The sequence below is a fragment of the Erinaceus europaeus genome, chromosome 1, assembly GCF_950295315.1.
Source record: "Erinaceus europaeus chromosome 1, mEriEur2.1, whole genome shotgun sequence".
Classification (NCBI taxonomy): domain Eukaryota; kingdom Metazoa; phylum Chordata; class Mammalia; order Eulipotyphla; family Erinaceidae; genus Erinaceus; species Erinaceus europaeus.
In genome coordinates this window covers 661,672-731,919 of record NC_080162.1, presented here as the reverse complement: position 1 = coordinate 731,919, position 70,248 = coordinate 661,672, and the positions used below count along the sequence as shown (strand labels likewise).

At 49.4% G+C, this 70,248-nt stretch overlaps 2 protein-coding genes across 5 annotated transcripts in view; both read left to right on the top strand.

Moving 5' to 3' along the window:
* The window catches only part of RET (ret proto-oncogene), a 49,969-nt gene extending 46,534 nt beyond the window's left edge, over nucleotides 1-3,435 (top strand). Inside the window, exon 19 of the mRNA XM_016194765.2 lies at nucleotides 2,585-3,435. Within this exon, the coding sequence (XP_016050251.2) occupies nucleotides 2,585-2,764 (180 nt within the window). The 3' untranslated portion in view covers nucleotides 2,765-3,435. The remainder of the gene's footprint in view (nucleotides 1-2,584) is intronic.
* A 16,747-nt stretch (nucleotides 3,436-20,182) lies between these two features.
* CSGALNACT2 (chondroitin sulfate N-acetylgalactosaminyltransferase 2) lies at nucleotides 20,183-67,711 on the top strand. 4 transcript variants are annotated; one of them, XM_060183770.1, is made up of 9 exons: nucleotides 20,187-20,387; nucleotides 27,549-27,719; nucleotides 34,862-35,792; nucleotides 39,042-39,258; nucleotides 41,647-41,748; nucleotides 45,328-45,506; nucleotides 47,083-47,177; nucleotides 49,065-49,146; nucleotides 65,899-67,711. In XM_060183770.1, exons 3-9 carry the CDS (start codon nucleotides 35,120-35,122, stop codon nucleotides 66,189-66,191), a joined length of 1,641 nt encoding a protein of 546 aa, XP_060039753.1. In that variant the 5' UTR covers nucleotides 20,187-20,387; nucleotides 27,549-27,719; nucleotides 34,862-35,119; the 3' UTR covers nucleotides 66,192-67,711. The 4 variants fall into 4 exon arrangements, 3 of the variants coding, with proteins under 3 accessions (XP_060040248.1, XP_060039753.1, XP_016050248.1); XM_060184265.1 differs by lacking the exon at nucleotides 27,549-27,719 and having other exon boundaries at nucleotides 20,186-20,387; nucleotides 45,484-45,506; XM_016194762.2 differs by lacking the exon at nucleotides 27,549-27,719.
* Nucleotides 67,712-70,248: the final 2,537 nt, after the last annotated feature.

Sequence of the window (70,248 nt, the reverse complement as noted above, 5' to 3'; positions counted from 1 at the left end):
GCTGAGCTGCAGAGAGAGAAAAAGGGAGAGAGGAGAGGCAGCTCGAGAAGCCTCTCACCTCCAGCGTGGGCCCTTGTGCCTGCTGAAGTGTGTTCTTTCCCCGATGAGTGTGCCTGGCCCCTGCCTCCGGCCTCTTGCTCTTGAATTAACTCCTTGGGTTTCTTTTCGGTTCATGAAGAAAGCGAGGTTTTTAGCTTGACACTTAGGAATAACGCTCCATGGGTAGGAGTGGGAGGGAAAGACCCCACAGTCAAACAAAGGCGTTTTCAGGAAGGGCGAGAAGGGAGAGTGGAGGCGGGCGGCCTGGACTCAGACCCTGTGAACGGCTGGGGAGAGGCTGGGTGGAGAGGGCCGTGGGATGGCAGCACACAGCCCCTTCTCTGTAGCTACGTGTAGATGAACTTGGCGCCAGCACGCCAGGCCTTCCAGATTTTAAAAGGTGCTGTGCCAAGTTGCCACGGTGTTTTTCATTTTGATTACTTATTTGATAGAGACAGACATCTAAATAGAGGGAAGGGCAGGCTAGAGAAGGGTAGAGACAGAAATGCCTGCGGCCCTGCTTCACCTCTCATGAAGCTCCCCCTGCAGGTGGGAAGTGAGGCCTTGAACCTGAGTCCTTGCACTTTACTGCATGAGTGATCGATCCAGTGCACCACTGGCTGGCCCCTAAGTTGCCAAGTTTTTAAAGTTTGTAACTCATTTGAATTTGGGGCTAAACAGGGCATGTCTGAGAGGCAGAATCCATGTGCCTTCTGTTCACAGGTCTGGGTGAACGAGCATGCCAACAAGGTTCCTACTAGCTCTTTTTTTTTTTTAATTTTTTATTTATAAAAAGGAAACACTGACAAAAACCATAGGATGAGAGGGGTACAACTCCACACAATTCCCACCACCAGAATTCCGTATCCCATCCCCTCCCCTGATAGCTTTCCTATTCTCTATCCCTCTGGGAGCATGGACCCAGGGTCATTGTGGGATGCAGAAGGTGGAAGGTCTGGCTTCTGTCATTGCTTCCCCGCTGAACATGGGTGTTGACAGGTGGATCCACACTCCCAGCCTGTCTCTCTCTTTCCCTAGTGGGGCAGGGCTCTGGGGAAGCTGAGCTCCAGGACACATGGGTGGGGTTGTCTGTCCAGGGAAGCCTGGTTGGCATCATGGTAGCATCTGGAACCTGTGGCTGAAAAGAGAGTTAACATACAGGTTCCCACTAGTTCTTAGTGGAGCTTGCTACACAGACATTCTGTCTCAGAGGCTGGGGATGCCAGTGGATGGGACAGGAGCAGGCTGTGGCCCACAGGTTCTCCCGACACTAAATTTACTGAAACTGTCACTTCTTCAAGCTCTAAAAGCAAGATGCTACATTGAAAGACATCTTGAGGGGGCCAAGCAGTAACGCAATAGGTTAAGCGCACATGGTTCAAAGCGTAAGGACCGGCGTAAGGATCCCGGTTCAAGCCCCCAGCTCCCCACCTGCAGGGGAGTCACTTCACATGCAGTGAAGCAGGTTCACAGGTGTCTGTCTTCCTCTCCCACTTTCTGTCTTCTCCATGTCTCTCTGTCCTATCCAACAACAGCAATGGCAACAGTAACAACAACAAAGGCAACAAACTGGGAAAAATGGCCCCCAGGAGCAGTGGGTTCGTAGTGCAGGCACCGAGCCCGGCAATCACCCTGGAGACAGAAGAGAGAGAGGTGGTCTGGGAGGTGAAGCACTGGACTCTCAACCATGAGGTCCCAAGTTTAGTCCCCGGCAGCACATGTACCAAAGTGAAGTCTGGTTCTTTCTCTCCTCCTATAACTCTCATGAATAAATAAAGTCTTAAAAGAAAAGAAAGAGACCTCTTGAGATAAATGTTGAGCAGTGGCTGGAGCAGCCCTGAGTCATGAACGCCAGAAGTCCTGGCTCCTATCCAGGGAGCCCGTCTTCCCAGGACAATGAGCCAGGAGCCAGGCAGGGGTAGGAGCAGGCACTGGAGATCGTCTCTCTTGGGCACGAAAGACGGCGGGTCTGTGTGAGCAGGTTCCGTGCAAAACCCCCGCAAGTGGCTTCTCCCGTGTGGCATTACCTGTGTCCAGGCTCCCTGGAGCAAAGTTAGTCTCCAGCAGGGGAGGGAGCAAGGATGTTGGAGGGAGCTCGGGTCTCTGAAGAGGCCTTCCCCATGCTGTAGCAGCATAGCTGGGACGGTAAGAGGACACATTTCTTTACCCAAGAAAGTGGTTTATCATGACGATTACTTATGTGAGATCAGATAGACTGGCAGAGAAGCCGTGGAAGAGACCATCCACCAGGGCTGCCTCAGTGCAGGGGAGGCCGGGCTTGACCCTGTGCACATGGCGGAGCAACACACTACCCAGGTGAGCGGCTTCCCTGGCCCACAAGGAAGCGGCTTTGAAAGGGAAATGACCTTAGAGCGAGGTCAGAGGAGCAGGAGGCGGTGCCACGCAGTGGGGCCTCCGTGGTGAGCACAGTAGGGCTGCTGCACAGTGCGGGGCTTAGCGAGACTCCTTGGCCACAGCGGGACGGGCGGGTGGCAGCACGCCATGGCAACCCGGCCAGAGGTGACTGGCCGTGTCTCTCTTCCAGGACTACTTGGACCTGGCTGCGTCCACGCCGTCCGACTCCCTGCTTTACGACGACGGCCTCTCGGAAGAGGAGACGCCCCTGGTGGACTGTACTAACGCTCCCCTCCCTCGAGCCCTCCCTTCCACGTGGATTGAAAACAAGCTCTATGGTAGAATTTCACATGCGTTCACTCGGTTCTAGCCACGCCCCTGTGCGCCCTCCTCACTCCGCTGTGACTCCGTGGGGAGAGTTTCTGGTCTGAATGAAACCAAAGTCTTCCCTGAACCTTTTCCTTTGTAAACGTTTGAATTTGCATCTGGTTACATTCAGGCATTTCTATGACTCCGCTTTTGTTCTAAAGGATGTGAAAATAAGTATTATTATACTGCCCGGCGATTTAAGGTGGTAGAGAGCAGGGCAGAACTCTCAGGGGACATTGGGGAATGTTAGCGGGATGTTACGGGGGGCGGGGGGGTCCCTAGCTACAGTTCTTGTGATTTGACTCGTGTGGTAAATTGGCTGGAGCTGGGAAGGAGCTTGGCTTGGAAAGAAGGTGCACGGGAAGCATATCCAGGGCCCTCTGGGTGCTGTCCAGGCAAGTACGTGGCTCTCAGAGGCCACCAGTGCGGGGGGACCTGGGCCTGGGCCCTCGACACGTGTCCGCTGTTTGGGACACAGTCACCGACGGCTGTCCCCACACCCTTTGTGCTGTGCCCTGTCGTGACGGTCGCCACCTGTGAAGTCGGTGCTGAGAGCTGAAGCCGATGCGGTTGGACAGAACGTAGTCTGTGCTTCATGCGGTTGCGGCGGACAGTAAATACGGCTCTTGCCAAAACTCCTTCTTTTGTCTTCAATTAAATACTTGAATTTTTTTTTTCTTTTTCTGTTTCCTAACTTCACTGACGGTTTGGAACTCCTGGGTGTTGCAAACCCTTTTTCACAGGGGACTGGTCCTCTCGGCATGCCTCCCGGGCCACTGCCTGGCTGCCTCCGTTCAGGTCTAGCGCTGCTCTTTGCCCGTCCTGTTGTCTGTCCTGTCGATGGTGTGGGGGCAGAAGTGCTGCACCCTCGATCTGGAAGAGCCCCCTGACTATCCAACATGGGTGAAGACGAGTCGAGCAGCCAGGGCGACGTTGGGGGGGGGGGGGTCGCTACTCCTGCGGCAGGAAGCCGCTTGGCACGGCGTGCACTGGTGGCCCTGCTGCCCTGTGGCGACTCACACAGGTCGACAGGCAGCGACGGGCCCAGAGGGGGCCAGTGTCAGAGCTGCACTTCCCTTGCCCTCAACGCAGCCTTGTCTTAGGGGCCCGGAGCACGAGGCCCTGCGTGTCCCAGAGGTTGAAACCGCAGCTTTGGTCTGGCCCTCCAAGGGGGTTTTGCCAAGGCCTTACTGGCTGCACAGGAAGGTTTGGGTTCCTCAGTGCAGAACAAACGATGTGTTTTCATTTTTAGGCATGTCAGACCCGAGCTGGCCTGAAGAGAGTCCCGTGCTGCTCGCGAGAGCCGACGGCGCCGCCCCTGGGTGTCGGCGCTGTGCCAGTGGTAGTGTAGGTGCCGGCGGGACGCTCCCGCGGCGTAGCTGACCGCGCTCTGCTCGGGCACGGACTCCGGGAGCTCCGAGCGGCCCTCCCGGCGGGGCGGACGTGGCGCGGCGCTCCTGTCTTCGGCCCTCGGCCCGCGTTTGCCCTGCCCCGCGCACGCTGCCCACACACTGGGCCGCCCGCTCACGCCACCTACCTACCTGCCCAGCGGCGAGCTGAGCGCACGCACCCCTCCCGGGCGGCCGCCTTGCCCGTCCCGTCCCGTCCCGTCCCGGTAGCCGGGAGGCAAGGAGACCTCGAGGCAGCGGCCGGCCCTGCCGGGGCGGGGGCCCTAGAAGCCTTGAGAAAAGCCACTTAGCGTCTTCTTAGCAAGACTTTGGGGTTTTGTTTGCCCGTGAGTAAAGCGGCTCTTGGAGCTGGCGCGGCGGCCAGAGAGCGCGACGCCGGGTCCCCGGGCAGGGCCGGGCGGGTCGGGGCGGCGGGCGGGCGGGGCGGAGCGGCTCGCAGGCAAACCTGTCCCGTCGCCCAGCCCCAGAGCTCTGCCTCCTGCCCGCAGCAGCGCCAACAAGCAGGCACGTCGCCGGGGCGACCCCGGGCCGCTGGGGACACAGGCCTGGCGCCGGGGCCCCTTGTCCAAGGCCAGAAAGCAAGCGGCGACCCGGGGGGCGCGAGGACCCGGCGGGCGCATCCTCTGGAGCCGGGGCGAAAGTCGGTGGGCAGCGAGCTGCTCTGCGCGCCTCGGAGGCCGACGCTCCCGTGGGAGAGGAGTGGCCCTCGGGCCGCCGCTGCCCGGAACAACCTGTTTGCTGTCTTGGTTTCGGATGGTGACTCATCAGCTTCTCGTCGGGCTTGTGGTCACCTCCCCTCCGCCGTGCGCCCGCCCTGTGGGGCGGTTACTTGGAGTCCCGGCGCCCTCCTGTCTGTCTCGGCCCTGTTCCTTTAGCGGAGGGTCTGGTTACAGAGACGCCGCCTGCTCTCCAGATGGGCGGCCTGGAAAGGGCTCGCGGCACTCCAGTTAAGGACAGACACCGGGCTTCACAGACACTAGACAGTGGCAGCCTTTTGTGTGGCCAGCAAGGCCTGGCTGGGGGCGTGTGTGAGTGTGTGTGCACATGTGAGTGTGTGCATGTGTGCTTATGTGCGTGTGCGAGTGTGTGCGAGGACGTCTGAGTGTGTGTGTGCATGTCCCCATACTCAGAGCTGGAAAGACATTAACTGGAGATACCAATGTGGCTTTGGTTTGGGCCATTCTCAAATACACTGTGATAAATCCTCTTTCAATATCTAGCTGTGGTAAACTTTGGATTTTCCTGTGTGCTTAGTGACAGTCTTATTAAATCCAGAAAAATGAAGACAAGCTCTCAAGCTGATGATGATGTGTGACTAGTTGTAGCTGGCGTGTCCTCAGTGGGGAAGAGCCAGCGAGAGGCGCCGAGCTAGGCTGTCCCAGCGGTGGGGAGCTGACCCTGAGCGCCAGCCTGCCTGTCCCCGCGTCAGAGAAGTAGCGTCACACTTGTGCTGGCAGGCATTTTTCATATGTGTCTGTGAGGAAGTTGTAGGTATTGAGTATTACTGAGTATGAAGTAGCAGTCTGTCAGTTACTGAAATTTATAAAAATTTATTGATGGGAAGTTACTAAGCCATACCCTGTTAATTTGCGTTTGTAATCAAGGTGCCTAAGGAAACAAGTCCAGTGATGTAAATAAAGTCATGTATCATAAAACGTGTGAAGGCCTTTTTTTCTCCTTTTAGCTTCCGAGTTGGAAACATCAGGTTTCTGGCTTTGAAGTTTCAGTGCAGTGATTCAGACAGCACAGGGAGATGTCCTGTCATGACCACCGAGGGGCAAATCATGGTTAGAAAAGCAGAGCTTCTGGCAAGCTTTTGATGACACAAACTGTCTTCCAACATCACACGAAGAGAATGGGCACAGGTCTGGCCACCGTCAAAGTCCCAGACGCTTCACCATCCGAGATGCTTTGCGTGTTGTCTCTCCAAAGACAACGAGGCATCCGACGTCCGGCTGCGGGACACAGAGTCCTCGCCTCACGTGGTCAGCAGACTCCTGGAAGCTGACGTGGAGCAGAATGTTGTGTGGTAAGAGCAGGTCGGGTCACACCTCACCCGCTGCTGACTTCTTGGAGCTGAGCCGTGTGCTCCTGAGGAGAACCGAAAGCGGTAGAGGCCGGCTGGAGGGCTGGTGGAAACCGGAGGGAGGGAAAGCCCCAGTGCAGCTGAAGACACTGCTCCTCCTCTGGGCTGTGCAGGATGCCCGGCGACAAGCAGGTCAGCTGGCACATTCCGGTCCTTGCCAACTTTGGCCAGACGGAAGGCGGCTTTGGGCAGTGCCGTGAGGGCCTGCGCCTCCTGGCTGCGTGTGAGTCCGGGCGTCACCCGGGTGCTGCCCTGGGTGCCCATGTCGGCTCTGGCTTGTTCCCTCAGTCTGCCAGGAAGTGGGGGCGTTGGGAGCTCCTCACTCACGTGTGCAGGTCCTGCCCTCGGTGTTTGGGAAGCTGTGCTGGGAAGAGCAGCTAGACAGTTGTGAAACGCCCGTGTCCAGGGGCAGCTTGGTACTTGTGCTGGGGTGTTTCTAAGCATTTGCCTGACTGACTTCTTAGAAAGTGCATCCCAGACAGCTTGGATCCACCTGCATATCAGATGTCAGACTCAGAAAAAAAAAAAAAAATACTAGTCATGGGTTTGGAATATAACTAAAATAAGCCTACAAACTATCTACAAAACAAAGACCCCCCCCCAACTCTTCGTCTGTACTATTCCAGCCTTTAGATTTATGATTAGTCAACAACTTGTTTGGCTTTGTATGTTAACTCTCTTTTCAGCCACCAGGTTCCAGATGCTACCATGATGCCGACCAGACTTCCCTGGGCAGACGACCCCACCAATGTGTCCTGGAGCTCCACTTCCCCAGAGCCCTGCCCCACTAGGGAAAGAGAGAGACAGCGTTGGAGGAAGCTAGAAAGTCAATTTTAGGTATATTCCAAGGAGCCCAGGACATTAGTAATTTTTGCCTGAGCCTGATAGCTAACATGCAGGTGGACTAAAAAGTCTTGTCTGGGAAGATGGTGTCAGAGTTGAGAATAGGACTAGAAAGCTGGATCAGGGCAGAGAGTAGCTCCCAAATATGAGGAAAGTATACATATTTGATTCCCAGTGATGGCTCATGTAAATGCTGAGTGAGTAATAAGCCCAAGTAGAATGCTGAGCAATCAAAAAAGGTTTCATGGGGGCTGGGTGGTAGCACAGCGGGTTAAACACGAAGTGGGGCAAAGCGCAAGGACCGGCATAAGGATCCCGGTTCGAGCCCCCAGCTCCATACCTGCAGGGGAGTTGCTTCACAGGCCATGAAGCAGGTCTGCAGGTGTCTGTCTTTCCCTCCCCCTCTGTCTCTCTCAATTTCTCTCTGTTCTTCCAACAGTAATATCAATGGCAACAATAACAACAAGGGCAACAAAAAAGGGGGGAAATGGCCTCCAGGAGCAGCGGATTCGTAGTGCAGACACCGAGCCCCAGCGATAACCCTGGAGGCCAAAAAAAAAAAAAGGTTTCATTTTGAAGCTTAGTCTGAGTCAGGATTTTCAGACTTAGTGAATCACAGAACTAGGGTCTCTGCTACAGGCAGGTCTTGGAAGGCTGTCCCTGGTGTTCACGAGAGCTTAGTATGAAGCAGAGGGCCAGGTATCTTGACCACAGCAGATGCAGTACACAGGAGACCTGTGACCTACAGGGACTGCGTCCACGACGACAGGTAGAACCGGGCCTTAAGGAGGATGGCCACACAGACACCCGCCCGTCTGGTCTCACAGACAGCGAGTCTTTGGCTCATCATCTTGTGAAGGTTATTTTCTGCTTCAGCCAACAGAAAGGGAATGAAATCCTTCTCTCTCCTGGTCCTATCATCAGATCTTGTACATGTGTCAGTACTGAATATTCCAAGGGAAATTTACATCTTTTCCAGTCTTGGCTGGAGACCCGGCCAAACAGTATAGAGTGTCCGTGAGCCCCAGTGGACGTGACTTCCCAAGGGAACTTGTCCTGCGAGATGAAGGCCAACGTTCACGGTTCAGACCTGGAAAGGAGAGGAGCTGTGTGTGACTGGGAACACTCCCACCTGTTTCCTGTGTTTACTCCAGGGAGGTGAGAAAGGCCCCAGCTCTGTCCCTCAGACAGTCATGAGGTGGCCACCCAGAGCGGGTAGAATTGTGTTCCCCAAAGTTACGTGCAAGTCCTCTCCCTCAGAACCTGTGGACTTGACCCAATTTGAAAATAAGCTCTCGTTAGAGGCCGCGAACTTAAAGTGAGCTCACACGGAGGAGCAGGCCGGGTTCTACTCAGTGACCGACGACCTTGTGAGAAGAGAAGGAACAGAAGGGGAAACACTCAGCACGACTTGGACTGCAGTTGGTGCACTGCCCCAAAGTCAAGGACGCCGGGGCTGGGGAGGGTTCACGGCCTAGAACGTGGCAGAGGAGGACCTGTGTGTGTGTGGGGGGGGTGAGAGCATCATGTGGCAGAGGAGGACCTGTGTGTGTGGGGGGGGTAAGAGCGTCATGTGGCAGAGGAGGACCTGTGTGTGTGGGGGGGGGGTAAGAGCGTCATGTGGCAGAGGAGGACCTGTGTGTGTGTGGGGGCGGTGAGAGCATCATGTGCAGAGGAGGACCTGTGTGTGTGGGGGGGGGTAAGAGCGTCATGTGGCAGAGGAGGACCTGTGTGTGTGGGGGGGGGTAAGAGCGTCATGTGGCAGAGGAGGACCTGTGTGTGTGGGGGGGTGTGAGAGCGTCATGTGGCAGAGGAGGACCTGTGTGTGTGGGGGGGGTGAGAGCGTCATGTGGCAGAGGAGGACCTGTGTGTGTGTGGGGGGGGTGAGAGCGTCATGTGGCAGAGGAGGACCTGTGTGTGTGTGGGGGGGGGGTGAGAGCGTCACGTGGCAGAGGAGGACCTGTGTGGGGGGGGGGGGGTGAGAGCGTCACGTGGCAGAGGAGGACCTGTGTGTGTGTGTGGGGGGGTGAGAGCATCATGTGGCAGAGGAGGACCTGTGTGTGTGGGGGGGGTGAGAGCGTCATGTGGCAGAGGAGGACCTGTGTGTGTGGGGGGGTGAGAGCATCATGTGGCAGAGGAGGACCTGTGTGTGGGGGGGGGTGGTGAGAGCGTCATGTGGCAGAGGAGGACCTGTGTGTGGGGGGGGGTGAGAGCATCATGTGGCAGAGGAGGACCTGTGTGTGTGGGGGGTTGAGAGCGTCATGTGGCAGAGGAGGACCTGTGTGTGGGGGGGGGTGAGAGCGTCATGTGGCAGAGGAGGACCTGTGTGTGTGTGGGGGGGGGTAAGAGCGTCATGTGGCAGAGGAGGACCTGTGTGTGTGTGGGGGGGGGTGAGAGCGTCATGTGGCAGAGGAGGACCTGTGTGTGTGTGGGGGGGTAAGAGCGTCATGTGGCAGAGGAGGACCTGTGTGTGTGTGGGGGGGGGTGAGAGCGTCATGTGGCAGAGGAGGACCTGTGTGTGTGTGGGGGGGTGAGAGCGTCATGTGGCAGAGGAGGACCTGTGTGTGTGTGGGGGGGGGTGAGAGCGTCATGTGGCAGAGGAGGACCTGTGTGTGTGGGGGGGTGAGAGCGTCATGTGGCAGAGGAGGACCTGTGTGTGTGGGGGGGTGAGAGCGTCATGTGGCAGAGGAGGACCTGTGTGTGTGTGTGGGGGGGTGAGAGCGTCATGTGGCAGAGGAGGACCTGTGTGTGTGTGGGGGGGTTGAGAGCGTCATGTGGCAGAGGAGGACCTGTGTGTGTGGGGGGGTGAGAGCGTCATGTGGCAGAGGAGGACCTGTGTGTGGGGGGGGGGTGAGAGCGTCATGTGGCAGAGGAGGACCTGTGTGTGTGTGTGGGGGGGGTGAGAGCGTCATGTGGCAGAGGAGGACCTGTGTGTGTGGGGGGGTGAGAGCGTCATGTGGCAGAGGAGGACCTGTGTGTGTGGGGGGGGTGAGAGCGTCATGTGGCAGAGAAGGACCTGTGTGTGTGTGGGGGGGGTTGAGAGCGTCATGTGGCAGAGGAGGACCTGTGTGTGTGTGGGGGGGGGTGAGAGCATCATGTGGCAGAGGAGGACCTGTGTGTGTGGGGGGGGTGAGAGCGTCATGTGGCAGAGGAGGACCTGTGTGTGTGGGGGGGTGAGAGCGTCATGTGGCAGAGGAGGACCTGTGTGTGTGGGGGGGTGAGAGCGTCATGTGGCAGAGGAGGACCTGTGTGTGTGTGTGGGGGGGGTGAGAGCGTCATGTGGCAGAGGAGGACCTGTGTGTGGGGGGGGTGAGAGCATCATGTGGCAGAGGAGGACCTGTGTGTGTGTGGGGGGGGTGAGAGCGTCATGTGGCAGAGGAGGACCTGTGTGTGTGTGGGGGGGTTGAGAGCGTCATGTGGCAGAGGAGGACCTGTGTGTGTGGGGGGGTGAGAGCGTCATGTGGCAGAGGAGGACCTGTGTGTGTGTGTGGGGGGGGTGAGAGCGTCATGTGGCAGAGGAGGACCTGTGTGTGGGGGGGGGTGAGAGCGTCATGTGGCAGAGGAGGACCTGTGTGTGTGTGTGGGGGGTGAGAGCGTCATGTGGCAGAGGAGGACCTGTGTGTGTGGGGGGGGATGAGAGCGTCATGTGGCAGAGGAGGACCTGTGTGTGTGTGGGGGGGTGAGAGCGTCATGTGGCAGAGGAGGACCTGTGTGTGTGTGGGGGGGTAAGAGCGTCATGTGGCAGAGGAGGACCTGTGTGGGGGGGGGGGGATGAGAGCGTCATGTGGCAGAGGAGGACCTGTGTGTGTGTGGGGGGGGTGAGAGCGTCATGTGGCAGAGGAGGACCTGTGTGTGTGTGGGGGGGGTGAGAGCGTCATGTGGCAGAGGAGGACCTGTGTGTGTGGGGGGGGGATGAGAGCGTCATGTGGCAGAGGAGGACCTGTGTGTGTGGGGGGGGGGGTGAGAGCGTCATGTGGCAGAGGAGGACCTGTGTGTGTGTGGGGGGGGTGAGAGCGTCACGTGGCAGAGGAGGACCTGTGTGTGGGGGGGGGGGGTGAGAGCGTCATGTGGCAGAGGAGGACCTGTGTGTGTGTGGGGGGTGAGAGCGTCATGTGGCAGAGGAGGACCTGTGTGTGTGGGGGGGGGGTGAGAGCGTCATGTGGCAGAGGAGGACCTGTGTGTGTGTGGGGGGGTGAGAGCGTCATGTGGCAGAGGAGGACCTGTGTGTGTGTGGGGGGGGTGAGAGCGTCATGTGGCAGAGGAGGACCTGTGTGTGTGGGGGGGGGGTGAGAGCGTCATGTGGCAGAGGAGGACCTGTGTGTGTGGGGGGGGATGAGAGCGTCATGTGGCAGAGGAGGACCTGTGTGTGTGTGGGGGGGGGGGTGAGAGCGTCATGTGGCAGAGGAGGACCTGTGTGTGTGTGGGGGGGGGTGAGAGCGTCATGTGGCAGAGGAGGACCTGTGTGGGGGGGGGGATGAGAGCGTCATGTGGCAGAGGAGGACCTGTGTGTGTGTGGGGGGGTGAGAGCGTCATGTGGCAGAGGAGGACCTGTGTGTGTGGGGGGGGATGAGAGCGTCATGTGGCAGAGGAGGACCTGTGTGTGTGTGGGGGGGGTGAGAGCGTCATGTGGCAGAGGAGGACCTGTGTGTGTGTGGGGGGGGTGAGAGCGTCATGTGGCAGAGGAGGACCTGTGTGTGTGTGGGGGGGTGAGAGCGTCATGTGGCAGAGGAGGACCTGTGTGTGTGTGGGGGGGGTGAGAGCGTCATGTGGCAGAGGAGGACCTGTGTGTGTGGGGGGGGGTGAGAGCGTCATGTGGCAGAGGAGGACCTGTGTGTGTGTGGGGGGGGTGAGAGCGTCATGTGGCAGAGGAGGACCTGTGTGTGTGGGGGGGGATGAGAGCGTCATGTGGCAGAGGAGGACCTGTGTGTGTTGGGGGGGGGGGTGAGAGCGTCATGTGGCAGAGGAGGACCTGTGTGTGTTGGGGGGGGGTGAGAGCATCATGTGGCAGAGGAGGACCTGTGTGTGTGTGGGGGGGGTGAGAGCGTCATGTGGCAGGGGAGGACCTGTGTGTGTGTGTGGGGGGGTGAGAGCGTCATGTGGCAGAGGAGGACCTGTGTGTGTTGGGGGGGGGGTGAGAGCGTCATGTGGCAGAGGAGGACCTGTGTGTGTGTGTGGGGGGGGTGAGAGCATCATGTGGCAGAGGAGGACCTGTGTGTGTGTGTGGGGGGGGTGAGAGCGTCATGTGGCAGAGGAGGACCTGTGTGTGTGGGGGGGGTGAGAGCGTCATGTGGCAGAGGAGGACCTGTGTGTGGGGGGGGGGATGAGAGCATCATGTGGCAGAGGAGGACCTGTGTGTGTGTGGGGGGGGTGAGAGCGTCATGTGGCAGAGGAGGACCTGTGTGTGTGTGGGGGGGTGAGATCATCATGTGGCAGAGGAGGACCTGTGTGTGTGTGGGGGGGGTGAGAGCGTCATGTGGCAGAGGAGGACCTGTGTGTGTGGGGGGGGTGAGAGCGTCATGTGGCAGAGGAGGACCTGTGTGTGTGTGTGGGGGGGGTGAGAGCGTCATGTGGCAGAGGAGGACCTGTGTGTGTGGGGGGGGGTGAGAGCGTCATGTGGCAGAGGAGGACCTGTGTGTGTGTGGGGGGGGTGAGAGCGTCATGTGGCAGAGGAGGACCTGTGTGTGTGGGGGGGGGGGTAAGAGCGTCATGTGGCAGAGAAGGACCTGTGTGTGTGTGGGGGGGTGAGAGCGTCATGTGGCAGAGGAGGACCTGTGTGTGTGTGGGGGGTGAGAGCGTCATGTGGCAGAGGAGGACCTGTGTGTGGGGGGGGTGAGAGCGTCATGTGGCAGAGGAGGACCTGTGTGTGTGTGGGGGGGTGAGAGCGTCATGTGGCAGAGGAGGACCTGTGTGTGTGGGGGGTTGAGAGCGTCATGTGGCAGAGGAGGACCTGTGTGTGTGGGGGGGGTGAGAGCGTCATGTGGCAGAGGAGGACCTGTGTGTGTGGGGGGGGTGAGAGCGTCATGTGGCAGAGGAGGACCTGTGTGTGTGGGGGGGGGGGTGAGAGCGTCATGTGGCAGAGGAGGACCTGTGTGTGTGTGTGGGGGGGGTGAGAGCGTCATGTGGCAGAGGAGGACCTGTGTGTGGGGGGGGGGTGAGAGCGTCATGTGGCAGAGGAGGACCTGTGTGTGTGTGGGGGGGGTGAGAGCATCATGTGGCAGAGGAGGACCTGTGTGTGTGGGGGGGGGGTGAGAGCATCATGTGGCAGAGGAGGACCTGTGTGTGTGGGGGGGGGATGAGAGCGTCATGTGGCAGAGGAGGACCTGTGTGTGTGTGGGGGGGGTGAGAGCGTCATGTGGCAGAGGAGGACCTGTGTGTGTGTGGGGGGGGATGAGAGCGTCATGTGGCAGAGGAGGACCTGTGTGTGTGTGGGGGGGGTGAGAGCGTCATGTGGCAGAGGAGGACCTGTGTGTGTGTGTGGGGGGGGGTGAGAGCGTCATGTGGCAGAGGAGGACCTGTGTGTGTTGGGGGGGGGTGAGAGCGTCATGTGGCAGAGGAGGACCTGTGTGTGTGGGGGGGGGGCGGTGAGAGTGTCATGTGGCAGAGGAGGACCTGTGTGTGGGGGGGGGGGTGAGAGCGTCATGTGGCAGAGGAGGACCTGTGTGTGTGTGGGGGGGTGAGAGCGTCATGTGGCAGAGGAGGACCTGTGTGTGTGTGGGGGTGAGAGCGTCATGTGGCAGAGGAGGACCTGTGTGTGTGGGGGGGGGTGAGAGCATCATGTGGCAGAGGAGGACCTGTGTGTGTGTGGGGGGGGTGAGAGCGTCATGTGGCAGAGGAGGACCTGTGTGTGGGGGGGTGAGAGCATCATGTGGCAGAGGAGGACCTGTGTGTGTGGGGGGGGGGTGAGAGCGTCATGTGGCAGAGGAGGACCTGTGTGTGTGTGGGGGTGAGAGCGTCATGTGGCAGAGGAGGACCTGTGTGTGGGGGGGGGGGGTGAGAGCATCATGTGGCAGAGGAGGACCTGTGTGTGTGGGGGGGGGGTGAGAGCGTCATGTGGCAGAGGAGGACCTGTTTTTTGGGGGGGGTGAGAGCGTCATGTGGCAGAGGAGGACCTGTGTGTGTGTGGGGGGATGAGAGCGTCATGTGGCAGAGGAGGACCTGTGTGTGTGAGGGGGGATGAGAGCGTCATGTGGCAGAGGAGGACCTGTGTGTGGGGGGGTGAGATCATCATGTGGCAGAGGAGGACCTGTGTGTTTGTGGGGGGGGTGAGAGCGTCATGTGGCAGAGGAGGACCTGTGTGTGTGTGTGTGGGGGTGAGAGCGTCATGTGGCAGAGGAGGACCTGTGGGGGGGGGAGGGGTGAGAGCGTCATGTGGCAGAGGAGGACCTGTGTGTGTGGGGGGGGGATGAGAGCGTCATGTGGCAGAGGAGGACCTGTGTGTGTGTGGGGGGGGGTGAGAGCGTCATGTGGCAGAGGAGGACCTGTGTGTGTGGGGGGGGGTTAAGAGTGTCATGTGGCAAACTGGGTAATATGACACATGGACCATCTCCTGTATTTTACTGTCCACTGTAAACCATTAATTCCCCCCAATAGAGAAAAAAATAAAAAAGAAATGAAGAAATTGGACAGGGAAGACATACCACATGGATGGAGGCAGAGATTGGAGTAATTGACCTATCTAAAGCCCACACGTGCCCAGCGTTCTCCGGGTCCTTCGGAAGGAGGGCGTCCTCTGGGACTGAGGGACACACACTTCTCTGCAGAGTCCTGCTGAGCATGTTGGAGTCCATGTCACCAGCTGGTGGTTTCACTGTTAACAGAATGAGCTGAGCGGACAACTTCTGAAACTTGCTGACCTCAAAACCACTCTGCTCACTTAACCTTTGCATGACTCTGAATTCTGGCTCAAATCAATTTTCTTGAATATATTTAAACTATGATTTTAGGAGGCTTTATTTTATGTCTTAAGTCTTTCTGTAGACTCCCAGGCTTGCCATTTAAGAAAGATTATGGGGGCCCAGCAGCAGAGCACCCAGTTAAGCTCACGTATTTCCACGTCCGAAGACGGGTTTGAGCCCCTGTTCCCCATGTCTCTCTTCCTCCCTTTCTGTTTCCTCCTCCTCTTTCAATTTCTCTCTGTCCTATCCAATAAAATAGAAAGGAAGGAAAGAAGGAAGGAAGGAAGGAAGGAAAAAAAAAAATGGTCAGCGACCACCAGGAACAGTGGATTTGTAGTCCTGGTCTCAGCAATAACCCTGGAGGCAAAAAAGAAAAAGGATTATGTTCAAAAGAAAGAAAGAAAGAAATGATTATGTACTTCCCTTTTCAAGTGAGTCCAGTGAACATTCCCACTTCCTGCTGTGTTGTTAAAATTCGTTGGCTCTGGCCGGCCGGCTAGCTTCACGGGCGGGTAACAGAGACGCGGAGACAACGGCTGGGCAGGGAAGCTGTATTTCTTTATTCAGGAACAACGATTCATAAACTAAGACAAACTAATCACCAAACAGAACTCGGCTGTCTCTTTGCGGCGGCACAAACACTCTCTCTCTTACTCTGTAACTCGGGAACTCTCCAACTCTGGAACTCTGGAACTCTCGTACTGGGGAACCCTCTGAAACTCTTCCACTGTGGAACTCTCTCTTACTCTGTAACTCTGCAACTCTCGAACTCAGGAACTCTCGCACTCTCGGACTCAGGAACCCTCTCTCGGGGTTCCTTGGGGCGGGGCCAAGCAGGCCCGCGAAATTAACAGGACTCATCCAATTCTCTTGGCGGGGGAGGGCTAGGACAAACCAATGTAAAGCATACGATAGTCATTTAGTTAAAAAGAAAAGGGGGAATTGTCGTATGCTTTACATTGGTTTGTTCTAGCCCCCCCCCCCGCCAAGAGAATTGGATGAGTCCTGTTAATTTCGCGGGCCTGCTTGGCCCCGCCCCAAGGAACCCCGGGAGAGGGTTCCTGAGTTCCAGAGTTCCAGAGTTGGAGAGTTCCTGAGTTCGAGAGTAAGAGAGTGCTTGTGCCGCCGCAATGAGACAGCAGAGTTCTGTTTGGTGATTGGTTTAGTTTATGAATCGTTGTTCCTGAATAAAGAAATACAGCTTCCCTGCCCAGCCGTTGTCTCCGCGTCTCTGTTACCCGCCATGAAGCAAGCCAGGCCGGCAAGAGCCTCCGAAAATTTTAACAACACTGCTGGGATGGGGTGGGGACTGGAGCAGAGCTCTACCCAGTTCTGGCTTCCACTGCTAGGGACGGAACCAGTACAATGACTGGTGCTACCCACTAGGCTCCTTCAACATTCAGCACCAGAGGTTTTTTGGGTTTTGGTTTTGGTTTTGCCCTGCTCAGCAATGGTTTACAGTGGTGTGGGGACTGAACCTGGGACTTCAGAACCTCAGGCGTGAGAGTCTAACCCTTACGCTGTCTAACCCACCCAGCACCTGAGGTTCTGACTGATCTCTGGACAAGTTGATGTGGGCAAGGGAGCTGAGTCACGTGCACACCCAACGTAGCGTAAACCAGTTCAGGAGCGGATGCCAGTCTTGTCTGGCTTGAGGCAATCCAGGGTTAGTTGTGGCTCTTATTCCGACTCAGAGCGAAGGCTGAGATTCTCTAGTTGTCCGCACACCTGCGTGGGAAATAGGTCTTTAGAGTGGTTCTGGGGACGGCACAGTGGGTGAAGCTCTGGGCTCTCGACCTGAGGTCCCAAGTCTCATCCCCGGCAGCCCATGTGCCAAAGTGGTATCTGGTTCTTTCTCTCTCTTTCTCATTAACTCTTTAAAAAAGATCTTTAGAGGCAAATAGCGCAGGGGGGTGGTGTCTTGGGAGTGTTTCTGAGGGGAAGGGAGAGTGGGGGGAGTCGTCAGAGTTGTGGCTCTGGAAGGCAGCCCCAGAGAACAGAGACGGCTTCCCAGCAGTGGAGGCTGCTTTATCGTGAGGTCTGTCAGGGAGCCTGTCTTATAAGGGCATTCTAGTGAAGCATGTTGCTTTGCCTCAGAATTCCCTTTGAAGATTCGAGTGCCCATCGCTGGATCTGAGATACCTTGCTCTCACTTTCCTGATGGTTCTTTTTCAAGTAATCAGCACTTGTTCAAGTTCAGCCTTCCTCAGAGTTGCCACTAAGGACCCCGCTCCTCCCTGTGAGGTCAGGCGATCGAGAGCGAGAGAGAGACAAGCACAAGAGCTGAGACTGGAGAGCGTCCAGGAAGCACGAGGAGGGTTCTGGGCTCTGTGCTCAGAAGCCATGGCCATGGACAGCGGCTGCCAATGCCGTGCTGTGCACCTCCCACAGGCCACACCGTCAAGACAAAGAATTCCCTCAGCCTTACTGGTGACCTCATAGCGGCATTCTTCCTAGAGACACCCCCCCCCCAACTCTTCATCTGCAATACTGCAGCCTTTAGGTTCATGATTGGTCAAAAACTTGTTTGGCTTTATATGTTAACTCTCTTTTCAGCTACCCGGCTCCAGATGCTACCGTGATACCAACCAGACTTCCCTGGACAGACGACCCCACCCATGTGTCCTGGAGCTCTGCTTCCCCAGAGCCCTGCCCCACTAGGGAGAGAGAGAGGCAGGCTGGGATCCACCTGTCAACACCCATGTTCAGCGGGGAAGCAATGACAGAAGCCAGACCTTCCACCTTCTGCATCCCACTATGACCCCGGGTCCATGCTCCCAGAGGGATAGAGAATAGGAAAGCTATCAGGGGAGGGGATGGGATACAGAGTTCTGGTGATGAGAATTGTGTGGAGTTGTACCCCTCTTATCCTATGGTTTTGTCAATGTTTCCTTTTTATAAATAAAATAAAATTAAAAAAAAAAAGAAATGGCCTGCAAGTCAGGCGGTAGGCAGCCAGTTAAGCGCAGGTAGCGCTAAGCGCAAGGGCCGGCGTGAGGATCCCGGTTCCGGATCCCAGCTCCCACCTGCAGGGGGGATCGCTTTACATACATGCAGTGAAGCAGGTCTGCAGGTGTCTGTCTTTCTCTCCCCCTCTCTGTCTTCCCCTCCTCTCTCCATTTCTCTCTGTCTTATTCAACAACGACGACATCAATAATAATAATTACAATAATAAAACAGCAGGAGCAACAAAAGGGAATAAATATCAAAAATATGGCCTGATTTTACTAAAGGTGCCCAAATAAATGGTAATTGATGATAAAATTGAAGTTCCAAGCCAAGAATAAATATCCAAGGAGCCCACTGCACAGAGCAGCGGTAAAGGTCCTGTGACAGACCACATGCTCATGGCCTGCTAGGCCGGAACATCAAATCTATGACTAGAGTCCTCATTCACTCTGGACCAGGGTGGAGGCTGGGGAGGAGGGGGAGGTGTTACAACTACAAATGTACAGAGTCGTCAAGACACGGCACGAGGAGAACTTGGGCCCCGGGGGGTGAGACATGAAGTGGGCCTGGTCCAGAGGGAGGCCCGGGCTCCTCCATGCTGCTCTCAGGCCTCGTCTGTGAACATGGCGTAGAGAGGTCCCAGAGCACACCATCGTCTAGCGAAGATGCCTCTTCATGACCTGGAATTGGTCTACCAGTGCTCGGTCACTGATGACGTGGACCAGGACCACCTGCCACCTGCCAACACTTCAGACGCCACATTGACTTCTCACGGTCCTCTCGGGGCGCACATGCTAGGGTCACACTCGTCACAGCTGGAAAAACAGACGTGCAGAGCCTCAGCTCACGGTGCTGCCAGCCAGGGCGCCCCAGTCAGGACGGCCGAGCCTGGCGGGAGTCAGAGTTGGGGAGGGGTCCGTCCTGCTCTCACTGCCTGCTGGGCTCCCCTGTAGGACGGTCACTCCCCAGGACAGGATGCTCTGGGGATGTGCACAGACTGAGTGAGTGAGTGAGTGAGTGAGTGAGTGAGTGAGTGGAAGGGCTGTCAGCTGGGGTCTTTCCATCGTCCGGTCACCAGGACTCTGTCCCTCTCCAGCAAGTCTCTGGCATATAGAAACTTGGGCCCACAGCAAGGGAGAGGCTGATGCGAGGGTGGCCGGCAGCACGGGGCTTCCCTGATGGGGCCTCCTGCAGGAACCAGCACCCCAGAGGACCCCGGAGGCCTCCAGAGCCACCGTGGGCCTTGTCGGTTGTCTTGGGTTTTGCCTCCAGGGTTATCGCGGGGGCTCAGCAGCCCTCAGGACCAATCCACTGCACCTTAAAGCCATTTCTCCTCTCCCCGTTTTATTCCACGGGACAGAGAGAAATTGAGAGAGGGGAGGGGGGAGAAGTAGATAGATAGATAGATAGATAGAGGATACATAGATAGATAGATAATAGGTAGATAGATAATAGATGAAATAATAGATAATAGGTAGATAGTGGTAGATGATAGATAATTGATAGGTAGATAGATGATAGATAAATAGATAAGATAGATGGATAGATAGATAATAGGTAGAAAGGATATGGAGAAAGACAGATGCCGGCAGACCAGCTTCACCACACAAGTTGGACCTTGGCTTTTACACCCACATTTCTATAGCAGTGCTTCCCACAGGTGGTGAAGAATTCAACTCAAGAGCCTGACCCCAGCTGGGGGCCCAGGAGGGCCATTCTGAGTGGGCGGGGCGTGGGCGTGTGTCAGCCCCGGGGGCGGGGCCTGGCTGGGTGTGGGCGGGGCGTGGGCGTGTGTCAGCCCCGGAGGCGGGGCCTGGCTGGGTGTGGGCGGGGCGTGGGCGTGTGTCAGTCCCGGGGGCGGGGCCTGGCTGGGTGTGGGCGGGGCGTGGGCATGTGTCAGCCCCGGGGGCGGGGCCTGGGTGTGGGCGGGGCGTGGGCATGTGTCAGCCCCGGAGGCGGGGCCTGGCTGGGTGTGGGCGGGATGTGAGCCTGGTCCAGTCCATTCCTGCGCAGGGCTTGTCTGGGCGTGGCTTGTCCTGGTGTGGGCGTGGTGCGGGCGGGGCTTATCCCAGGGGCGGGCCCTGTCTGGTGTGGGCGGGGTGTGCGCCTGGTCCAGTCCTGGGGCGGGGCCTGTCTGGGTGTGGGCGGGGCGTGGTGTGGTCCTGCCCTGGGGCGGGGCCTGGCCGGTTGTGGGCGGGGTTTGGGGGCTGACGCAGCCCCGGGGGCGGTTCCTGCCTGTGGGTGGGCGGGCGCGCGCCCTAGGGACCTATTTCTTCGCAGGCACCGGAAGTGGCCGCGGCTCGTTCGGCGGCAGGCGGGGCGGGCTGTGAGGGGTGGGCGCGCGCCCGAGGCGGCCTAGTTCCCTGCGCGCCGGAAGTGGCCGCTGCTGGCTCGGGGGCGCGCCCCGGGCCGGATTGTGAGGTGGAGGCTGGTCGCTGACTGGTGAGTACCCGGCCTCTGCGACGCGGCTCCTCAGGGGAGACAAGGGTCTCCTCAGGGGGAGGGCGAGGGTCTCCTCAGGGGGAGGGCGCGGGTCTCCTCAGGGGGAGGGCGCGGGTCTCCTCAGGGGGAGGGCGAGGGTCTCCTCAGGGGGAGGGCGCGGGTCTCCTCAGGGGGAGGGCGAGGGTCTCCTCAGGGGGAGGGCGAGGGTCACCTCGGGGGAGGGCGAGGGTCTCCTCAGGGGGAGGGCGAGGGTCACCTCGGGGGAGGGCGAGGGTCACCTCGGGGGAGGGCGAGGGTCTCCTCAGGGGGAGGGCGAGGGTCACCTCGGGGGAGGGCGAGGGTCACCTCGGGGGAGGGCGAGGGTCACCTCGGGGGAGGGCGAGGGTCTCCTCAGGGGGAGGGCGAGGGTCTCCTCGGGGGAGGGCGAGGGTCACCTCGGGGGAGGGCGAGGGTCTCCTCGGGGACGGGCTGGGCGTCTCCTCAGGGGCGGCCGCAGGTCTCCTCAGGTGGCGGGCTGGGGGTCTCCGCGTAGGCGGCCATGGGTCTCCTCAGCGGTGCCCTGGGGTGCTGTGCGGATTCTGCCTGTCTCTCGTTAGGGACTAACATTCCTCAGCATGGCCAAGGAGGCAGGTCTGTGAGTCCCTGGGGACGCTCGGGCGGCTGTCAGTCTGTCCGGCTGTCATTGGCACTGCCACTTACTCTGGACTACTGATCTGCTTCCTGAATCCCCTCACCACTCCCGCGTGGCCTCCTTGCCTTCTCCCTCCCCCTTCCTCTCCCATTCTTCTTCCTCCCCTTCTCTCCTTCCTCCCCGTTCTCTCCTTCTTCCCCCCTTCTTCTCTTTCCTTCTCCCTTCTTCCTCCCCTTCTCTCCTTCCTCCCCCCTTCTCCTTCCTCCCCCTTTTCTCCTTCCTCCCCCCTTCTCTCTTTCCTCCCCCCTTCTCCTTCCTTCCCCTCTCTCTCCCCTCCTCTCCCTGGCCCTACTGAAGTCGGGGTTCCCAGCCCCCTGACTGTCTCTGACATTTCTCCCCCTGGCAGCCTCGACCAAATTCTTTTGGGGGAGCAGAAGGTGGCATTCTGGTTTGTGTTTTACATTGACATCTTCCACGGCATGATACTGGGTAGAGACAGAGAGATTAGAGGGGAGATAGAGCGACAGAGAGACACCTGCAGCCCTGCTTCACCACTCATGAGCTTCCCCCTGCAGGTGGGTGGGGACCAGGGGCTTGAACCTGGGGCCGTGCACTCTACCAGGTGCGCCACTGCCTGGCCCTGAAGGTCTGGCTTCTGCCATTGCTTCTCCGCTGGATGTGGGTGTTGGCAGGTGCATCCACCCCCCAGCCTGTCTCTGACCCGTTGGGAGGCCTCTGCCCGGGAGGTCAGGGTGGTGTCGTGGCAGCGTCTGCAGCTCAGTGGCAGGTGTCAGCTTTGCGGCTGCGGCCTCGCTGGACCCCTTGTTGGCTGGGCGAGTGGGCGCAGCACCTTGGCCGCCCTGCTCTCACGCCTCGGCCTGGGCCTGGGGGGCATGGCTGGGGGCACAGCTGGCGAGTCTGCTTCTTGGGTTCCGTGTGTCCTTACAACAGTGGCCACCTGGTTGAGCTCGCACATCACAGGGTGCAAGGACACGGGTTCAAGCCCCCAGCCCCCACCTGCAGGGGGGAAAACCCTCGAGTGGTGAAACTGGCTACAGGTGTCTCTAGCTCTCCCTCCTCTCTGCTTCTCTATCCAACATAAACAGAAACACTGAAAGCCTGGGAGCTTGGGGGCAGCAGGAAACCGAGGCACTGGCACCCCAGCCGTGGCCCAGGTGCGTTCCCAACCACCCTGACCTGAAGAGCGGCAGCAGGTGGTGGCTCCAGAGCACCTGCCTGACCAGCCCACAGCTACTGGCAAGTGGCTGGGTGGTCGCATTTCCTCCTGTTTGTTGCCACGCAGAGCCCCTGACAAGTGCAGGATTCTCCGTGGCGCGTCAGTGTGGCTTTCTGCCCCTTGGCACCAAGTCATGGCAGCTGACCACCTCCATCAGCCCAGGAGCTTCCCACAGCACCTGCCCAGCCACTTTATCCCCACCTCTAGTCATCTCTTAGTGTTGTCTGCTTGGGGGCTCAGGTTACTGGAGTCACTCGGTATATGAGACCCCCCCATCGTGTGTCAGTAATTCATTCTTTTTTATGGCTGTGTGATATTCCATTGGAAGATTATCATCAGTTGCTGTAGAATGACTTTGGTTGTGTAACCTAGTCGTGTAGTAGGCTGCCCTGTCTACATTAGCATAAGTGGATCTGTGACACTCACACAACAGATCTGATGGTGCGTCCTTGGAGTGTACCGAGGCTTGACTACTCTCTTATTAATGCGTATTTATATCTTGGTAAACCTCTGTGCCCATGCCTGTCACTGTTGGGATATCTGAGTCGCAAAGTAGGTGGACAATTACTTGCTAACCAACATGGAGTTTTCCCTTTTCAAGAAGTAGATTAAAGAGCCAGCAGGAGAGTGCCTTTGTGACACTTGATTCTCTCTTATTGCATAAAAAAGAGATTTATTACTTTAATTCTCAGGGCATTAAATATCGGTTTAAACACATGTTTAGCAATTATGATTTCATTACTATATTTTTACCTACTCCCTGGACTATATACCTGTGACATTTTGTGTGTGTGTGGTGCTGGTGCCTCACACATGCCCAGTTTCACTGCTCCTGGGACCTAAAAGAGAAGAGAAACTACAGCACCAGAGCTTCCCCCTTGTGATCTGGTACTCCTATGTGGTGCTAGAGCTCAAGCGTGGGCCCCATGCATGATAAGGCACATGCCTACCCACTGAGATATCTCTCCAGCCATTTATGACAGCCATCTAGACTGTCACTAGACTGTTACTGCACAGTTAGACCTGACCAAGATCTTTCTCTAATGCTTATTGTATAATACTTACACAAGAACTGTGTTGCTCAAGGTAGTAGTTGTTAGGGGAAATGAAACAGTAAAAAAAATAACTAAAAATGGATTAAAGGGTCATAGGACTACCCTTCAAAGGAACTCATATTGTCATGTCATACCAGTACTAGGTATAAGTGTGAGCCTGAATTGTGTGGTTAGTTACAAATGTGAATTTACTCCAGCAGTACAATAGTCTCCTCATACTGAAATAGTAAATTTATAATGGGTCAGAAAACAAACATTGCTCAGTATTTGTGGAAAATTAGTAACATGTAAGAGATGTTCTGGGGGTCGGGTGGTAGCGTAGCAGGTTAAGCACGCGTGGCACAAAGCGCAAGGACCGGCGTAAGGATCCCAGTTCGAGCCCCTGGCTCCGCACCTGCAGGGGAGTTGCTTCACAGGCGGTGAAGCAGGTCTGCAGGTGTCTGTCTTTCTCTCCCTTTCTCTGTCTTCCCCTCCTCTCTCCATTTCTCTGTCCTGTCCAACAACAATGATATCAATAACAGCAATAATAACTACAAATAACTACAACGCTAAAACCAGGGCAACAAAAGGGGAAAAATGGCCTACAGGAGCAGTGGATTCATGGTGCAGGCACTGAGCCCCATCAATAACCCCGGAGGCAAAAAAAAAAAAAAAATGTTCTAAGCTGAAAAAATACACATTACCAACTAAAGTGTTGGATATATGTTAGAAACAGACCAAAGGAAAAAATCAGAATCAGTATTTGTGTGCTCTAATTAGGGGGGATGGCAGGCATACTAAGCATATCCAGGCTGCCCTGAAGAAAAGCAGTCAGGTCGTGTTTATTACAACTTAGAAAGTAAGAGAGCCAGGCCTTGGTGGTGAGGCGCCTGCTTGAGCACACATACTGCCATGTGCGAGGACCACAGCTCAGCCCCCCAGTCCCTGCAACCTGCAGGAAGGAAGCTTCACAAGCACTGAAGCAATTGCTGCAACTGTCACTTTTTCTGTCTCCCTATCTTCCCCACCCCCTCAAATTCCCTCTCTCCTGTGAAAGGGTAAAGGGAGGTAGGGGAAAATACTCACCAGAAGTGTTGGGTTCATTATGCAGGCATCAGCCCCAGCAGTGATGAAAGAAGGAAAGAATGAGAGAGAGAAAGAAAGGAAGAAAAGGAAAAGAACAAGTGAGTCAGTGAGCAGCTCACCTGGGAAAGTGCCTGCTTGCCATGCATGTGACCAGATTCAAGCTGCTCTCACACCCTGGGGGAAGCTGGTGCTGTGGCGTTTCTCCCTCGGGTCTAGTACTTTCTATCTGAAAAAGCTGGCCCAAGGCAGTGAGGCCCCAGTGACGACAAAACTATGCGAGAAAAGCAGAGTTGGGAAATCTATTGGCAATAGATCTGGAAAGTCAATGCACATGTAATTGGGAGTTCCAGGAGGGAAGAGAAATTGAAAAGGGGGAAATGACCACAGAGGCAACAAGTCACAAGGCTGGGTGTCATCAGATGAAAGATATTTTAGTTAGAAGACAGTGCTGGCAAGTAGAAGTCAACCCTTCCCTTGGTGTCTGGGCTCTCTCTTTTTTTAAATATATGTTATTTATTTTGGATAAAGACAAATTAAGAGGGGATAGGGTAGATAGTGAGACACCCGCAGCACTGCTTCACTCCCCCGCCCCCACCCCCTCAGGTGGGGACTGGGAGCTTGAACCCCAGTCCTTGTGCACTGTGATGTGAGCTTCGTTCCTTTATCTGTGTAGGGGACATGAGTATCCCTTTTTAGAGAGCTTGTGGAGAGATGTGAGAGGTGGAATGTCGCTCCTGGTCTCCATTTTCCTTCGCTCACATCTGAAGCAGATACCAGGTTTCGTGTTCCTACTTTAAGTAGAATGGAAGCAGTTAAAACATTGTGCCAGGGAAATGAGGCAAAAAACATCAGGGTGATTGTATGAGTCCAAGTATATATATTTACTAATAGATTAGACATACTGAGTCTTAATTTTGAAAAGCACTCCAGTGACCTGCAAGGTGGCACAGTGGGTAAAGCATTGGACTCTCAAGTATGAGGTCCTGAGTTCAGTCCTTGGCATTGCATATGCCAGAGAGATGCTTTGGTGTTTTCCCTCCCTCCCCCTCCCTTCTTCTCCTCTTCCTCATAAATAACAAAGCAAAGCAATAATAATGATAATCATAATCATATAGACTTTCTTACTATGTTCTATGAAGTTTATGAACTTCATGGATAAATATCCAATATCATATGCTCCCAAAGAGAAGCATATGACTACCTATAAAGAAATGGAAATCAGAGTTAACTATTAGACTTCTGACCTGGGGCATGGGATGTTAAATACTAGTGGAGCCATGCATAAAAACAGCTGTAAGAGGGCCAGGCAGTGGCACACCCAGTTCGTGCACATTGCAGTATGCAAGGCCTCAGGTTCAAGTCCCATTCCTCACCTGCAGGGGAGAAGCTTCATGAGTGGTGAGAAAGTGCTGCAGGTGTCTCTCTATCTCCTCCTCCCCCTCACTTTCTCTCGTCTCTATCCAAAATAAATTTAAAAGCATTAAAAAAACAATGTTCTTAGGACATTTTGAACTCATAATCACATCCCTAATCCAATTTTCCTACAGAATGGGCACAAAGTAATGAAAATTAGTTTTTAAAAGATATGGAATATTATTCAAGAAGCAATAAATGGCAACAAAAACAATAACCTTATCTCTCAGTTACAAGGCATTGATAAATGTAGTTAAGAGATTCAACACATGAAAAACAAGATCAGAAGAGAAAACACAAGCAGAACCTGAACTGGAGTTGGTGTATTGCACCAAAGTAAAAGACTCTGGGGTGGGGGTGGGGGGAATACAGGTCCATGAAGGATGACAGAGGACCTTGTAGGGGTTGTATTGTTATGTGGAAAACTGAGAAATGTTATGCATGTGCAAACTCTTGTATTTACTGTTGAATGTAAAACATTAATTCCCCGATAATGAAACTTAAAAAAGAGAGATTCGACACAATACTTAGTAAAGATACAGTCTTTTAGAAATATATTTATTTATTGGATAGAGACAGTCATAAATTGAGAGGAGAGGGGAAGATAGAGAGGGAGAGACACCTGCAGCCCTGCTCCACCACTTTTGAAGCTTTCCTCCTGCAAGTGGGAAGGATATAGTCTTAAAGTATACAATCTGGGACAAAAATCTAGTGTGAATTTAAAGTTGGTTGGGAATTTGGAAAATAAGGAAATTGTTGGGAGGCTTATCCTGAGCAAGGGGCAAGCTACAGCTGTTGACCAGTTACTTGGTGAAAGCAACACTTCAAGGAAATTTAACCTACAGTTAGTTCCATTTCCAGAAATTTATCTAATAGAGGACTTCAGATATGTGAGAAATCAGGTGTGTTTCGGGCTATTTATGCTGGATTGTTCAGTAGTGCTAGTAATTTTGAAAACACACAAAGTGTGGAGAGTGGAACTAGACCTCTGGGATAGAAGGCAGAGAGAGGGCTCACTGTATTGTATATTTCCCTATATTTTGGTTAACATTTGTATCATTTGTGTTTATTTTATGGAATTTTCAAAGAAGAAAAAAAAAGTGTAAAGAAACAAAAACCTAAGCTGCCACATTTGACTGAACAACTATTTCAATGTCTTTGGCCTAAGAGTGACTTTGACATTTTCAAAGTGTTTGAAAATAAATATGAATAGTACTTTGCTCCATGAAAATATAAAGACGGGGAGCTGGTACAGCTGTTTACACAACAGACTTTCATGCCTGAGGTTCTGAGGTCCCAGGTTCAATCCCATGTCCCACCATAAGCTAGAGCTGAACAGTGCTCTGATTTTAAAAATGAAATAGTCACAACTATATGCAGCTCAGATTTCATTGCCCATTGGGACCCAGCTATGCTCATTCAATTGCGTGTAGCTGCCTACATGCGCGGCTGTTGTGATGTTCACTCTGTGACCCTTTAGCTAAAGCGTTTGCCAACCGCCACTTGTGTATGCAGGAAATTTACTGATGAAAAAGCGGCATCTCAGATCAAAGACGTGAACGTGGGATGATTACTAGATGGGAAGAATCGGCTATTTGTGGAAGGAATTTTTCTGTTAGGATGGTTTCCAATAGGAAAGCTGAAATCAAGAAGTCATCGAGGGTGGACTGATAGCTCTGACTCCACTAACAAGAGTAAAACAAGCCTCCATGTCCTGGGAAGTAATGCCAGACACTTACTGAGCCTTTCCTACTTGTCAGGTTTCACTCAGCTCTTCTGGGAGCATTTAGAGTTGGTTCTGTGATTATCCCCATCGGACAGATTCGAAAAGTAAAACTGATGGAGATGGTGGTAAGGAGCTGCAGAGTGGTGGAGTAGAACAGCCAGCAAGCCACGCCCAGGAAGTGTGAGCTGTTTAGGCCGTTTCGCAGGTATGTGGCACGTGCGTCTGTCTTCCTTACTCCTTTGAAGCATTCTGTTTCCCATGTCTGCAATTCACTTTCTCCTATTGATGGGCTGGAATTGCTTTCATTTTTTATTTTGCTACTGCTTGTAGCACTAGCAAACACCTTGTGATGTGATTTTGTATACAAATCTGAATAGTTCTGTAGAATGGAACCTTACAAGTGCGGTCACAAATTGGTCAGCCCATAAGCATATTTACCCTCCAAAAAAAAAAAAAAGCATGTGTGTTTTTCCTTTTTCCTTTCTTCTATTTATTTTTATTTTTTATTTTTAAATGCATGCCTGTGCCTGAACCAACTTCTGGGCCCCTTGGTTTGTCTTTAATCAAAGGAAATGCACATCTGGAAAGAACAGCCATGCGAGCAACTACCTTACAGTAGGCTGGAGGTGTTAACTATCACAGCCAAGCAGCTACTGCGCTTGACTCTGGGTTGTTTTGATTATGCCACAGGCTGCCTTGGACACATTGTTTTCCTGCTTTACCTGTAATGTTCAGAGAATTACTCCTTTTTGTCTTGTTGAAATCCAGTTACCATGAGTAGGTGTTTTTTTTTTTTCTTATGGAAATATTTGTCAGAAAGACCCATCTAGTATTACTTGTTTTTAGTACCCAACACAGTGTCTGTCTTTAGTCAAGGAGTTCTTGGGGCAGTTGTACAAAAGTCTTGTACTTCAATTGTTAAAATTATCCTTACACATTTTACTCTTGTGTATAAATGGAGTTATTTCTTAATTTCATGTTCATTGCTGGTATATAGAAATGCATTTGACTTTTTAAAACCTATTTTGGATAGAGATAAATTGAGAGGGAAAGGAGAGAGAGAGGGAGAGACTCCACTTACGAAGTTTCCTCCTTACACGTGGGGACTGGGGGCTTGAACCAGGGTCCTTGTGCATTGTAATGTGTGTGCTCAACAAGATGCCATACCAGACCATGCAGCCCCTTGCAATTGACTTTTTTTTTTTTGCCTCCGGGGTTATGGCTCCATGCCTATACTATGAATACATTGCTCCTGGAGGCCATTTTTTCCATCTTGTTGCCTTTGTTGTTTTGTTGTTGTTGTTGTTAGATAGGACAGAGAGAAATCAAGAGAGAGGGAGAGAAAGACAGACACCTGCAGACCTGCTTCACCGCTTCCGAAGCGACCACCCTACAGGTGGAGAGCCAGGGGCTCAAACCGGGATCTTTGCTCCGGTCCTTGTGCTTCACACCTGTGCAACGTGCTTAAACCCGCTGTCCTACCACCCAACCCCCTGCAATTGGCTTTTGTACATTGGTCTTTTATCCTCAGCCTGACTGAACTCCTTTATTGGATATAACAGATTTTGGTGAATTCCTGGGATTTTATAACTACACAATCACTTCATCTGAAAATAGATGTTGTTTATTTTTCCTTTCCAAGCTAGATGTCATGTTTTATTTTCTTGTCAGATTGCCCTGACTAGAACCATCTCCAGTAAATGTTAAGTAGTACAGAGTACTACTTAATGATGAGAGTAAGCATATTGTTTTTTCCTGATTTTAGGGACAATGCATATTGTCTTTGACCCTTTAAGTGAAGTTAGTTATTGGGCTTTCTTGTATGCCTCTTAGTGAGTTGATGAAGTTCCTTTCTATCTTGAGTTTGTAGTGTGGTTTTATCCAGAAGGGGTATTGAGTTTTGTCAAATGCATTTTCTGTCTACTGAGAGATTTATGTAGTGTTTGTCCTTTACTGACATGATATACTGTATTAATTGATTTTCAGGTGATAAATCAGTTTCTCATACTAAGGATAAAGCTTACTTGGCTTTAGTGTATGATTATTTTTTTGTGTTGGCGAATTCCATATGTAACTATTTTGGTGAGGATTTTTGTGTCTATATTCATGAAGAATATTGGTCTGTAGTTTTCTCTTAATGCCTTTATTTGGACCTCACAAAAATGAGTCAGGAAGTATATTTTGTAAGAGTTTATGAAGAGTTACTGTTAATTTTTATAAATTCTTGGGGAAACTCACTAGTGGAACAATCTGAACCTGGACTTTTCTTTGCGGGTAGTTTTTTGATTACTAATTAAGTCTTACTATAGTTCTGTTCATATTTATTCTATCAGTTTTAATACTTTGTGACTTTCTAGGAACTTTATCCTATGTTTAGTTATATAGTAAAAGAATTTTAGCAACAGAAATCTCGTAATTATCCATGTAGTTAACATTTCTAATATAGATCCATATTTTTAAAGATATTTTTATTTATATATTATTGAATAGAGACAGAGAGAAATTGAGAGGGGAGAGGAAGATAGAGAGGAAGAGACAGAGACACCCTGCTTCACCACTTGCGAAGCTTTACTCCTGCAGGTGGGGCCCAGGGGCTTAGGTCCTTGAGCACTGTGATGTGTGCACTCAACCAGTCGTGCCACAGCCTGGCCCCAGATCCATATTTTCATCTGGCGGCATCTTCTTTCTGTCTAAAGTTCTTGTGTTGAGGGTGGTGATTAATTCTTTCAGGCTTTTAATTTCTAAAGAAGTATTTTGCCTTTCTCCTTGAAAGATATTTTTCCTGTCTTGAAAGTTGGCATGTTCCCTTTTGGTTCTTTAAAAATATTGCTCAAGGGCCTGTGGCGCACCTGGTTGAGTGTGCATGTTATAATGTACAAGGATCCTGGTTCAAGCCTCTAGACCCCACCTGCAAGGGAAAGCTTCACAAAGAGTAAAGCAGTGCTGTAGGTACCTCCCTTTCTCTCTTTATCTATCTCTGCATTCTCTCTTAGTTTCTCTTTGTCTCTATTCAAAATAAATAAATAAAATGAGTATTGAAAGTGAAGAGTTCTTCCAATGTTATGTGTGTATATATATGTGTGTTATTTCCACTGTCTTTGTGTTTCTTGTATATGATACGTGTTTTTCTTCTGACCACTTCCCATATTTTATGTTTATCATAGGACTTGAGCAATTGGATTAATCATGTGTTTTAGTTCTCTTTTTAAAAAAGATTTTTAAAACTATATCTTAATTTACTTATTTAATAGAAACAGCCAAAAATTGAGAGGAAAGGGAGATAGGGAGAGAGAGACAGACAGACAGACAGACAGTCAGACAACTGCAGCCCTGCTTCACCACTCACAAAGCTTTCTCCCTTCAGGTAGGAACTGGGGACTCGAGCCCAGGTCTTTATACATTGTGCGCTCAACCAGGTGTGCCACCACCTGGCCCCATGTTGTGGTTTCCTTTATGTTTCTTTTCCTGAGCTTTGGGGATCTATATATTGACGGTTTTTATCAATTTGGAAAATTGTTAGCTTATTTCTTTAAATATTTCTTCTAGCACTCTTCCTCCTTGGGGATCCCAACTGCACACTGGCTAAGCTGTTTGAATTTGCCAGCTGACTGGGTGCTCTGTTCATATTTCTCAGTCTTCCTCTATAGTTTGCACATTCTCTATTATTATGTCTTCATTGTGTTCTGAAATGCGGTGTCTGCTGTTACACTGTCTAGTGAATTCTTCATCTGAGACACTGACACTCTTCTCACCTGAAGTTCGTTTTGAATCTTCATGTTGCCTAGTTCCTGCATGAGAATTTTTTTAATCATTATAATGACTGTTTTAATGCTATTTTCTTAATTCCAACATCTGTGTCAGCTATAGGCATGTCTCAGTCATTGATTAAATTTTCTCACTATGTACTGAATTTTCATTGTCTTCGATTGTAGTTGTTTGGATGTTAGGCATTCTGATTTCTATTATGCTGGTATTATTATGTAAGTATGAACATAGGGATATGAGAGGGTCGCAGGAGTTGTGGAGCCATCATGTTGGCACTGGGCCCTGTGATAACCCTGTGGCAAAAAAAAAATAGAAGAGGGGAAAATTAATTCAAATATTGAGCTGTTGGAAAAGCCATGACGTATTTTTCCATGTTTTTCAAAGGTCTCTTATTTATATAAAGAACAAAGATCAATAGGTGATATATTGCCTGTTCTGTTGAATAACCTTTTGCCATCTTTTAGGGAGCTTCATAATTCCTCATTCATAGAAGGACCCGTCTAGGAGGGAGGACACAGAGTGAAGTGTGGGCTGGCCATGGTGTATGGCAGCAAAGCCAAGGACTTTGGGAGCGAGGGCAAGAGAGGGGCCTGGAGAACTGTAGGCTGGTGCATAATGGAAATTCTGTCCAGGTGTCAGTGACTGCACTATAAGTCATAACCCTCCCCCCACACACACACACACTAAAAATTAAAATACAGAGAAGAACCTGTCTAGGTCAGCGACACACTGAACAGAAAGACAGGCTGGGGGTACAGATTCACCTGCCAACACCCATGTCCAGCGGAGAAGCAGTTACAGAAGCCAGAACTCCCACCTTCTGTTCCCCATAAAGAATTCTGGTCCAGACTCCCAGAGGGATAAGTGTTAGAGGAAGATGACCAGAGGGCTCTGAACTCCAACTCCATCGGGACCTGGAGAGAGAAGGGGGAAAAGGGAGGGACATTCAGAAGTAGTAACAGGTGTGGGTGTGACTAGAAAGGGAGAGAAGACAGGACCCTAGGCAAATTAAAAGGGGGGCAAATATATATAAATATAAACGATAGTTGTAGAAATACTAGTGAGCCCATGTCTGTGAACTACTGTAGCTTCTAATGGAGGGGTGAGGACAAAAGGAACTCGTGGTGGGAACAGTGCAGAATTATACCCCTGTTCTAATTTGGCAAATCAATATTTAGTCACTAATAAATTTAAAGAAATAAACTTTACCCAACTTTTTACAAACTTGATGCATGCTCTTCCATATACAGCAAAATACAACAAAAATTCAGTTTGGTCTTCCAGCTTCAGTTTTTTGCAAAATCTCCAGATCTCAACCAAATCACTCCATTTCTTTTGAATAAAGCTAGGACTGCCGCCTGTCAGGTGGCACAGCAGTAACAGAGACGTAAATGGCTCTAGTGCTTCCAAAAGTGAGCTAATGCCATCTGTTGCAGAAATGCATCAGGACTTTGCCTACAACCCAACAGTTTCCTGGGCTAAAAATTATGGTTTTAAGGCATGCTGAAATTCTAGATCTATTATTAGCTTACATTCTTATTTTTTGGATAGTAATTCTTAAAAACATAATTTTTCCATTGCTGAATTTTCACTATAAGTTTAAGTATACTATCAAAGTAAAACTCCCTCTTGGTGAATTAAATATTTCAGGAGACTTGGTTATCACTTGGGTACTGAAAGCACTAAGTGGCTAAGGATAGTTAAATTTGTTGGTGACCTGCTAGCCATAAGAAGCTTGAATCTGTCCTACATTTCATGCAAATTAGGTACCACAAAAAGCGGGGGATTAGCGTGATTGTTACGCAAGAAAGACTTTCATGCCTGAGGCACCAAAGACCACACAGTTTCAATCCCCAGCCAGAGCTGAGCAGCAGTCTGGTAAAAATATTCAATAAATACAACACACACAACCACATTTTTCACAGAAGGCACCCAGGATTTTCTGCTCACTAAGTAGATACCTAGGACTGGTTTTCTATAATGGTCTTCCTCGACACTTCTTCTCGATAAATACTTCCTTAGAAAGGAACTTATTTCTGCAGTAGTGGCTTCCCCTATTTCTCTTCTCCTAAGTTTAACATTCTCGGTTTCTACTTAAGCATCCTGCAAAGTCCCAGAAGAGCTCTATCGGTTGTGGTATAAACAGTAAGCATCTATAGATGCTTTTTAATGTTTTCCCCTGCAGACAAACATTAAGATGTCCATATTTTTCTTTATAATAGACTCCGGACTTCCAAACTTAATCTGTTGTAATGCAGTGGAAAGAATTATGTGACCTAATGTGCAAATAATCTTCCAGAGTGTTTTGAATATAGAACTATTTTTTAATATGCTTTGCAGATGTCTGTGAGCTTTTGAAAGCTGTTTTTCTACCATCATCCTTTGTTTTTTTGGTTTTTTTCTTCCCACCAGAGTTATCACTGGGGCTTCATATCGACACTATGAATCCACTGCTCCCGGTGACCATTTTTTCCTCTTTTACTCTTTCTCCTTTGTTGGATATTACAGAGATGCATTGAGAAGGGAAGTGGAGAGAGAGAGAGAGAGACCTACTCTACTTCACCATTCATGAAACGTGCCCCCTGTAGGTGTGGAGTGGGGCTTGAACCTAGATCCTTTTACATGGTAGTATGTGCACTTAATCAGGTGTGCCAGCCCCCAGCCCCTTAAATTTTAAGGCTCTTAGAGTGACTGAATTGAGCCAGAGAAACTAAGATAGGTTGCTTGACTTGAAGAACAGAAAAAATATACCTCTCTAGTAAGTCATGAATAATGAAACAATAGCAATTTATAAACATTCAACAACAGCTATAACAACTACAACAAGGGCAACAAAATGGGGAAAATCACCCCCAGTAGCAGTGGATTCGTAGTACAGGCACCGATCCCCAGCAATAACCCTGGAGGCAAGGAAAAAAATTCCTAAAGGGTAAGAAGTGCTGTTAATTGGAATATGATGTTGATGAAGAGTCACTGGAAATTTCATTAAGTCAGAGAACAGGAGAATGTAACGCAAACTATACAAACTATGCTGAACATTGTTTTAATGTTTCTTGGCTTTGTTTTGAAGGTTCTATGTGTGGGTACCTGGCTGAGAGTATCGCATGTAAGGATTTCAGCAAAACCAAAGACTAAAGGGGAAGGAAAGAGGGAGCTAAAAGGAGGCTGTGGTGGTGGGAGATGAGGTCTACTGACACCAGTCTTGAGTAATTGTGACACTTCGCCACGTGACACTGTCTTGTGAATCAGCATTTCCTCTATAGCTGTCTGTGGGGCTGGGGAGAAGGGCCTCAGTAGGTGGAGAGCAGGGTTGGCATGGGGCTCTGGTTCTGCCCTCAGCACCTCATGGTAGAGCCGCACTCTGGTCTCCCAGAGTCAGCCATACAAGTCCATCTCTGTAAAAGAGTGCTGCACAGGACTTAGTGTTTCCTACGGGTTTTTTAAACCATCCCCATTTACAGCATTTACAGGTGATTCTAAATTGGTGCTGTCGTGGCGCTCTGAGTACCCTAGCCACAGTGTTTACTCGGAGGGTGCCAACAGGAAATAAAATTCTGATCGGTTCTGTTCTGTGTCTTCCAGAGAGGTCTCCACTGGGGCTGCAGTCCCAGCTGAGCCTGTCCATCGGGTGCCTTCATTCTGGACATCATGGTACCTCAGCGGCAAGTGTGGGATTTCTCATTTTTGCTAGTAGTCTTGGCCGCTGAAGAAGAACTTTTTTAAGCTACAGCAGGAATCATTTTGGTACCTTTATGGCAACCTTGGTTTTTGTGCTTAATTGTCAATAGCTCAGTGCTGAAGTTATGAGCCTGCGAAGAACTTTGCTCATCAGGCAAGTCCATGTGGCTAAGAATGCCTAGAAGAGCGCTGATGCTTCAGCCTCGGACCCACTGGCTGGTCCTGGGCCTGGCTGTGCTCTGCAGCCTGGTGGTGTTCCTCTACCTGCTGGAGTGTGCCCCCCAGACCGATGGCAACGCGTCTCTTCCTGGTGTCATTGGGGAGAACTATGGTAAGGAGTATTACCAGGCCCTGCTGCAGGAACAAGAAGAGCATTACCAGAGCCGGGCAGCCAGTCTGAAACGCCAGATCGCCCAGCTAAAGCAGGAACTGCAGGAAATGAGTGAGAAGATGAGGTCACTGCAGGAGAGGAGGAGCGTGGGGGCCAATGGCGTGAGCTACCAAGGCCACAGAGAGCAAGCACCCGGTGACCTTCTGGAGTTTCTCCATTCCCAGATTGACAAAGCAGAAGTGAGCGTGGGAGCCAGACTACCTAGTGAGTATGGTGTCGTTCCCTTTGAGAGCTTCACTCTGATGAAGGTGTACCAGCTGGAGATGGGCCTCACTCGTCACCCAGAGGAGAAGCCAGTCCGAAAGGACAAGCGGGATGAATTGGTGGAAGTTATCGAAGCCGGCCTGGAGGTGATTAACAATCCTGACGAAGACGATCAACAGGACGGGGACGACGGCCCCCTGGACGAGAAAGTCACGTTTAATGAGAACGAGTTCATAGAAGGTAAGTGGAAATGCGCCCGCTGTCGTGGTGGCCTGTGTGCTGGGAGTATAGCAGCCGTCGCCTGGTGGTTCAGCAAAAGGCTGCAGTCGGCACGGGCGAGTGGCTCGCTGCTTTGGCTCGTGGACAGCGCAGGTTGGAGCCTGGCCCCACCACACTGAAGGAAGCCTTGGTGCTGTGCTCTCCTTCCCTTTCTCTCTCTGTCTACTTCTCTATCTCGCTCTTTCTAGCTGAAAAAGTTGCTCTGGAGTGGTGAAGCCCTACCGGGGTGGGGGAGGAAAAACTGGAAATGGCTTGTTGGGAAAACGTACACTGTGGGCCTAATGAAACAATAGGCTCGGCAAAATAGAGCCGATCTGATCTTCCAGGGGAAATCGCTGAGCGAGCTGAAGGGCTCTTTGCTGCGTGCACACGGCCGTGCTTGCTCGGCAGCCCTCTCTGATCTTGATGTTCCTTTTTCACGGTTTCACTACACGAGCTAAGACTCAAGATTTGAAAACCATTTGAGGACAGAAAGACCCTCGTTTAGGGAGGAGAAGTGCATGTGAGAACATCAAGGAAGGACAGGTTTGCTTTGGTTTCACAGCCACGTTCAGCATCTGGAAAATCAGAGAAGTGATCCACTTACATGATCTAAATTTCCAAAAAGAATGAGTATATTTCAAGGTGGGACATTACTCGCAAGTTGAGAAACACTGCTGTAAATTTAAGATACCTGTTGACTGATTCACATAAATAGGAGTGATTATATAGGCCCAGCCAACTCCATCTTAATAACCCCTGCTAGACATTTAGTTGCAGGCTTAACACAATTCTGTTTGGGGTATAATCCTGACTAGCCATCCTCGGCTCCATTCCATAAGCAGTCTCGCAGTCTCGCACACGTAGGGCTCTGGCTGTTCTGTTTGCTGATCTTGCCACCAGGGCTATTGCTGGGACTTTGATGCCTGCATGCCTCCATTCCCAGTGCCCACATCTTGACGCAGCGAGACAGAGCAGGAGAGAGACAGGAGACGGATCTGCTGTGTCACTCTTGAGGCTTCTCCCATACAGGTGGGGACTGGGTCCTTGAGCCTGGGTCTTTGTGCGTGGAAGCGTGTTTGCTCCTCCAGGTGAGCTGCTGTCTAACCTCCGCCACATCGCGGTTTTTGATTTGTGACCCTGAGTCATCGTGGATGTCACTTGATGTGGAGGCCTCAGGAGAGACCATGTGCTTCTCTGCGGCGTTCCAGCTCCTTTCTCTCCCTGGGCACCTCTGAGGCTCTCTTGTCACTCCTGTCAATTTGTATGGATCACTTCTCTCATAACTCTTCAGAATTTTCTGCAAGCTCATATTTTGCCTTCCCAGTCGGTAACTTAAGGCAGAGTTGAAAGCTCCAGGAAAAAGAAGCGAAGTAATGCGTGGCAGGCCTCTATTTCTGTCTGAGAGTGACGGAACCTCTGCCAGTCGTGTATAGTTCTGTAGTGTGATCTTGCTTGTAATGCATCATCCTTACACAGTAGTCAAATTCTGAGTTAATCAGAGAACAGTAGAATGCAACACAGATTATTCTAAAAATATAATTGAGTGCTTCTTTGCTTCATCTAGAAGGCTCTAAGATAATATAACTAAGAGTGTTCTGTATCTGGTATCAGTTTCCTTGGGCTCTCTCATAGGATTTTGTTTTGTTTTGTTTTGTTTTTGCATGAAGCATGCTCCTACTTTTCTACCAGTGCACCATTCCTCTCAACAAGAAAATAGTTAAAACAACTGTGTAACTCCCATTGTTCCTCTAGACTTGAACCTAGACATCACCTATTTCAAGAAGCCATCACCCACCTGCAGGCCTAGATCACAGTGTTTCCTGAGCCTCTGCCCTGGGCCCCTCTCCTCACATGGTTGAATGGCATTGCCCATTTTTGCTAGACAGTAAACTTAGTAGGAATGAACCTATCTTTTGACCATTTTCCCCAGATACTGTGAGAGTGACTCAGACTCTTGGGTCTAATCTTTCTTCTAAGTACCAAACTTGAAAGTCAGATTCCCAGAAGACTTTTATAACAGGGGCATCTCAGATCACTGTGTTCAAGTCTAAACTAGGTTTTCTTTAAGTCTTCACCCTTTTCAGTGCGTGCGTGCATGTGTGTGTGACGTATTGGTGTGGTTTTGTTATGTCTTTATCCGTCTGTCTACCTCACTGAACTGGCCCTTCCTCAGAACTCGAACCATGTAGGCCAGAATATGGTGCTGGACCTAGGAGCAGGAAGTCTGGAGTTTGATCTCTGGCATCTCAGTGCCAGAGTGACGCTCTGGCCTTTGTGTTTTCTCATTAGTAAACATTTTTTCAAATGTAGCCCTCTTCCTGTCACCAATGACTGACACCAAGGAGTTTAATTCATTCTTATTAAGCTGCACTGAGCAGCATCAGCTGTAACTCTCGGGCCTAAAGTGAAATGTTGCTAGAGTTGATTTCTTTTTTTAATCATTTGGTCATCATGTTGGTCTGCTCTGTTAAAAAGAAAAAAGAGCAATTGTCATTTGCGGAATGTTCTGTGGATGAGTAATGATATAGGAGAGTAATAAACAATGAACTTTTGAGCCTCTTGTAAAGAAATAGCCGCTGCTGAGTGGTGCCTCCATGTTTCTCATAAAAATTAACTCCTCTCTCCCTCTCCCCCCACCTCTCCATATATAGAGAGAGCAGAGAGAGCGAGAGAAAGAGTAGAGTGCAAGAGACCGCAACACCAGAGCTTCCTTCAATGTGGTGGGGGTCAAGCAAAAATAACTCTTAAAAAGAAGAAAATGGGGAGTCGGCTGTAGCGCACCGGGTTAAGCGCAGGTGGCGCAAAACGCAAGGACCGGCATAAGGATCCCGGTTCAAACCCCGGCTCCCCACCTGCAGGGGAGTCGCTTCACAGGCGGTGAAGCAGGTCTGCAGGTGTCTGTCTTTCTCTCCCCCTCTCTGTCTTCCCCTCCTCTCTCCATTTCTCTCTGTCCTATCCAACAGTGACAACAACAATAATAACTACAACAATAAAACAACAAGGGCAACAAAGGGAATAAATAAATAAAATAAATTTTAAAAAAAAAGAAAACTAAAAGAAGAAAATGTCATTATTGGTTGTGCGGTGGGTATGAATATTTTCACAACTAGATTTTTTTAAACCCTGTAGGTTACTTCCATACTTTTGATCTTTGGGTAAAATCAGTGTTCTCACTGAATGAGCAAATGCTGACATGGAGATGTCTCTGTCCTTAACTGTTTCCTCTAGGTTATTACCGCACCGAAAGAGATAAGGGCACACAGTATGAACTGTTTTTTAAGAAAGCAGACCTTATGGAATATAGACACGTGACCCTCTTCCGCCCTTTCGGACCTCTCATGAAAGTAAAGAGTGAGATGATTGATATCACCAGATCAGTCATTAATATCATTGTGCCACTCGCTGAAAGAACCGAAACGTTTGCACAGTTCATGCAGAACTTCAGGTAACACTCCAGGCTTGACGCTTTGGCTAAGTGCTCCTAGTGATAACATTTCACAGGGGTTTACTTAGCTTATCTGCACCGTATATGACTACTTAGAATTACAGTCACAGAATAATTGTATAAGCGTAGCAACCACTGTTTTTAGATTCTTTTTCATAAAGCACATAGCAGCATATTGTTATTGACAATTTGAACTGTACAGGAAATTGAAAGAATGACTAGCAAAAAGAGTGTCGATAAATATGAAATGTAGTGACCCTTATCACTGTGTGAATTCATTTTAGGACAAATTGACTTTTTAATTTTTTAAATTTATTTATAAAAAGGAAATATTGTCAAGACCATAGGATAAGAGGGGTACAACTCCACACAGTTCCTACCACCAGAGGTCCGTATCCCATCCCCTCCCTTGAAAGCTTCCTTATTCTTTATCCCTCTGGGAGCACGGACCCAGGGTCATTGTGGGATGCAGAAGGTGGGAGGTCTAGAGAGAGACCCATAGCCCTGCTTCACCACTTGTGAAGCTTTACCCCGTACAGTTGGGGACCAGGGACTTAAACCTGGGTCCTTGTGTGCTGCAGTGTGAGAGCTTAACCAGGTGCACCACTGCCTGGTCCCCGACAAGTTGAATTTTTTAAATAATTTCATTGAGTTATAATTGATAATAAAATTCACATTTTTCTATTTTTTAAAAACATTTTGGATAGAGACAGAGAGAAACCAAGAGGGAAGGGGGAGCGGGAGCCAGAGAGGGAGCCAGAAAGGCACCTGCAGCCCTGCTTCACCACTCGTGAAGTCTCACCCCTAGGGACCAGGGGCTTGAACCAGCTGTATGCACACATGTGGCCCACTCCTCTAATGAAGAAGCCAAGTTATGCGACTTGCCCCTGGAAGTTCCCTTGACAAGAACTGGAATTTTGGAATTGAAATATATTGAACAGTGCCCTGTTTTAAGTATTTTAACACTCTCGTTTCAATGCTTTCTAATCCATTCCTTATTCTTATATTAAATTGTTGGATTAACAAGCTAGCTGACACCGTTCTGTAGTGGGAGTTGGGGGTAGGCGGTTTCCAGGACAGTTGACACTTGAGCACAGCTTCTCATCTCGCTGCTGCAGGTGTCTGCACAGCACTCTCAGCCCAGCTCAGCATCGTTCCCATCATCAGACATCGAGACCCCCCCAAGGTCCTCCTCAGCCTCCCGGCCCCTTCCTTAGAGTCTGGTATGGGATACCCCATTCAGTCCAGGTTTCTCCTTGTGATCTCCCTTCCTGGCCCTGGTTTTTCAGATCCACTTATAAGTGAGGTCATCTGTTATTTGTCCTTCTCTTTTTTGGCTTGTCTCGCTAAGTGTGATGCCTTCCAGCTCCACCCAAAGAGAGGACCATTTTAACAGCTGAGTGGGACTCTGTTGTGTATGTTGGCCATAACTTTCTCAGCCACTTATTTGTTACTGGGTGTCTGGGTTGTCTCCAAGCTTTTGGCTATTACAAATTGTGCTGCTATGAACATATATATAGATAGATCCCTTTGGATAGGTGTTTTTGTCTCCTTTGGGTAAATCTCAAGGAGAGGGATTTCTGGGGCACAGAGTAGGTCCATTTCTAATGTTTTGAGAAGTCTCCAAAAGAGTTTTATGCCTTTGAAATAATTTACTTGAGATCTGATTTCTTTTTTTTTCTAAATTATTTTTATTTTTTTATAATTTTGTTCATTTATTATTGGATAGAGAAAGAAATTGAGAGGGGAGGGGGGATAGAGGGAGGAAGAGAGAGATACCTGCAGCCCTTCTTCATTCATGAAGCTTTCCCCCTGCAGGTCAGGGTCAGGGGCTTGAACCTGGGTCCTGGTGCACTGTAATGTGAGCATTTAACAAGGTGCGCTATTGCCTGGCCCCAACATGTTTCCTAAAGCCTTTTTTTATTGCTTTTCTTGGACTTGATTTCAAATGCTACAGTATTCTTTGCATAAGTAGTCTCAGCCATGGTAAATGTTTACCCCTTGAAGATAAGTATAATTTTTGCAATTACTTGGTCTAAAGATAAAATAACGTTTCCAAAGTGTAAATATTTATTCCTTTTTCTTCTGAGCTGATTGGAATTATTACTGACTTGTAAAGGCATCAGAGAAAAATTACAGAAAATGTTTTGAAATGTAGCAGCACTATTGGACTCTCTCCATGGCCATCTGAGGGTTATGTTCATTTAGCCACATGCATTATTTGTCTGCTGTGATGTGTTTAATAATATTGCTCCTTTTATAGTTACTTAAAGCTTAAATGATTTTGTTCTAAATGACAAAAAAAAAGCAGCCTCATTTCTTGTTAACTTGTTTACTTTCTGAAGAAATAGTGTTTTCTTGAATGAACGTTATTTTCATTTCTATCAGGGATGTATGTATTCATCAGGACAAGAGAATCCACCTCACAGTGGTATACTTTGGTAAAGAAGGATTATCAGAGGTCAAGTCTATCCTAGAATCCATCACAAGGTTGGTGAGCCATGTCCACGGTAAAATTCTTAATCTTTAACATTAGGAGAATGAGACTTTCAGTTAGCCAGTGAGTTCATTTAGAACAGCCACTGGTTGAGAGCTAGCTGAGCGTGCGAGTGGTGGTGGTGACGCGGTCCTCGTTTCACCTGGTCTCCCTTGGGCAGCCTCAGCTGACTCACCTGACAAACGCTAGAAGAAGAAGAAGCTGACTCACCCCTGACTCTTCAGCAGACAACCTGCCGTGGCCAGGGCTCTCACTCTGCGGCGTCTGCTGCTGGTGTTTCCTTGCATTGGACTCTCCCTTTTTCTGCATCATGTCATCATCTCAGCTCATCTTTCCCTCATCACCTTTCCCTGTGCTAAGATCGTCCATCCTTAAGACACCTCACCTGGCCCTGCACTGCCCAGTAGCTACTGGTTTGTCTGTTTTTCACCGTTAAACTGCTGTTCTCTGACCAAATAGCTCCTACGGTACCTGGCACATAGTAGGTCCTTGGAGGTTTGCATAAATGAATTAGTAAATCTTTAATATTTAATCCTGTGGCTTCTCAGCCTTTTCTAAGTAAAAAGCCAAATTAGAACCTAACTGCCAAATTCAGCTTTTATTGTTAGCTCCTTTGATCACTAGTGATACCTAACCTGTACTTCCTTCTTGAAACATCCCTCTGATGTTTGTAAAATGTTGATATTTTGTATTCTAAGTGTGTTATAATCTAACACATGTAGGTTGATTCTAAGTGTGTTATAATCTAACACATGTAGGTTGATTCTAAGTGTGTTATAATCTAACACATGTAGGTTGATTCTAAGTGTGTTATAATCTAACACATGTAGGTTGATTGTGTTTTTCTTGACACACCAACTCTTTGTCTTTTACTTGCTTCTTTACCTTCCTGTTAGTTGTGGCCTTTCCCTAAGAGTCCAGATTTGACTAGCCATTCTTCTCAAGTCATTCAACTAGTGTTCATTGAGTCTTATCAGCTGTGCTCCGGGCACACTGCTTGGGAATCTGGTTGGGGTGGTTTGGAATAGGACTGGGCACAGAAAGGAAGTTGCAATCCTTTCCCCAAAGGGGTGTCACAGCCACGATGTGTACAAAACAAGCATTGCCCTTTGTCCCCTGCACTAACTTCTGGTGACCTAGTTTCAGTTACTTCCAAAACCATTCTCAAGATCCCTGGGCCATCATTTCCCACGAGCTCTTGGCATCTTACCTGTTGTGCCCTGTTTACTGCAAAGGCCTTCTCGGTTCTTCCTGCTATTACTTCCCAACTCAGTTCCCTCTTTTCTCCACTTCCTCTTTTCTTTTCCCTCTGTACCTACTGAATGCCAAACACTCACACTTATATTACTGAAGTTGATCCTGCGTTAAGATATTGCAGATACAGAATGATGGGATCCTACCTTGGTGTGCTTAAGGAGAACGGGCATGAGACGGAGAGTCTTGGGCGGCTCCCCAGACTAGAGGGGTCACCACTGCGAGATTTGGCAGGAAACCTGCAGCAGCTTTGTTTCTCAGGAGCTAGACCAGTGTCTTTAACGGTCGGAATTCTCTTGTCTTATTTTTCTCTACTCATTGATTTCAATCTCCTCTTACAGAATCTTCCACAAGCAAGACACAGAGCCTCTGGGCCACACTTTTTTTATGGATATATATTTAATGTGTTAGAGTAAATACAGTTGTTGGTCCTCCTCCACCATCATGCACAGGACCTGAAAGCCCTCCACCTCCACCCCATCTTCCTTTACTCTGGTGCAGGACACCAAACCCAGTCCAAGTTCTGCTTTGTGTTTCCCCTTCTGTTCTTGCTTCTCAACTTCTGTCTATGAGTGAGATCATCCCATATTCAGTCTTCTCTTTCTAGCTGAGCTCACCTAACATGATTCCTTCAAGCTCCATCCAAGATGAGAGGAAGAAGGTGAAGTCACCATTTTAATAGCTGAGTAGTATTCCATTGTGTATCTAGACCACAACTTGCTCAGCCACTCATCTGTTGTTGGACACCTGGGTTGCTTCCAGGTTTTGGCTATTACAAATTGTGCTGCTAAGAACATATATGTACACAGAACTTTTTGGATGGATGTGTTGGGTTCCTTAGGGTCTATCCCCAGGAGAGGAATTGCAGGGCCATAGGGCAGATCCAGTCCTAGCCTTCTGAGAGTCTCCAGACTGTTCTCCACAGGGGTTGGACCCATTGACATTCCCACCAGCAGTGCAGGAGGTTCCTTTGCCCTCACAGCCTCTCCAGCATTTGTTGCTGCTGTTCCCTTTTCTGATGTGTGACATTCTCACAGCAGTGAAGTGGTATCTCATTGTTGTCTTGATTTGCATTACTCTGACAGTCAATGACTTGGAGCATTTATTTCATATGTCTGTTGGCCATTTGGGTCTCGTCTTTGGTCACCACTCTGTTCATATCCTCTAACTGTGCCATCAGAAAGGAAAAAAGCTTTTTCTCTGTGACCCAACTGAGATAATCCCAGTGAGGATATTTGCCCACTCTTGAGTCAGTGACTGTCACTAGATGAACAGGTGTATTCTGGTTTGCCCTCGTTTAGTCTGGTTCTGAAGGTAGGACGTTACTGTGCTTGGGATTGCTTTAACTAGGCCATCTACTTGGTGCTAATCAGAATTTCTCTAGAAGAAGGGAGAGATGTGTGTCCCGTGAGAAGGGACTTTGATTTCTCCATTCCTGGTTCTGTTCTGTTCTGAGAGTATGTATTCTTCATCAAATGATCTTTTTAAGGAGCTGTCTGTACTGTGTTAGGGTTTTTTTCTGAGCCCAACTTTAACATCAGAATCACCTGGAGGGCTAATGAAAACCCCAATGTTCAACCCACTCCTAGTCTCTGCCCTCAGTGGCTTTGCATTTCTGACATGTTCTCAGTGGAAGCCAATGGATACAATGAGTGTGGGCACTTCACTGTGAGGATAACTGCCCTGGCAGAAATACCCAGCTCTTCAACCTCTCGTGGAGGGAGGGTCATCTCAGTCTGACTCTGTTTTCTCTTCTCTGAGGAACAGTATCCATAGTAATGAACAAAACAAAACCCTGTCTCGTGGAGTTTATTTTCCCTTGCAGAAGACACTTGAATAAACATACCTGGTGGTACTGGGGGGTGGGAGGTTGGAGGGAAGTCAGAGCTACTTTGCATATTTTACCAGCGGGGAAACGCCCTTTGATAAGGAGATGTTTGAGCTGAATGCTGAGGAACTTGAAAGAGAAGTACTTTGTGTGTAGCATTCTTGTGGCATGCACTATTACTAAACATGATGACTGTTCTTCAGGGGTGTATTTCCTATCTAGTCAGTAGGTTGCCCAGGTCCTGCAGGACAGTGGCCCCTCAACATTTTTAACCCCATACCACGATATGTTGCCTCCACTGTGGACGGCTAGTGGTTCACATCCCTGGTGATGACTGTTTACATGAAGCTGGTGACTTCTTTTCCGTATGAGAATGTAGAACCAGCACAATACAGTCTTTGACATCTAAAACATATTTACGTTGTGTTGAAGGGAGAGTTGTCAAGCTTTAAGTGGGACTTATCATCTGATGTGCTTGTTTTCCTGACAGTGAGTCTAATTTTCACAATTATACCTTGGTCTCATTGAATGAAGAATTTAATCGCGGACGAGGACTAAATGTGGGTGCTCGAGCTTGGGACAAGGGAGAGGTCTTGATGTTTTTCTGTGATGTTGATATCTATTTCTCCGCTGAATTCCTTAACAGCTGTCGGCTAAATGCTGAACCAGGTGTGTAAAATTTTGTAGATAAGCTGAGTGCTGTCAGCACAACCCATATTCGGAAGTTGGTTATGTTGTCTAAAGTTACATTAAGCATATTTTAACTAGAATACCTAAGCATAAAGGTGAAAATTTACCCACTTGGAATTCATACACCTTGTTCTCACATGGGTAGATGCAAGTGTTTACACCTGAGTCCAAATATGCAAATGCAGAAAACAAGAAGTCTTGGGATTGGCAAGGAAGAAGCAGCGTGCGCTCGTCAGAGCAAGAGCCCAGCAGACACTGCAGAGACCTCGTGCCAAGAGTCAGAGCCCTTGGCCTGTGTCAGGCAGATGCACCAGCAGGTGCACATGAGGGTTAGATGCCACACACATGCAGAGCTTGTCTTCGGGTAGGGGTGACTTGCTACACTCTGCCTGATGTTAGACTTCTTTTGAAAAATGTATGAGTAAATGATATTTTATAAATCAAATCTCATTTTCAATGTGCAAAGAAAATTTTCTGTTTTAAACATTTCATAAGGGAGTGGTGGGAAATAACATAATGTTTATACAAAAGAACTTTCATGCCTGAGGCTCTTATGGTCCCAGGCCAACCCCCAATACCACACGCCAGAGCTGAGCGGAGCTCTGGAAGTCAAGACAAAACAGCTTCATAAGATGCCTGTGGTGCAGATCACTGGCTTTCTGTGACTCCGTTTATAATGCACCCTGAGAGCCTGGTAAGTGACTAGCAAGTCTGCTTATTTTTGTTGTGCAGACAACCCGAGATTAAAAATGTGGACATTACAGAAAACAAATTTGCTGATTATAAGCAATATTTTATGTCCAGGGATAGACTGGCCTCTTGAACACTGGACTTCTACCTGTAAGAGGTTGTTTTTTTTTTTTTGGTGAGGGGAGAGGAGTGTCTGCTGGGTGTCCTAATAAAAAGACTTGCCCTCATAGGCACCTTTGTCGGTGCCAGGCTGAGCAAAGGGCTCCTGCTGGAGACGAGTGAGCCTGGAGGCCTCTCGGGTGTTGTCCACCCGAATGCCAGTGACAGCGTCTGCTGCCAGGGCTCCTACATGCGGGCCTGTGACTCTCTCTCCCCAGCTGTCGCAGACCTTGGCCAGTCTGTCTGCACTCTATTTTAATTCTTCCCTATCCATTTATTACACACTGTTCTTTCTGCCTTGCTGGCTCTGGTCTCCTTTTGAGGGTCAGTTTAGCAGCTGAGTGTGGCAGCTTCCTGATTGCCACCTCTGAGTACTAATGAGATGAGGGAACGATGCTGATGACACACCTGAGGAGTAGCTAAGAGAATGCCTTCTGCTCCTCAGTCAGGGAAGCAAGTGTGTGGGAGGCGTAGTCTGTCTGTCTTCTGATTTGCAGGGTGTAGTTCCATAGCCTGTTAGACCATCACCACGATCCAATCAACATGGTGATCAGTAGCCGATCTGCTGACAAGATTCAGCACTGACTAAATAGTCACCATGCGTGATCAAGAAAGACTAGGAAAGTCTTGAGAGATGTGACAGTAGATACTGGTGCTTCATGTCATGACTTCTTTGTGTGGTGTGAACATTGACTTTGGTTTGTAGGTAAGAAGGTGTTTTACCCCGTGGTATTCAGCCTTTACAACCCCGCCATCGTCTACGCCAGTCAAGACGGGCCTCCTCCTGTGGAGCAGCAGCTGGTAAGACTCGCCTCAGCTTTCCCACATTAGGTGGCTCCACTAGCTTCTGCTGGTCTCACAGGTAGAAAATGGTCTCAGTAAGAAGCTCCTGTCCCTGCGGCCACGCTTCCTAGTCCAGCCCCTCCCACGTGGGCCCTAGAAGCCTTGACTCTGTCCTCAGCCAGCCGCACTGTCCTCTCTGTGCTCCTGCACCCACTCCGCTGTCCTCTGCTCGCTTCCTAGTTCACTTTTAAAGAGCATCCAGTTCCTCACTTGCTGTCCTGAATGTCCGTCAGCCCCACTGCCGCCTTTCATTCTCAGCAGAGGAACTGGCCGTGCCCTTTTTGTGAGGTCAGCTTCAACAAGACTACAGGATAAGAGGGGGACAGTTCCACACAATTCCCACCACCAGAGTCCCTGTCCCCTCCCCTCCATTGGAAGCTTCCCTGTTCTTTATCCCTCTGGGAGCAGGGACCCAAATTCTTTCTGGGGAGCAGAAGGTGGGAGTTGTGGCTTCTGTCATTGCTTCTCCACTGGACATGGGTGTTGGCAGGTGGACCCACACCCCCAGCCTGTGTCTGTCTGTCCCTAGTGGGGCAGGGCTCTGGGGAGGGGAGGCTCCAGGACACACGGGTGAGGGCGTCTGCCCAGGGAGGTCAGGAGGGCGTCATGGCAGCATCTGCAACTTGGTGGCTGAAAAGCAGTGTGATAGAAAGCAGAACAAATTGCTTAATAATCAGGATCCATTTGTAGAGCTGCTCTCCACTTCCCTGTCCTAACGTGCCTCACCTAGATTGTTACCATGGCAAATACTTCTCTCTAAGGAAACAGAACTGCTCTTTCTTGACTCCAGGGCCTATTCTTGCACCACCGCTACAGTCATTCCTTGCTGTTTGTCAAACACTCCAGGCCCATTTCTAATCTGGGTTGTGGGGCCCGCTCCCCTCTTTGCCTGGAGTGATCTCCTCCAGATGCTTCATAGCTCACTGTCCTCATTCCACTGGACTCTGTTATAGAGACCTTTGTGGCCATTATATCCCTCCTAGACTTTGTAGCATGTTCTTCCCTTGTTCTGCATCCACTGTCTTAGGTATATGTTTATTTACTTGTTATTTCTCCAACAAAATGGAGCTGGCAGGAACTTTGTCACTCCACTTTACTGCTATTTCCCAGCTCCCAGCATCATGTCCAGGAGATTAAATACTGCTGACTGTACAAGTAAAGTGAAGTTACCAGGCTTCAATTTTTATTTAATTCTGCGGGCTCAATATCAACAAAGCCCTGGTTTTCTTTTTTATAATCTGTTTCAACTTGAGTGGTGGCAGCTCATTTTATTTTGTGATTTCTTTTTATGAAACAGCCATGGCACTGAAGCTTCCTTCAGTTAGGCAAAGGCCGGACTCCAACCTGGCCGTGCCCATGCAGAGCAGCCGCTACTCGGTGAGCTGTTTCACCAGCCTGGCAGCGTCATTTTAAAGCTGGTTTTCTTTGCGGTGGAAAGGACTGCAGTGGTTTTTGGTTCCACCCTTGTGCACAGGGATCAGCAGACAGACTCTGTCAGTAGCTACACAGAGACATTTTAGGTCCCTTTAGGGTGTATCTCCCCAGAGCTGCCAGCAGACGCCCTCTTAGCTTCTTGACGTCAGCTTCTGCTCACCGTCCCAGGGGACAGCTGCTCTCGTAAGTGAGGTGAAGCTGCCTGACTGGCAGAGGGAGATGCGGCACAGTTTGGAGGTACAGGTGGAGCTTCCCTGAAGCTCGGTGTCTCCCGAGGCCAAAGCAAAACTATTCACAGTGAGGAAACACTTTCAGTCCGTCTGTCTGAAACCACCACCACCAAAACAAACTAGCAGACAACTTCTAGTTCTTGAGGAATTAAGTTGATTTTTTTTTTTTTTTTTATCTAAGGTTCACAAGAAGGATTCTGGATTCTGGCGCGATTTTGGCTTTGGAATGACTTGTCAGTATCGATCAGACTTCCTGGCCATTGGTAAGTTTGCTTTACACCCAAGGGGAGAGCTGTACGTGCTTACTGAAGTACTTTATGGCATTTTCTGAAGACTGTTTTTCTGTTAGATTATGACTGTCTCTGATTAGCTGAAAGAAAAACCTGGAGGTATAGGAGAAAAGTGAATGCATAACAATCTCTGAAGAGCAATGATTAATAATAATAAGGCCATAAAGATGATGTAACACTTATTTGCTTCTTTAAAAGTTTAGACACTAGTTTTTACAAAACACTTGACTTATTCCCAACATTTGCAGTTTTTTTTCTGTTTTTGCCTCTAGTGGGGCTTCACTGCTCCATGCTGACAGAGAGAGAGAGAAAGAGAGGCAAGATACCTGAGCACCAGTGTTTCCTGCAGTGTGTGGGGCCAGAGTCAGGCCTGTGTCTTGTGCATGGCAGAGCACACGTACCTAGGCCAGCTCTCCTGCCGGCCTTTCAGTGCTTTCTTAGCAGAAGAATTCTCTGTGACTTGGATGTTGTACTCACTGGGGGCTACGGCACCAGGCGAAATGCTGGGCCATCTAGTCCGTGGACTTTATTTTTTAGCTTTGAGATGAAACTCCCTGTGATTGCCTGTTGAACTGCTGTGCATAGTTCCAAGACTTAAAAAGAAACGAGCAGTCTTCTGCTCTTTGTAGTCTTGCTTAAAGTAAAGCTGTGGAGCGTGGAGTCACTCCGCCTCGCCCACCAACCCCGAGGCAAAGATGGCGCATCAAGAGTCTGGTCTATGTGTCATGCGCATGCCAGCTTCACAGATGCCCTGCATAAGTAGAGGGTCACAGGGTTCAAGAAAGCAAGTGAAGCCAGGCTAGCTTTCCAGCTTGAGTTCATGCACACAGATGTGTGTATGCATGTATTTGCGTCATTCGATGTAGTTGTATACCTCCCAACAGTTTTTAAATTTGATTTAATTTTTATATGAGGGAGACCAGAACACAACTCTGTCATGTGCATGTTTGGGATTGAACCCGACGCGTCACTCACGCAAGGCACATGCCTTACCACTGACCTTTGTGGAGCTGTCTCTCACTTCTTGACCTGTTTCTCTGAGCATAGTCACCTCTGGTTCCACCTACCTAATTGCAGGATTCTGTTGGCTTCCGGCCTGCCCCTTCTTTGTGCTGTCACTCATTGAGGGGCCCCTGCCTGGGCTATGTGAATAATGTACATAGGGGACAACACCCCCTTGACTTCACATCCTTTGGATATATGCCTTCATGATATTGCTAAATCATGAAGTGTTTGCAATTGGATTTGTTTAAGGACTCTCCATATCACATTGATTCTTTTAATAAAAAGATTTTATTTATGTGCTACTAATGATAGAGGTGAGAGAGAGAGAGAGAGAGAGAGAGAGAGAACCAGATATGACCCTGGTACTTGTGTAGCTGGGGCTCCAGCTTGGGACGTCAAGCATTAGCACTCAGCATTGGGCCTACTGCTCCGCCTCCCAGGCCACTTGCGTTCCTGTCACCTGAAAACCAGCTCCAAGCCTTAGAGATGCCTGCCTCTGCTTTTGTCATTATTTACACTTGAGTCGTTGAGAGTTAGCAGACAGCAATAAAGTGCTACAGCCTGATGCTAGAACTTGTTTCCTGGCTTTCACTGCCCTCTAGCCCATCAGCTCTTGCTGCCCCTTCCTTCCCTGTCTTCCAGGACACAGACATTGGTGAATTTGGAAACTCTGCTCATTTGTCTTCATTTTTTTCCTCTCTCTTCTTCTGGCTACACGCTCTCCATCGATCTGTCTGCAGGCTCACTGTCTGCATTGCTGCCTCACATCTATCACTGAGCTGCTCTAAGTGAAAGGGGATTCTTAGTGGCTTTACATGGGACCTCCAGAATTTACACGTGTGTGCACGTGTGTGTGTGTGTGTGTGTGTGTGTGTGTGCACATGTGTGTCTATTAGCAACCTCTATTGCTTCATTCCACATAGTTTTTAAAAATTCTTTGTGGGCCAGAGATAACTCACTTGATAGGGCACATGGAAGAGACCTAAGTTTGACCCCAACACCACATGGAAATGCTACAGAACCAGGGCAAGTTCCAGTGTGGTGGTGTCCCGTGTGTGTGTGTGTGTGTGTGTGTGTGTTTAAAAACTCAGTCCAGGAGCAGTTGAAATCACTCGTGCCAGGGCTAGTTCCACAAATATGCTAAAACCTTATCATTATTTTCGCATATTTATAAAGGCTGTTTTGAGATCTTTGCTAAACAGTCATGTGAGTACTCTCATGAGAAGTTTCTGCCACCTCCTTTTTTCTGGTATGTGTCATACTTGTCTTTTGCTTTAAATATCTCGAGTTTCCTTTTGAAACAGTAGCTGATGTCTTTATCGTGGCCTTTCTGGATATTGAGCCCCACCTCCAGGGCTTCTCATTTTTTTTAATTTATTTATTTATGTAAGAAAGGAGACATTAACAAAACCGTAGGGTAGGAGGGGTACAACTCCACACTATTCCCACCACCTGATCTCCGTATCCCACCCCCTCCCCTGATAGCTTTCCTATTCTCTGTCTCTCTGGGAGTATGGACCCAGGGTCATTGTGGGATGCAGAAGGTGGAAGGTCTGGCTTCTGTAATTGCTTCCCCTCTGAACATGGGTGTTGACAGGTGGATCCATACTCCCAGCCTGTCTCTCTCTTTCCCTAGTGGGGCAGGGCTCTGGGGAAGCAGAGCTCCAGGAGACATTGGTGGGATTGTCTGTCCAGGGAAGTCTGGTTGTTTTCTCTGGGCTGGCTTCACGGGCGGGTAACAGATGACCAGAAACTCGTGGTTGAGCTGAGAATGCAGTTTAATCTTTATTCACGAGCAGGCAAACAGTCCAACAACCTAATCACCACACCATGTGCTCCTCCATCTTTCTTCTCCGGCGGCAGAGTCAAACTCAGGAAGTATGTAGGATAGGGGGCAGAGAGAAGGAAGAAGCACGAAACTAGCAAGGGCTAAACCAAATCTCCCAGAGGCGGCGGGAGTGAGACCAAACCAATGTGAAGCATACCAATAATTCCCCCTTTTCTTTTTAACTAATTGGCCATAGTATCAGGAGTGTGGGGTGAACAAAAACCTATATCGTACAGGCATTTTTTTAAAAAAATAAACAGGCACAAACATGGAGGAACAAGTAAGCAAGCTACTAGAACCAGTGTGCTGCCAAGGGAAGGCCTGAGGGGGCCGGTTCTTGCCTCTGTGGGCTTTTCTTGCCTGCCTCTACGGGCCTTTCCTGCCTCTGTGGGCCATTACCTAGCAAGGGGAGTATGGCCTATAGAGTCCCATGGCAGCTGGCTGCAGTCAGTCTTTGAGAAACCCAGCAGCGTAAAGGGAAGCTGCTAGTTTTGTGCAAAGTGTCCAAGAGGTGTACCAGTGAGCCTGATAGAAGTGTCAGTCCAAAGCAGATGTCCACGGAAGAATGCCAGGGGGTGGAACGTTGTATGAGGAAGGTCAGCTGCTGGAATTTCGCTTTTCTGTAGAGAACTTGACAGCTGAAATTCACTTATGAAACAAAACTTGTAGCAGGTTAGAAGTTTACACAATTGATAACTCGATGATTATAATTGGTTTAAGTATCTTTATAAATTTGGAAGGTCTTTTTCGTTTCATTTTAAGGCTCCTAACCAATCTAAGCGCAATAAAATGTGGTAAGTCAAAGAACCACTGCTAGATCCTCAGGCATGAGAATCATTAGCATAACCATTGTGCACTCCACCATTTCTAATTGAGAAGGCAATTGAGAGCTTTACATATCAATAATGTCTTATTTAACCTTTTGTTACACCCATTCAAGATGGAGACACACCCTAGGTGTGCGCAGGTTTTTTAGACCAACTTAGTTAAAATATATTGACTTTTAACTAATTTTTACCTCAGATTTTAAATGTAAGTTAATTTTACCTTTATGAGAATTATGTTGAAAACCTTTTTCATTTAACTTTGCCTGGTAAGAATATAGCCTTAAAGTTACATTTTTAACCTTAAAGTTAATGTTTACCAAACTTTAAACACACACATAAACATGGTCTTCAGTACACAAGGAGAAAAACTTTTGTTATGAAGATATGTCATTTTAAACACCTATTTAGATCTGTACTGTTGTTGTGCGTGGGCCGCGGAGTAGAGAGAGAGGGGGTCCAGAGCGAAGAGGAAACACAAATCTTTATTTGCGCTGGCACCTCAGAGGTGGGTGCTGAGAGGCAGGTTGAGCCACATGGAGGTAGCGAAAATGGCCACCTCACGCAGTAACCTTTCCTGCGTCTGAACACCGGAATGAAGCTCTGGCAAGAGAGCGAGGTGCAGGAGAAGAAGGGCTTTTATAGGAGTAGCTTTCGTGAGAATGGGAAGGAGGAGGAGTAACCAAAGCACTCCAAATATCGCGGGGAAATAGACAATGCCCTGAGGGCACAACATGGTGAAACAGGCACTCCGAGAATGTCCCAACTCTCGCGGGAACTAGCAGTAGCCTGAGGGGACAACATGGCAGATGTGACTGCATCAGCACAATTTCCCAGCATGACCCCCTTTCCTTTTATCTAATGCCCAGGGCAACAGTGTGTAAAGTCTATGAACTACTCAGGGTCAGTCTATGAAAAACCAGCAACGTGAAGGGAAGGAAGCTGCTATAAAATTGTCTAAAGTGTCCAAAGGGTATACCAGCAAGTCCAATAGAAGTCTCAGTCCAAAGTAGGCGACTAGGGGGAGAAATGGCAGGGGATGAAATGCTGCATGAGGCAGGTCAGCCTCTGGAATTCTGCTTTTCTGTAGAGAGTGAGCTGGAACCGCCAAAACGTGACAGGTCAAAGCAGAAGCGGGAAAGGCAGACAGACAGTAAAAAAGTTCTGTCCTTGGAGTCTGTGAATCAGGTTCTTCAGATCGCGTCAGGTGACATCTAGGGTTTCGGGGGGTTGTGCCATTGTAGTCGTGCCATCTAGTGGGTGATGTCAGGGTGTGCAGGGGTCCAGATGGTTTTTTCCCGGATTCCTGTGGAAGAAACACAATCTGCTTCTCGTGGTTAGCAGGGCATCTGATTTGAATGCTTTATAGATAAAGAGGTTTGGTGCCTTAGCCAACTGAGTATTGGGGGATGTATCTTTCCTATTCATTTATTATTATATATTCATGGGGAAAAAGAACTTATCTTTTAACAAAGACTCTAAGGTGTAGGGAAACAGGAACGATCTTATACTTTTTTTTTTGTATCTTGCCTTTTGTTGCCCTAGTTGTTTTATTGTTGTAATTATATTGTTGTTATTGCTGATATTGTGGTTGTTGGATAGAACAGAGAGAAATGGAGAGAGGAGGGGAAGACAGGGGGAGAGAAAGACACCTGTAGACCTGCTTCACCGCCCATGAAGTGATTCCCCTGCAGGTGAGGAGCCGGGAGCTCAAACTGGGATCCTCAAGCCAGTTCTTGCACTTAGCGCCACCTGCGCTAAACCCGCTGTGCCACCACCCGATTCCCAGGAACTATCTTTTAACATAAACTCTACGGCCATGCCAATAGCAACCTTGAGGGCACATGTGGCACCCCACATGTCCCCCTGTCTTACATCATGTTTTGATGTTTGGCGGACTTTGTTTTGTGGCAGGGTGGACTGTGCCTGTCTTAGGTTGGGGACCAGCCTTCCGTCTTACCCGTCATTGGAACACTTGGTCATTTTTGCCCAGTAGTACCAGGTGCCCTATCTTAGGTTGACTGGATAGCGCTAGTTTCCTCTTACCCGTCATTGGCTAGCCAGCCCTCTACATGGTGGACATTCTTATGGAGGGGGGCAAATCCTCCACAGCAACTCAATATTCTGCCATATCCAGCGTATGATAGTGAGTTTGTATAGGTTGCATCTTTATGGCATCAATCTGTTGCCGCAAAAAGGCCATGAGCTTGTTAAGAATTATAGGACCGTGGTCTGGGAGGTGTCACAGTGGATAAGGCATTAGACTCTCAAGCGTGAGGTCCCAAGTTCGATCCCTGGCAGCACATGTACCAGAAAGATATCTGGTTCTTTCTCTTTCCTCCTCTCTCATTAATAAATAAATTAAAATGTTGAAAAAAAAAAGAATTATAGGACCTATTGTGAGCAGAAGAAGTAAAACAAGCTAGGATCCCGCAACTAAGGGTAGACAAATAAGGAAGGGGGAATGTATCCATTGGTGTGAAGAGGTGGGATTATATCTTAAGTCTAAGGGAAGCAGTCAGTGGATATGATGTCCAGGGGAACAGCCATTTATTTGTCTTTGGGGGTAGTAAAGGATGTCCGTGGCATGGGTGATGTTATAAAGGGAAACATCTTTAAATTGTTGGCTGACAAAGGCATGGCTTACGGTGGCAAGACAAGCTACACCAGTTAAGTGTACAAGAATATGTGAATGTTGTTAATTCACATAGGTTGGATATGGAGGAACTTCTTACAGTTTACTACCTTACCATATGAACAGATGATTCCTCATATGAAGGCTTGATAGCTGTAATCACTTACTTGTGAAAAAACAATAAAACTTGTACCAAGTTAGAGGTTTACTATAATTGACTTTGGACTATAAACAGACTCAGGTTACTTAGAGAGTTAACGCATGTTAGTGACAATGGTTTTAACATTTAGAGTACTCTGAGCAGATGGGTCATACAAAAAATTTTGGTCATTCAGCACACTCACTCACAAAACACAACTGGCCAGTCATAACATAAGACATTCAGGGGAGGGGTAGGAGAGAGGGCTCTGTGAGCCAACTTTTGTAGGTTCTGCCATGTCATATTATGGATCCTGGGATGTTTCCTGCATCTAGTCCTCTTGTGTTTCTTGTTCTTCAGGGATAACAGTGCCATCATGAGGGTATTGTCGGACATGGCGGGCAGGAACCCAGACAGGTTCAGAGTAATTATGTGGGAAAATGGATGCAAAACCTCTTCCCATGGTCAGTAGAGGGTCAGGCCATTTCCAGATTTTATCAAGTGGGTCTGTCCATTTGACCTTAATTGATGGGAGAGTAGATGGTGTTTGCCAGTGATGAATAATAGGAGGTAAGTCCGAGTTATTGTAAATATTAAAAGAGATTTAACATAGTTAAGGCTTTTGTTAGCTGGATATTGGGAGGTACATTCCTCCTTTATCTTTATTTAATTGAGCCTTAAGGGTTTGATGGGCCCTCTCGACAATGCCTTGTCCCTGTGGATTATAGGGAATGCCTGTGGTATGAGTAATGTTCCAGAGGGAACAAAAATCTTTAAATTGTTTGCTGGTAAACGCATGTCCATTGTCAATTTTCAGTTGAAGATGTAAGCCCATCACAGCAAAACAGGAGAGCATATGGCTTATAAGCTTTTTAGAGCTTTCGCCTGTCTGAGCTGTTACCCACATAAATTTAGAAAAGGTATCAATTAAGACAAACACATATTTTTGTTTGCCAAAGTTTGGTATGTGGGTGACATCAATTTGCCAAATAGCATTAGCTTTTAAGCCTCGGGGGTTAACACCAAGAGTCTGAATAGCAGGTGTTTTTATGAGACTTGCACAAGAGGAGCATGTAGCGAGGATACGTTTTAACTGTGGTAAAGGAACATCAGGAAATCGAGCTTGAAGGCCTTTAAGATTAACATGGGTTAGAGAACGGAAATCAGCAGGATCAAAGAGAGAGACTAGGAGAGCTCCTGTGGAGGCAAGGCGGTCAGCTGCAGCATTCCCTTCGGACAGGGAACCAGGAAGAGGGCTGTGGGAACGAAGGTGCTGAATATATTGTGGTTGGGTTCGAGAAGAGAGCATAGCGGCGATTTGAATCAAGAGAGGGGAAAGTGGGTTGTCATCAATTTTCACATAGGAACGAGCAAGCCATGGAAGTAAGTTAACAGTATACACACTGTCAGAAAAAAGGTTGAAGGATTCTGGTACAGCTTTTAATGCAAGGAAAACAGCATAAAGTTCTTTGTACTGAGGGGAATTCTCAGGAAGCTCAGTAAAGAGAGGTTTAGGAGATTGTTTGGGTAATATATAAGGGCAGCAGCTCCCTTTTTTCCACCATCAGTGAAGACTGTAGGAGCAGAAGGAATGGGATCTCGAGAGAAAAGTTTAGATGCTAGGAGAGGCAAAAGAGGTAAAGAAGCTATCAATTTATTAGAAGGATGTTATCTATTTGTCCTGGAAACCCCACGAAGCTTATGGCAAAGCGGGAATGATGGTGTATGAGCCACTCTGTATCTGTGAGAGAAAAGGGAAGAATGATTAAATCCGGTTCTTTCCCTAAGACCTGCACAGACCTATTTCTCCCTTGGCGAACCATGAATGCTAACGCGTCTATCTCAGTGAGGAGTCTTGGAGTTCCTCCTACTGGCATGTGAAGCCACTCAAGAACCCCATGGTCTTGCCAGAATGCCCCTACTACTGTGGGGGTGGAGTTGAAGATTAGAAGGTTTACCAGAGAGGAGGGGGAGAATCGAACAAGGTGCATGTCCTGGAGGGCCTGGTTAACCCTTTCCAGTGCCGAGGAGGCCTCGGGAGTTAATTTACATTTTGAGGAGGGCTGTTTGTTTCAACAGATCAAACAGTGGTTGGAGGCAGCTTGTAGGCAGATAGAGATACTGCCTAAGCCAATTTAAATTTCCTAGAAAACTTTGTAAAGAAGCAAGAATAAGGTTAGAAGGAAAGGTGACATTAGGTTTTAAGGGACGAATTTGCGTTAAAGAAATCTCTGAACCTAAAAAAGATACTGGAGGAATTAGCTGTATCTTCTCAGGAGCCACATTAAGGCCGCTTTTCTTTAATGCAGGAATGAGAAAATCACGTAAGGCATAGAGATCAGTATCTGATTTTCCCCATATTAATACATCATCCATGTAATGAAAAACATTAAGACCCTTATGGATATATGGAAAAAGGGCAGATTTAACAGCCTCTTGACAAATTGTAGGACTATTGGCCATGCCTTGGGGCAGCACCACCCATTCAAATCTGTCAGCAGGGCTGGCGTTATTAATAGAAGGAACAGAGAAGGCAAAACATTTACAATCTTGCGGATGCAAGGGAATAGAGAAAAAACAATCATATATCAATAGCTATAATTGTAATTCCCTTGGGAATTGCAGAAGCAAGAGGAAAACCCCTTTGGAGGGAGCCCCAGACCTGAATGGTTTTATTTACCACACAGATCTTGAAGGAGGCACCATTTTCCCGAGCACTTTTTAATCACAAAGACAGGAGCATTCCATGGGCTTCGAGAATGATGAATGTGTCCCAAGGACAACTGCTCTCGGACGAGCTCTTTTAAAATTTCTAGTTTATCCCTAGGTAAAAGCCACTGTTCCACCCAGACAGGCTCATTAGAAAGCCAGCTTAAGCAGGGTGTTTGGCTACAAACAGTGGCATTTAGTATTGGGGGTGCTGATTAGACTTGGTCTTGCGGGAACGAGTGTTACGCTCTGCAGAGGCATCTGTGGATATCCTAACATCAAGACATTCTAGAAGATCCCTGCCCAATAGGTTGGTGCTAATATCAGCTACCAATGGGTGGAAGTGTCCAGTAGAACCTTCTGGGTCTTCCCACATGAGCGAATCTTGTGTGAGAAAGGATTGGGTCACCCCTCCAACGCCATGTATATGAGGTCCCAGGAGGAGTTCCCAATTTTGGGGAGCCTCTGCTTGCCTTAAAATCGTCTTTTCTGCCCCCGTGTCAATCAAAATTTTTAGAGGAATATTGTCAATCTTTACTGTCATAGTAGGGTGACCGTGTTCTAAAACAGGGGTGGTCCACAAAATCTCAGGCCCCGAATTTGTACCATTCAGGGGCGTACCATCTTTATGAAATTTGGACCAACAATCTCTCTTCCTGTGAAACCCTTTACGGCATCTGGGACACACCGTACGTGGCTTCTGGCTCCCTGATTGAAGGCGGGGTTGCTCTGACTGGAGGCGGGGTTGCCCTGACTGGAGGCATGGTAGCTCTAACTGGAGGCGGGGTTGCCCTGACTGGAGGCGTGGTCGCAGCTTATCAGGACATTGGTTACGCCAATGTCCTTGGCGACCGCACTGAAAGCAGGCCCCGTTTTGATTACGTGGGGTAACTGCATAAACCTGTGTCATAGCGGGTGCCCCATAATTGCCTGATGTAAGTTCATGTGTCGCTAAAATCCAATTATCTGGGTGTAGGTGTTTAAGACTAAGGCATGCCTGATGGAATTGTGGTATCATGCCACCCCAGACAATAGAACGCAGGAGGAAAGAGAGGATTTCAGGATTATAAACCTTTCTCTCTAAGGTTTGCCTCACCCTTGAGATCAAATTTGCTAAGGTTTCATCAGTGTTTTGGCGAAGAGAGTTAATAGGGACTGAGAAATCTACATTGGTTGGGGTCACCCTTTCTCATGCTTGTGTTGCGCAGATGCGTACCTGTTCAAAGTAACCAGTTGGAAACTTAGCTTCTGCCTGCTGAGTTCCAGATTCAAATGCTCCTGCTCCAAACCAAGCATCAAAATTCCATTCTACCTGTTTATTACTATTTTCCTGCGATTGTCTAGAGCATTCATCACGGAAGCATGCCTTCCATTGTAGGTAGAGGGGGTCTGGGAGTGCAGCACAAGCCAGGTCTTTCCAGTCCTGTGGGGTGTTAAGGTGCTGGTAAAAACTCCTTAAAATGGTCCATGGAGTGTGAATTGCGTCCTCCTTCACGGCTTCTCTGAGTTCCCTGAGCTCTTTGGAGGAGTATGGATGCCACACCTGAGGATTTTGTCTAGTTGGGGCCACATTTACCAGGAAGGTGTGCGATTTGGTTCGATGACACTGGGGAGAGATCTACGGAAGTGGAAGGTGCTGTAGTGGCAGGGGAAACTGAACACTTATCTACGGGGATAGAGCTCTTGGGGTGGACTGCACATGGTTTAAAGTCCTTAAATGCTGAAAAAATATCCTTTAACTCTCGTATGTCAGCCACAACGTCTCTTAATGATGACGTATCAGCAGGGGGTGGGTTCAGAGAACTGGAAGCCTCAGAGGAAGCAGGGGGCAGGGCCAGAGAAGCGAAGCCTCAGGAGAAGCTGAACTGGGGCGGCAGGGGGCAGGGTCAGAGGAGGAGCTTCCGAACACATGTACATGTCTGTGGGAACAGAATTTTTGGGTCTAGCCGCTGATCACTTAGAGCGTCTAAGTCTTAAGCACATGTGCTTTAACTCTCATATCTCAGCCTCAAGGTCGCTTATCCTCATGGCAGACCACGTTGTACATATCTTGTAAGTGGCAATTATAGCTATGAGAACCCACGGTGTAGCGAAAATTAAAGTGTCTCTGAGAGCGAGAACCTGTCCCGGGAGAGAAGGAAATAATGTCTGGGACACCTCATAAAATGAAAAAAATCCCATGGTGAGGGGAAACGCAGGGCCACAGAGTCAGGCGGCTGCCACTTACCTGTGTCTGGGCTGCTTTTCTGGACCTCAGGCCGGGCATGAGTGTGGGACACGTTGGGCGCCAGATGTTGTTGTGTGCGGGCTGCAGAGAAGAGAGAGAGGGCGTCTGGAGCAAAGAGGAAACACAAATCTTTATTTGTGCTGGTACCTCAGAGTTCGGTGCTAGAGATGAACACCGGAATGAAGTGCTGGCAAGAGAGCGAGGTGCAGAAGAAGAAGGGCTTTTATAGGAGTAGCTTTCACGAGAATGGGAAGGAGGAGGAGTAACCAAAGCACTCCAAATATCACGGGGATATAGACAATGCCCTGAGGGCACAACATGGCTGAACAGGCACTCCGAGAATGTCCCAACTCTCGCGGGAACTAGCAGTAGCCTGAGGGGACAACATGGCAGATATGACTGCATTGGCACAATTTCCCTGCACTGTACTGTCTAGTTGTTCAGGGGGTGTGTTGTCCGGCGGTGGCTTCTTGCGCAACTTCAGCTCCAGGAATTGCAGGTTGCGATCTCTGCAGGGATCTCTGCGTATTCTAGCTCTTCTGCCTTCAGAGCCAAGCTGGGGATCTCAGCCAGGGGGCCCAGTCCCAGCAGGGAGCCCGCCGTCTCCAGGTGGTCCGGGATCTGCCCAGACTGTCGTTAAAGTTAGGGGCTCCAGCAGGCCGGGCTAGCTTCGCGGCGGTAGACAGAGACGACCAGAGACACAAGGCTGGGCAGTGAAGCTTTATTCACGAGCGGGCAAACATGTGCTCTCCTGTCTTTCTGCTCTGGCGGCAGAGAGAGACCCTTAAACTAATCACCACACAGATCTGTCCTGCATCCCCTCACGCGGCCGCACCAAGAACTCTAGAACTCTGTAGAGGTACCGGGGGCGGGGAGAAGGGTGCCCGCGAAACTGGCAAGGGCCAAACCAATTTCTCCCAGAGGTGGGGGGAAGGAGACCAAACCAATATGAACCAACACCAGACTTCATAGCAGGCAGGCGGGCCGGCCGTGCAGAAGGCGCGGGCCGAGGTGCCCCGGGGTGGCGGCCAGGATGGGCTGCACCCCTGCCCGCCATGTCTGCTGCCCTGCTCCCAGTGGCCAAGCAGCATGGAGGGAGCCCGCGCCCAATGCCCTGCACCATGCGGCGGCGAGCCGGCTCCTGCAGGCGGAAAGCAGTGTGTGGCACAGAGAGAAATGTTCCAGAAACAGAAAAACAGTCTCAGAGGCCTTTGGAAACCTCTTCACAGGCAGAAAAGCAGCACATAATAGATAGGTAGCCAAAGACTTCATTTATCTGGGGGATGTGCAGGTTAGGTTCCACGTTGTAGCCATATATCGTTTTCGCCGGGCTGGCTTCACAGGCGGGTAACAGATGACCAGAAACTCGTGGTTGAGCTGAGAACACAGTTTAATCTTTATTCACAAGCGGGCAAACAGTCCAACACCTAATCACCACACCATGTGCTCCTCCATCTTTCTCCTCCCCGCAGCATCAGGAACCCAGGAAGTACATAGGGTGGGGGCGGGGAGAAGGAAGAAGCGTGAAACTAGCAAGGGCTAAACCAAATCTCCTGGAGGCGGGGGGAGTTAGACCAAATCAATGTGAAGCATACCAACAAGTCTGGTCGGCATCCTGCTGGCATCTGGAACCTGGTGGCTGAAAAGAGAATTAACATACAAAGCCAAACACATTGTTGAACAATTATGGACCTAAAGGCTGGAATAGTGCAGATGAAGTGTGGGGGGTATTCCCTAAATGCTCTTATGTACTTCTGCTTTCAGGTATATATTTTGCCCTAGTTTATGGACACGTGTGAACGTATGCTCCATCTCAGGGGTCCTGGTCTATATCTAGGTTTTGGGACTTTGTTAGGAAGTGAACCACCTGGGATGGAATTAGAGAATCCTATGAAAGGGAAGGTCTCACCCGAGTAGTGAAGCTGAAGGGTTGTCATTCCACACCTGAAGTCTCTGGACACAGTCTGAAGTGAAGCATGCTGGGGTGGTACTCGTTGCGTTGATTATGTTGTGATCGGCAGATGCAATATTATTTGATATGAATTGAGAGCAGCATGCAGGAAAGTGGGCCCCACCTTAAGTTTCCAGGACTGGGGGAAATATAGGCTCTATAGTGGAAATGTGAGGTTCCTGCTGCCTTAGGGTTCAAGAAGACAATGGTTAGTTATTGTTATCATCACATTATTTGGTGATTGGGTTAACTTTGAAAAGTCCCTTTGTTAGGGTTTGCTGTATAATACCCAGCATCTTGTATATAGTGGTGCCACCAGTTGCTTCTGTTCTCCCTGGTCTAGACTTTTGAGAGAGTCCACATATCAAAGACTCAGCCTATGTATTAAAAAGACTCAGTCTGTGTTTTTTAAAGTTTGAGACATGCAATCAGTTTTTCCCCTCTCATATTAATTAGTGATTTATATGACTACACTTTAATAGGAGTGTACATAAACACCATTCCCACCACCAAAAGACTGTGACCCATCCCACCCCCTCCATCCCCCGCCCCTCCCCCCCACTGTGCCGGGAAGCCGAGTGTCCACCCTCCCCCTCACCACAGGGTTTTTACTTTGGTGCCCTGCTCTCTATTTAATCAAATCCTGAGTGTCCACCCTCCCCCTCACCACAGGGTTTTTACTTTGGTGCCCTGCTCTCTATTTAATCAAATCCTGAGTGTCCACCCTCCCCCTCACCACAGGGTTTTTACTTTGGTGCCCTGCTCTCTATTTAATCAAATCCTGTTTTTAGTTTCCCTTTCTGTTCTTCTTTCTCAACTTCTGTTGATGAGTGGGATCGCCCCATACTCATGTTTATCTTTTTGACTTAGCTCACTTAATTCCTTCTAGCTCCATCCAAGATGGGTCAGAGAAGGTGGGTTCACTGTTCTTCATAGCTGCATAGTATTCCATTGTGTATATACCACAGCTTTCTCAGCCACTTATCTGTTGTTGGGCACCTGGGTTGCTTCCAGGTTTTAGCTATTATGAATCGTGCTGCTATGAACATAGGTGTACACACATCTTTTTGGTTGGGTGTTATGGAGTCCTTGGGTATAACCCCAGGAGAGGAATTACTGGGTCATATGGTGTTGTTTTTGCCGGGCTGGCTTCACGGGCGGGTAACAGACGACCAGGGACTCATGGTTGAGCTGTAGGCAGTATCTCTTTATTCATGCAGGACGCAGCGCAATCTATACCAAGCTAAGCTAAACTAAAAACTAAAACAAACAATGTTGTCTTTATATATACTTCCCAAGTAGGGTGTGAACAGGATGTGACATAGAGAGGGTGGAGAGAAAAGTGACTGGTGAAAATCAGGGTGTGACAAGGAGAGGGGGTGGAGCAGGTGAGAATTCTACCACTAAACCACCAATGCCCTGGAGGGAGGGTGGTGCTTGTTAACAGTGGTTATGTAAATAGAATGAAGTGGTTATGTAAATAGAATAGTGTTAAGGGGGGGATTAAACTAATGAAACAGAAGGGGTTTTTAGAAGCACACCAACAATATGGAAGGTCCATGTCAGCCTTGTGAGAGTTCTCCAGACTGCTCTCCAGAGAGGCTGGACCAATTTACATTCCCAACAGCAGTGCAGAAGTGTTCCTCTGACCCACAGCCTGTCCAGCATTTGTTGCTGCTGTTGCTTCTCATTTTGTTTCACCCGTCACATGCTTCTTGCCGTGGCTTTACGCATCGCCCACCCTGTGAAGAGCCTTCTTGCTCTCTTCCTGCTGCTGCGGTACCTCTCCCACCTGCTAGCCTCCACTTGCTTGGTGGTTGCCCTCTTGCTTTTGACAATGTTCTGGGGCAGAGACTACTCCACAGTGTCACCTAGTTAAATCAAGCCATTTTCACAAGCCAGTTTTTGAGACAAGACTGATGTTTATTTGACTCCCAGGAGCTCTTGGGGTTTTTGTTATTGCTGTTGTTTTATTTTTCCTTTATTGGGGGATTAATGTCTTACATTTGACAGTAAATACAGTAGTTTGTACATGCATAACATTTCTCTGTTTTCCACGTAACAATACACCCCCCACTAGGTCCTCAGTCATCCTCCTTTCTCCTCCCCCCCCCCTTCTCCTCTTGGCTCTTAAGTTCCCAGTTCAGTAACACACACCTGACCACTCTTCCTCAAGACAAGACATTCTCCACAGTTTTCTCCCTCCTCTGAGAGCACTTCTCCGTCTCTTGCACTTTCTCAGCTCGTGCTTGACCCCTAGGTGTTGGCGTCTCTTTAGCATTTAGACCTAGGCCTGTGACCTTTGTAAACCCCAGCAGCCAGCCGTCACTTCTGTGACTCCGTCTTCTGTGTTCCTTCTCTGCTCGTGTTTGACCCCTAGATGTTGGCATCTCTTTAGCATTTAGACCTAGGCCTGTGACCCTTGTAGACCCCAGCAGCCAGCCATTGCTTCCTGTGACTCCGTCTTCTGTGTCCCTGTTCGTAGATTCATCTCTCCAACTCGACTGTTTCTGCCATTTTCTCCTCTGGGATGTTGTCTGTGACCCAGAAAAACCTCGGTCTCAAATGATAGAGAAAAAGCATAATAAAATATTAATGGTGGTGATATCATGAATGATTTACATGTTCTTGTTCTTTGTTTGCCTTTCTGTAGATGTTCTGCAGAAATTTGAAGTTCCTGTAGCATTTTTACACAGTTCATCCTTTTTTTTTTGCTTCCAGGGTTATCACTTGGGTTCAGTGCCCACATTATGAATGCACTGCTCCTGGCAGCCATCTTTTTATTTTATTTTATTTTATTTTATTTTATTTTTAGAAAGATGCAGAGAGAGAGAGATACACAGAGAGAGAAACACCAGAGCACTGCTCAGCTCTGGCTTATGGTGGTGTGGGGGATTGAACCTGGGACTTTTGAGCCTCAGGCATGAGAATCTCTTTGCATAACCATTATGCTACCTACCCCACCCATTCATCTTTTTTCCATTATTGTTGTTGTCACTGTTGTTGTTGCTGTTGGATAGGACAGAGAGAAATGGAGGAAAAAAAAAAAAAAAGAAATGGAGAGAGGAGGGGAAGACAGAGGGGGAGAGAAAGACAGACACCTGCAGACCTGCTTTACCACTTGTGAAGCGACTCCCCTGCAGGTGAGGAGCCGGGGCTCGAACCGGGATCCTTATGCTGGTCCTTGTGCTTTGTACTATGTGTGCTTAACCTGCTGCGCCACCTCCCGGCCCCTATTTCATCTCATTTCCACACCTGTAGCAATAGATGGTGAACTGTCACCTGCTCCCTGGACTTGGGAGCAGGGGCACAGCCCTCTGCACGTGGCGTCTGTGAGCTGATGGTTAGCAGTCTTCATCAGCTTTGATGATGCAGGTGGTGATTCAGTTTCCATTCTGGCCCTGCAGGTGAGTTTGACATGGAAGTAAAAGGTTGGGGTGGAGAAGATGTCCACCTTTACCGGAAATACTTACACAGTGACCTGATGGTAATCCGGACTCCAGTTCCTGGCCTTTTCCACCTGTGGCACGAGAAGCACTGTGCTGACCAGCTGGCCCCTGAGCAGTACCGCATGTGCATCCAGTCCAAAGCCATGAACGAGGCCTCGCACGCACACCTGGGGATGCTGGTGTTCCGGGAGGAGATCGAGACTCACCTCCACAAACAGGCCTACAGGACAGACAGTGACGCCGCCGGCTAGCATGGCCAGCGCAGCCGTCTGAGCCGCAGGCCGCCATCACTTACTCAGCCTTAACCCCTCCCAGATGTAACACCTCGTCCAGAAAAGATGCGCGACCCTTTGTGCCCTCCCAAGTGTTCCGTTAGCAGCTTAACCTAGTATTTCAGCGCAGAGCCTCAGTGAGACTAGTCACTGACAAACTGAAGTCTGGTGTCCACCCCCAATGTGTTTGGGGTCAGTCTGTACTTGGCCCCCGTATTCTGATGTATCTTGGGTACAGGTAGGCTGACATGGCAGAGGTCAAGAGCATCTTGTTCTGAAGGGAGGAGCAGAGTGACAGGAAGTGTGTGCACGAGGACTCTTCACCTGTGAACCACTGAGTCAGCCTACGCAGTTCACAGAAGGCGACCTTTGGTCCACTCCCTGGGGAGTCTTCTCCTAAGTAAAGAGACGCATTGGGAATCCCTGACCCAGCGAGAGAAGGCAGGTATAAAAGCATCTTCACTTACTGTTGCTCAGCCCTGAGTGCTTTTAAATGAGTGGAAAGTAGTGGGATCCGAAATGCACAATGCTCACTCAATCCAGGGTCCATGGGATAGATACATTGTTGTGATATGAGAGGAGGGTGGGAGTGCCTTCAGCAGGACCTTGGGTGTGTAGAGGACAGGACAGGACAGGACAGACAGGACAGCACAGACAGGACAGACAGGACAGGATGGCATCAGCAGTAGCAGTTCACTGGGGCCAGGGCTCCACCGGGCATCTCCTCACAGCTCAGAGCAGACGAGTATGGCTTGGGGCTGTGTGTGCTCTCGGCTTTGCACTTAGTATGGATTCAGGGTCTTCTTTGCCCTGTTGTAAATGTTCATGTAGACCGCATTCGTGTCTGTATTTGCTGTATTACTGTGCTCTGAGTCAAGAGGGAACTCACTGAGGAAACAGCTCAATGAGATGTCTACCATCATCTCACTGACTGCAGATAAGGAAGCAAGGGATGTGGGCTGAATCAAAATATGAATCAAAGAATGTTCTAGATAAATATATTACTTGAAATAGAACGCTGTTTTGAGATGTGAATTAGTGAGGCAGGATATATAATAAATTCTATTCAGGTAAGATTACTAGGGTCACTTAGCCCATGTGACTCTCAGTCATGCAGAGTCCATTGCCAGAGTGTGGTGAGAGACACGCACAGACTTCTGAACTGTTGGCTTTCTGAAGGGACATATTGCAGTCTATGCATTTCAGGGGGGAGATCACTACTCTTCTGAAACGACATAAATTCCAGATTTCTTGGTGCTACAAGTTCAATTTTACAATGAATTACATTCTACACATCCTAAGCTGCAATAGCGTGTAGGCTTATTTTTACAATGTGTTAAATGTTTTCTGCAGTTATTCAGTCCACTCTCTCTTTCATACACAATTATTTATTACGAAGATCGGTGCATTATGGTATTTAAAGTGAGAGAAGCTGATGTTTTAAAAGGTAGGTTGCAGCTTGTTTTTTGACAGAATAAATCAATATATCTTTTTTTTTTTACAAAAGGCTAGCTTTTAATTTAAAGATAAAAGTAAACAATAGAGACATTACTGCTCTTGATATTAAATAGTACCAATAAAGTATTTTGTTACCAAAAGATAAAATGTTATAGATTTATTTCTGTTTTACCATAAATACAGAAACGTATGTAGTTGTGTATCTTAAGGGAACAAAGCCAGCACTCGTGTGCCAGTTTGCCCTGTGCCCTCATGCTGTGTTCTACAACTTGGTTTCCAAAGTGAACCACCTTCAGCAGAGGTGCTGAGAGTTCACGGTGCCGTGGCAGGCTGATGACCTCTCATCAGTAGGTCTGTTTCAGACATGAATCATAAGCTATGTCTACGAATTTGTACTTCCGTCATTCTGCCCACTTTAGTAGTTCAGAAGAACACATACTCTGTATACTCTTTTTTTTTTTTTTAATCTCCAGAGCCCTGCTCAGCTCTGGCTTAAGGTCGTGCAGGAGGTTGAACCTGTGACCTTGCAACCTCAGGCATGAGAGTCTTTGCAGAACCATTGGGATGTCTCCCCAGCCCTCTGCCTCCAGCATCTTTCTCAGTCCAGATGACTGAGGAGGGATTCAGGGGGTAGGGGCATAATTGGCTACTCGTGAGGCCCAGGACTGCACATGACTGAGTGCTGCTTTGATTTTTTGTGAAAACAAATAAGGGCCAGTGCTCACGTGGGCCAGTGCGCAAGGCCCAGCCGGAAGCCCTGCAGCAGGGAAGCTTGGGGAGCAGTGGAGCAGGTCTGCCATGTCTGTCTGCGCCCCTCTCTCCAGTAAGCACATGAAGTGGAGCTCTGGACTCTGCAAGCTGAAGACCTGAGTCTTAACCCCTGGCATCTCACATGTGGGAGTAGACGCTCTCCTCTCACGTCCTGAAATAAAAGGTGAGTGAGACCACGGCCCCACAGCTCCCTCTGGTGCGGGGCCACGCATGGCAGAGCCGCCCACTTCCACGTTGGCTGCTGTGCCAGCCCGAGCCTGCAAATGCCACAAACGCCTTTCATTTCAAGTGTGTGGGCACCGCCTGGGGGACCAGTGGCTAAGCCTGCGACCCTCGGTCAGTGCCCCGCACTGCCTGAAGTGAGGGGGCACACTCTGCTCTCCAGCACCCCGGTCATGGCTGTTTCTGGGCTCTGCCACTCTGCACTGTCTCAGAAAGACGCCACAGCACCAGAGACGTCACAGCACCAGAGACATCACAGAGCCAGAGACATCACAGCACCAGAGACATCACAGAGTCAGAGACGCCACAGCACCAGAGACATCATAGAGCCACAGACGTCACAGCGCCAGAGACATCGCAGCACCAGAGACATCACAGAGCCAGAGACGCCACAGCACCAGAGACATCACAGATCCAGAGACGCCACAGCACCAGAGGCGTCACAGTACCAGAGACGTCACAGCACCAGAGACATCACAGAGCCAGAGATGCCACAGCACCAGAGACAGCACAAAGCCAGAGACATCACAGAGCCAGAGACGCCACAGCACCAGAGATGTCACAGTACCAGAGACGCCACAGCACCAGAGACGTCACAGTACCAGAGACGCCACAGTACCAGAGATGCCACAGCACCAGAGATGTCACAGCACCAGAGACACCACAGCACCAGAGACATCACAGCATCAGACATCACAGTGCCAGAGACGCCACAGCACCAGAGACGTCAGCGCCAGAAATGCCACAGTGCCAGAGACATCACAGAGCCAGAGACGCCACAGTGCCAGAGACATCACAGCACCAGAGACGTCAGCGTCAGAGATGCCACAGTGCCAGAGACATCACAGCACCAGAGACGTCAGCGTCAGAGATGCCACAGTGCCAGAGACATCACAGCACCAAAGACATCACAGCACCAGACATCACAGCGCCAGAGACGCCACAGCTCCTCCAGCACGGGGTGGGGGCTGGGCTGGGTCCTGCCGGGTCCTGCACGTGACAGAGCCGTGGTGCCCAAGTGGGCTGTCGGGTCAGCCTTCTCCCCCCACCCTCCCTCCACTTTCTTCCTCTTTTTTTTTCTGGAGGCGACACCTCTTGTCTGGGTGCTTTCACCACCCCTGAGCGACAGTTTTCAAGGTGTCTGCTGTTCTGTTTTATTTCAGAGAGCGACCAGAAGAGACGGCACCAGAGCCTCCCCAGTGCCGTCGCACCCCAGGTGGCGCTAGCACTCAGACCCGGGCCTCCAGCGGAGGGAAGCCGTCTCCTGCCCACCCCCACCTGGCAGTTCTCAGCAGAAAGGGAGTCCAGGTTCAGGATTCTGAAGAGCAGGAGCTAATGCGTGCCATCCATCACTGTAGAGAGCCGTCAGCGTGAACTCCTGGCTGTTCTCTGATAACTGGTGCCCAGCCTTGTTCCTGGCTGTCTAATACTCATCTCTGTGCCGAACACCATTAAACACGTGCAGAATCTTTCCTGATCCTGCTTGAGATAACTCTTTTTTAAAAAACATTTTTATTTGCTTATTTTAGAAAGAGAGAAATTGAGGGGGGAGCTAGAGAGAGAGACAGAAACACCTGTGAAGCTT

Bases quoted from the DNA above. Each gene is read 5' to 3' on its own strand.
- CSGALNACT2 (XM_016194762.2), top strand. From the start codon at position 35,120: ATGTGGCTAAGAATGCCTAGAAGAGCGCTGATGCTTCAGCCTCGGACC. The intron at 35,793-39,041 runs GTAAGTGGAAAT...TGTTTCCTCTAG, and splicing joins TGAGAACGAGTTCATAGAAG to GTTATTACCGCACCGAAAGA. The intron at 41,749-45,327 runs GTTGGTGAGCCA...TTTTCCTGACAG, and splicing joins ATCCTAGAATCCATCACAAG to TGAGTCTAATTTTCACAATT.